At 43.8% G+C, this 72,089-nt stretch overlaps 3 protein-coding genes and 1 non-coding gene across 4 annotated transcripts; 2 read left to right on the plus strand and 2 right to left on the minus strand.

The window, feature by feature from the left end:
• Positions 1–5,682: 5,682 nt before the first annotated feature.
• On the minus strand, positions 5,683–8,328 carry LOC127308679 (transcription factor TDR). The gene is made up of 6 exons (XM_051339574.2): positions 8,013–8,328; positions 7,810–7,914; positions 7,517–7,670; positions 6,776–7,288; positions 6,211–6,678; positions 5,683–6,123 (listed from the first exon to the last, which is right to left on the minus strand). The coding sequence occupies exons 1-6, from the start codon at positions 8,171–8,173 to the stop codon at positions 5,860–5,862; spliced, it is 1,665 nt and encodes a 554-aa protein (XP_051195534.1). The 5' UTR covers positions 8,174–8,328; the 3' UTR covers positions 5,683–5,859.
• A 3,917-nt stretch (positions 8,329–12,245) lies between these two features.
• On the plus strand, positions 12,246–13,430 carry LOC127308680 (ubiquitin-conjugating enzyme E2 28). Its single transcript, XM_051339575.2, has 2 exons — positions 12,246–12,487; positions 12,601–13,430. Exons 1-2 carry the CDS (start codon positions 12,418–12,420, stop codon positions 12,978–12,980), a joined length of 450 nt encoding a protein of 149 aa, XP_051195535.1. The 5' UTR covers positions 12,246–12,417; the 3' UTR covers positions 12,981–13,430.
• Positions 13,258–13,339, plus strand: TRNAS-GCU (transfer RNA serine (anticodon GCU)). Its single transcript has one exon. It is a non-coding gene; the product is annotated as a tRNA-Ser (tRNA).
• A 28,215-nt stretch (positions 13,431–41,645) lies between the features above and the next one.
• On the minus strand, positions 41,646–44,934 carry LOC127308681 (rac-like GTP-binding protein 6). Its single transcript, XM_051339576.2, has 7 exons — positions 44,668–44,934; positions 43,547–43,634; positions 43,342–43,451; positions 42,819–42,882; positions 42,419–42,483; positions 42,221–42,286; positions 41,646–42,132 (listed from the first exon to the last, which is right to left on the minus strand). Exons 1-7 carry the CDS (start codon positions 44,764–44,766, stop codon positions 42,031–42,033), a joined length of 594 nt encoding a protein of 197 aa, XP_051195536.1. The 5' UTR covers positions 44,767–44,934; the 3' UTR covers positions 41,646–42,030.
• Between the last annotated feature and the right edge of the window lie 27,155 nt (positions 44,935–72,089).

Consider the following 72,089-nt stretch of genomic DNA (forward strand, 5'->3'; position numbering starts at 1 on the left):
TGTTTATATTATATAGGTGCAATGTACATGCTATTTATATTATATCTACATATTGTTGTATATAATTTGTATAATATATGTACATTGTTGTATATAACATGTATGTGTATAGTAGGCAGTATAAAATCTTGTATAATACGAGTAAATTCTGTGATCCACCTAACACTAATTATGTGACGCACCTAATTCTGTGGCGCACCAAGACGTAAGTGTGCCACAGAATGTCTTAATTCTATGGCGCATAGGTAGGTGCGCCACAGAATCCTTATTTTAATGGCGAAGGTTCTGTGGCACACCGCTCATGCGCCACAGAATATGCAATTAGGTGCGCCACATATGAGTTTTTCCCTACTAATGCAATAGGCTTTTTCCTAGTAGTATTAATACTGATATAATGCTCCTTTTCAAATTACTGTTGTATCTATCTTCCGATTTACTGCTAATTGTCAATGCCTTTCCGTTGCTCTGTTTGCCCTTTTTAAATGAGCTTGAAAATCTTTTATTACTAATGTATGCTTTTAATGGTCTAGGCTTGCTGCATTCATTTTGGTAAGATAGGACTTTCGTCAAAACTTGGAATCTATTGTTTTGGATGGTCTTTATTCACGAAAATTCAACAGTACATATAGGTGGGCGTCCCCGTCTTATCTAGGACGGTCCACCAGTCCATTATGCTCTGAGATTGGTGCCAACATTTTTGGCAAAAACAGCCTCCAACCTATTCCATGCACATTGTAAATATCACCTGTAAGTTACTGCTTTCCCATTCTGAGATCCTCCACCTCTCTCGCTCTCGCCAATAAGAAAGTTTGGCTTAAGTGAACAAACTAATTAAGAAATATTATGTTACGGTTTTGTTCTTCTTGCCGCTTTAGCCTATCGGAGAAAAGGAAAAGAACCAGATGGATATGAGCAATTACAATAAAATTTGTACTAAACATATTCTGATTTTTACCGAATCTAACCATTCATACAACAAAAATCCGATCAGACCAAGAACACGATAGAAAGAAAACTTATGTAGTCAATAGAACCAACCGTAAGTATATTTATAATTTTAGGTCTAGGGAATGGAGAGATCCAAACAAAAATACATGAACCATATATGGAAGCTCATTCCGTTCTTAAGGCATGTAAAATATGAAGAAGGAAAAATGAAACCAAATCAGATTGGAAACAAATCCATCTTGGAAGTATCAAAATCAAACAAAACCAAATCAGATCTTGGAAAATATGAATGTAATCACCTGGCGTTTGGGGTTGGGGAAAATTGAAGCAAATTACTTTTTTTTAGATCAACAGGGAGGGACCCCTCCCCAGTTCCTTTGATAAATCAACGAAAGCAAAAGACCCAAGGTTCAGAACAATCTTATTACAAACTAGGGGGGTAGCCATGAGATAAACTAGAACAACAAACGTTGCAGAGAAAACTAGAGTGGAAAACACCGCAAGTTTTAAGAACAAGTAGAAACAACAGTCCTTTCAGGGCAATATCAGCAGTTCCGCAACATCTCCAAGAGAGGTACAAAAACGATCAGGGCTTCAGCCTTCAGTACATGCCGGGGAGATGCACGAGGCCGCTTCCAAGGTCGAGGTGGGAGTACACCAGGTGCTAGGAAATGCCTTCTTCTTGGACGATGGAGGAGAATTCAAGGTCCTTGGAGGGGGTGAGACTCAGTTAGCCACCTGTGATGCTGAAGTTCATCGATATCTCCTTCAGCACAAACTCGCAAAAGCGGTCGACGAGGGGAAGCATGGGGTCCTTCAAAATTATCTTCCATCTTCTGACCAAAAGCAGAATCATACGAAGAATATGATGCAAATTAAGCCATAGTTGCCCATTAAAGATCATGTCATTACGAAATTTCCAGATACACCAAAGAGTGGCAGCACAAATAGAATTCAAAAGTGGGTGCTTTTTGTTTGCCACCCAGAATTTAGCAACAGAGATGTAATCATGGCCAATTTCAATATTGAAAAAACTGGCTATGATTTTCCAGATTTGTTTTGCCACAATGCATTGGAAGAAAAGGTGATCAATGCTTTCATCCTCAGAGAAGAAAATACCGCACACAGGTTTATTCATTTTCCTTTTTAGCAGATTATCTCTAGTCATGAGTTTATTATGAGATAGGAGCAAGAGAAAAATATGAACCCTGGGTGGCACTATCAGGTTCCAAACAGCAGGGATGTATATGGGCATGACTCCCAAAATTAATGATTGCATATAAAGAACTAGATGAGTAAATTCTAGACGACTCATATTTACAGATTAAAGAATCACAATCATCTAAAAAAGTAATGCTAGAAGCAATTTTGTAAAGCTCCTGCCATTGTTGCATATGAGGGAAATTTTTTCTAAAATAGAGCATGAGGGTAGATCCATCCCAAACTTGGGCAATTATTTTATTTTGTTCATTACAAACTACAAAAAGGTCAAAAAATTGGACAGCTAGAGGAGAGGTACCAAACCAGGTATCTTCCCAAAACCCAATCTTGGTCCCATCCCCAAATTTCCACCTACACCCCCACTTAGACACTTTCTGCAGCCCACATCACCCCTTTCCAGAATTGGGAGACTCCAGATGTAGAACTACATAAAATGTTGGGGTTGTGTGTGTCATATTTTGCATCCACAAGAGTTTTCCAGAGCTTCCCATCATCCAAAGAATATCTTTTGATCCAGGAACTCAGAAGGCAGAGGTTTACATTGGCTAAGTCAGGAATCCCTAACCCACCAAATTCCTTCTTTTTGCAAACTAATTTCGAATTATCTATGTGGAGCTTCCTATGTCCTTCAAAATCATTCCACAAACAGTTGGCCATCTGGGTATTAATAAGATCCAGGGCCCACTTGGGGAATTTGAAAAAAAAAGATAAATAGGTATGCTGGCTATACATGCTTTAATAAGGATTAGTCTGGCAGCATAAGAGAGCAACTTCCCCCTCCAACCAGCAATCCTTTTTAGGATTTTATCTATGAGGGGCTGAATGTCCTCCCTTCTATGCTTATTGTAATGTAGGGGAATACCTAAATACTTAATGGGGAATTTGCCAAGAGCACACCCCATGATGTTAATATAGGAGGTTACCTCCTCCTCACTAACACAAAGAGGTATAAGCTCACTTTTCTCATAGTTTATTCTCATCTGTGACACTTGTTCGAAACAAGTGAGCACCACCTTAAGGTTTGATGCTAGGATAGGGTCTTTTTCAGAGAAGAGAATAGTGTCATCTGCATACTGGAGACAAATAATACCCCCAGGGCAGAGGTTTGAGCACATACCTTTGATAAGGTTTGCATTAGAAGCTTTAATAAGCATTCTAGTTAAAACATCAACCACTAAATTGAACAGAAGGGGGGAGAGGGGGTCCCCATGTCTTAGCACTTTTCCTGTATTAAAGAAATTTGCAATAGTATTGTTTAATTTGACTCCAACAGAGCCTTGAGTAGTAATTGCTTTAATCCAGACTAAGACTTTAGGATAGAAGCCTCTCTTGTGAAGAACATCCAAGAGGAAGGAAATGTCAACTTTATCAAAAGCTTTCTCATAATCTAGTTTAAGGACAAGACCTTCTTTTTTTCATGCACAATTGAATGAAGGACTTCATGGGCAGTCACCACACTTTCCAGGATAAATCTGCCCTTAATAAAGGCGGACTGGTTAATGGAGGTAATGATGCTCATGGTAAGAGCAAGTCTATTAGTCAGAACTTTAGTAAAGATTTTAAAACAACAATTCAAAAGGCTAATAGGCCTAAACTTCTTCATGCTACTAGCATCTGGCTCTTTTGGGATCAGAGTTAAAATAGCAAAATTGAGTCTAAAGAGATCAAGTTTACCCTCATGGAAGTCTTTGAACATAGCCATGAGGTCATCCTTCGCCATGTCCCAGAAATGTTGGTAAAAAATAAAAGGCAAACCATCTGGACCAGGGGCCCCATCAGAGTAAGAGTAAAAAATAGCTTTCTTGACTTCTTCCTCTGTAAATGGGGCCTCCAGGCCTCTGTTTTGGTCTGCAGTGACACGTTCCTCAGGGGAGAAAAAGTCACCAGCTATCCTAAAACCAGAGGGTACCTCTTTTTTAAAGAGGTCCTTGTAGAAAGAGGTAGCAAGGTCAAGCATGCCTGCCTCCTGTGTGATAGGCCCACCAGGCCCATCAAGGGAGTGAACTAGCATCTTTCTTCTCCTCTGGTTAGCAATAGAATGGAAATAAGATGTGTTCCTATCACCTTATTTAATATCTCTATGTCTAGACCTTTGCTTAGCCTTAACTTCTTCTTTCAACCATAGGTTGTGCATTTCAGCATAAATACCTTTTAACCTAAGAAGAAAACAGAAAAGAGGGGGAAAATCAATGGATTTAGAACGCGTCCAGGACCCAGGCCATCTCCATCTCCAAACAAATCACAATGGGTGGGAGCTCCAAACCTCGCAGACGGAGGCGTGCGCGGCGAGCGGCGGGATTCCGGTGGACTGCTTCCGGAGGGGAGAAGCGTGGCATGTTTTCGGTGTACTGTTGCCGAGGAGGCTGATGAGGAGAGATGCGGCGACGGCTGTGTAGTTGAGGAGGTGGATAAAGGAGAGAGAGGTCAGCAGATGAGAGAGGAAGTGTACATGTGCAGTTTGGTCTCCGTAAGGGTGATAGGATGGACAATGTACATGATGAAATGCAAATTTGCAAACATGAATCTTGAAGCAATTGCCACCTTAGATAAGCCAGGGACACCCACGTATGGGTAGAAAAACTGCGTTGATTTATTCAATTGTTCATACATACATTGTCATGTCCTGGTTGCAGTTAAGTTGGATAGTCTACTTGGCTTTTCAGGTGTTGGGTCATGATTTATTCATGTTGTTTGGTTCTTACTTGTGAGGCAACTTAGGTTTAATACCTAAGGTGCATTCTTTTGTTAAGCTCAAACATTAAAATGCCACACCTTTGGTGTTGGCGACACTCTAACATTAACCCATGTTTTTTCCTAGTGGTGTATGTATGAAATGGAGCATCTCCAATAGAAGATGTAGAATAGGTTTAGTCTAGGTTTTAGTTCCTTGTTTTCAAATTTGTAAAAATTCACACTCGTAACTTCATTTTATTCCATTCCTTGTGAAGGCATTGTACTGTTTCAAATATCAATAAAGTGTATGTTTGTTTCAACAATAGTTCTCCATTTCTAAGTTTAGTGATATGATGATTTGAATTCAAATTTAAATGTTAGACTCAAATTCCAATTTTTGAATTCAAATGCTCATTGATGTCAACTTTCCATGGTTCCCCTTTCTGATGAAATAGGAAATTTTTTTATCTTGAAACCAACATCTATCGAGATGCTAACCCTAATTCATTCCAACCATGTACTGATCCTGATCATTTGTTGCTTTAAACAAGAGCGATTTGTTTCCTTACTTTTTAAGATGAATGCATAAATCCTAGTTCTACCCTTACGTGCCTAGAAACCTGGGATGTTGAAAACTGTTCATCAGACACACCCAAAATCGGCAAAGCAACCAGAATTTGTTCACATGCACATGGATTGCAATTTGCAATTGAATAGTTTATTTTAAATTGATTTTCCCCCTATGACACTAAATACTATATTTGAGTTGCACTATGGTTTCATGTGATTTTTCTCTGGGTTGAACCGAAAATAAGTTAATTCTCGTTCGTCCATAGCTCAGATCAAAATACTACAGTATTTACAAAACTTGAACAATTTAATTAAAGTTCGCAGTCCTCAAATAAATGTAATTTTGTAACCGTTCAAGTATGAACGAAGGAGGGAAGAGAGATTCGAGAATGTATCCATAAGTTCAATTTGACACTCGACCACACAATTAGTTGGACTACTCATCCATCAATCCATGGCGAGGTACTGCAGATGCTGGTGATGATATCCTCCCAGCACCTGGTGCTGCAGCTGGTAGTGATCCCCCGGCCCTGCTGGCATTGCCTGCCCGTCCATGCCGTCGAGCTTCGGGTCCATCGGCGTCATCGTCGGTGGCGGCGGCGGCAGCGGGGACGACCATGGGCCGCTGCCGCCGCCGTACATCTCCCGCGTCACCTCCAGCAGCGAGTCCCTCACCCTGTCCGCCGGCACCGCCACCTCGTTGTCCCTCATCTGCACGCCATAAGTTAAACCATCAGCGGCCGAGCTGCTGCAGGTGCAACAATGGCAAACGCCAGACTGAGAGCAAGCGGGACGTACGACGGCGCGGAAGACGTTGAGGACGAGCTTGTTGTAGGAGGTGACGTTGACGTTGGTGACCTGGAGGCCGAGGGCGGCGATCTCGTCCATGATGCGCACGAAGCGGCCGGACTTGTGGGAGCACAGCACCTGCAGGAAGAACTCGTTCCCCTCCACCTGCCGCACCTCCACCTGCGGCTCCATGTCGTGGTCCTCCGCCTCCTCCTCCTCCTTTTCCTCCTCCTCCTTCCCTCGGGGACGCTTGTTGCCGGAGGAGAATGGCGGCTGCTGCTGCGGCGAGTCCTCGCCGTTGTCAAGGCCCGGAGGCGGATGGTCGTCCAGGAGAACGTCGGGGGCCTTGCTGTCGCTGTGGCCGGGCGGTGGCGCCGGCGGGTTCGGATCTTCCAGCTCGTCCTGCAGCTCTTTCACTTGCTTCTGCAGCCCCACGATGTAGTCGATCGCGTCCCCGAGGATCGACGCCCGGTCCATCTGCCGGCGCGCGCCATGGAAAATTTCAATTTTGAGCTCTGGAACAGCCAAGAATGGTCCATGGCGGCGGCGGCCATGGACGACGATGGTGGGTTACCTTGGTTATGTTGGGGACGAGGGACCGGAGCTTGTAGAGGCGGTCGTTGAGCTTCTTCCGCCGCTTCCGCTCCGCCACCAGGTTCTTGCACTGCTGCTTCTTCCCGCCTCTCTGCGGCTCGCCGTCGACGCCGTCATCGTCTTGGTCCCCAAGCTGCATCTCGCTCCCTTCCGACCCTGAGTCCGCCGCCCTCCCCACGCCGCCGTGCAGCTGCTGCTGATGGTGCTCCTGCGCCGCCATCGACGGCGGCTCGCTGCTCTCTGCCGCCGCATACTGCCACCCCACACCCGCCGCTCCGTCGTCCTGCACGGCTCCCAGGAACGGCTCGCCACTCCCGCCGGCGCCGCCCCCATCAAACAGGTTGAGCGACGCCGCGGAGTACATCCGCCCCGGGTCTGCTGTCGCTGCGGTCGCGTCCCACGCGTACCCCGGCGCCTCCGCCGCCTCCTGCCACCCCTGCCCGCCGCCGCACTGCGCCATGACCAGCTCCGCCATCTGCTGCTCCTCCGCCATCTGCATAAATTACACCGATGATCATCCGGCCGCCGCAAGTCAGGCGCCCCATATATATATATACGCATCATCCAAACGCGCGCAAAGGCTGTTGCGTGCGGTGCACCGCGAAGCCGGTGCCACCGCCGCCGGAGCGACGGCTCACGCGAACGGCGTGCGCGCGGCTTAACTACTTCTTATCAAAACTAACTGGTAATATTATCCATCACCGACCACACACGCACGTACGTATCTCGAGGCGAAGAGCTCGACGAGCCCGCCGGCGACTGGGACGAGGAGGCGCGTCCTCTCGCCGCCACCCGTAGCATCGTAACCCGGCCCCGACGCCGCGCCGCTGCTCTGCCAGATGGGCTGGTTCGACAGCAAGGCCTGTGCGTGCATCCTGATCATCATCCGAACAGTTTCAATAGTCAGAGCTCCGACCAGAATCTTTCGCAAAAAAAAAAAAAAGAGAACTCCGACCAGAATCAACGGCGGCGACAGATCGACATGGCCGGGGCCGAGGAAGAAGAAGCAATTACCCAATGGAGGAGGAGTCGAGCGGGATGGAAGAAGGAAGGTCGCCGAGCACCGCGACATGGGCCTCGAACTCCACGCTGCAGCAGAACCCCGTCATCTCCAAGAACCTGCCATGGATCCATCCCCACCACCATCACCATGATCATTCATCATCAAGCTCTGGCAGCAAGAATCATACGAACAACTAACACATACAAGTACATACCGCTGGTCAGGGGAGAGTCGCCAGTAGATGCAGTAGTCCCAGCCGTGGGCGCCGCCGACGAGCGGCCTCAGTGCGGCTTCCACCGTGGCGCCTCCATGACCATGAACAGCTGCAGCAATGCCGATGCTCTGATGGTGATGATCTCCTCCTCCTCCTCCCATGGCAGCTCAGCACAAGCGACGATCACCTTGTCCTAAGATCGGGTGAGTGAACTGGTGAGTGACAGAATCAAATGCAGGGTGCAGCTGCAGTTCTGCTGTCAGGAATCAGGGATAGGATTTGTCGATGTCACCACTGTAAGAAACTTCAGGTCACGTACGATTGCACACGCCCACTTTATAGTACTACTAGTGCATGCATCACGGTGATGATGATGATCATCATCATCAAGCAGAGGATTAAGACCAAGTGTGAACTAGCTAACAGAATTACAGTAACCTATACTGCCGGATGTCATGGCTGTTTTCGGATGGGAACAGAAGGAAAGCTACCTTTTAGCAGGCCTGCCGGCGATGGACCGATCGATCGATCGGAACCGCCGCCACGAAAGCAATTGCTAACTGAAGAATCATCTCAACTGCAGGCTGCAAGGGGGCTGTTGCATCGTCAGTATATGCACTATCTTCAGAAACGCAATTTCTGAATGGTGAAAAACTCACAATTAACATGAACGGCCCCTTTCTTTTATCGATCGCCCCGCACCGGTATCATCGCCGCCACGGAGGCTGTTACGAGTAGGTGGGATGCAGCAAAGGTGTGAGGGGTTTCAAAATTCACCTCCTGGTAATTAATTCAATTAAACTGTGATGACAACAAACTTACACAGTGCAGATGATGTTGTTAAATTAACCGGTACTTTATTAAACAATTTGCATTTCTGATGAGCTAATCAAGGCCAGTTTTGTTATGAAAGGTATGTCATGGGAATGCAATGTGCACACTGCCACTTTCTCATGAACCAGTCAGGGAAATGACACTAATGGCATGTGTTTTAGTGAAGAGGCAGCTAAGAGCCCTATGATCTGGTAGGGGCAAGCATGTAATTTCATTCAGAGATAAGAGCTGGACAGGGGTGACATAGGAGGTTGTTTGCATCGGCAACGGGCTTAGCTGGTGAAGATATCTGCTGACGAAATGTGTTACTGTACCGTCCTTCTCTCTCTCTCACAGTTCATCATGATCATGATGTAAAAGGACAGACAAAACAGAATAGCTAAAAGGAAAGGGGAATGGATGGATGGAATTCTCGGAGCAGAATTATTAGCATCATCAGGCATAGAATGTACTGACAGCAGTGTGATTAGAACTATGATCCTTGTTTGCCTGGTTTTTTTTGGCAATGCGAAAACGCCCCGATTTCTATTATCGGAAATCGACAGGTTCTTACAAGTTGTGACAGAAAGCTTGCTTGCTACATGTATGAAATAGCTGTGTGGCAGTTTAGATGCTGGGCTCTTCGGAGACCGTATTTTTCAAAACAGGAAATCATTTGAATTTTCAATTTTTTTTAAATAAATGCCAGTCAAGATGTGTTCCGCATCCCAGAAAAGTTGGTTAACAAACATTTTCATTTGGAATTCTAGGCACGAAGTATACAGACAACAACATGGTTTTGTGAATCATACAAAATCAGTGTGATTAGGACAAAGAACTTTGCTTGTTGTTTATTTAGAAATGCAAAAACACCCTGGTTTCCGTCACCGGAAATGATAGGCTCTTACAAGTAGTGACAGAAAGCTTAATTGCTAATCATATGAAGTGATATCCTTCCTTTTGATGAAAGAGTATTGCTTCGGTACACCCTCCCCTAGCCAGTAACTTGGTCATCGAAAGGGAGCTTTCGAGCTTGAATTTGGTTATCATGTTTGTTTCGTCTAATGTCCAATGGAGTGCCCCAAATCTTCCATAGACACCCCAATACCTATCATTTCAGAGTTTGTTCAATGATTGTATCAGTTGGGAGTTTTTTTTAGGAATAACGTGGATCGACAAAGTCCAACTGCGATTTTCTTTTATCCGAACGGTACCGGATCAAAACTCTTGATCAAGTGTAACACATTTTATGATATGATGATCCAGAGGCTGGGAAGATGATTTTTCTGTTATGAAAACATGAAAAAGGTAACAGATTCCATAGCACCTTCCGACACAGGAACACTGGACTGAGTTGAGAGCTCTGCAAAAACTGCACTCTGATGCATGGCTGGATTCGGGTGCTTTCCTCCATTGCAGTCAGTGCTACTGACTGTCCAACAATTTTGCTTCTTCTCTCGATTGCGTTCAGTGCTATATATGTTAGTGCCAGACTGTTCAACAGTTTTCTGCTTATCTGCTGATAACTGAAGAAGATTCCAAAAGAGCATCATAAGATTTCAATTCACTAAATTTTGTGCTGTTTTAGAAATCGGAGTAGCCAACATCTCATTTGCGCATGAAATTTACTATTATCCATGGCAGACAGTCGTATAAGATACAGGGAGTTTTATATTGATGGATAATACTTAGCTGCTAGAAAAAGTATTGCAACAGTAGGTCAGTGTCTGAACTCAAACACTGATGTCTTTGGTACAGAAAATCTGAAGGTCTGAACCGACCAAGGGATTCAAACTTATTTTCATTTTTGTTTTGTTTTGTAGGATCAATTGGCATCCTTCTTTCTTTGCATCACACTCCGTGAAGCTTAGGCCAGCGTCAACTGCGGCAGCTATGTAGCTTTAGCGATATCATGGTGACCATCTTCTAATTTAAATGACACGTTTTGACGAAAACCATTCAGTGACAGTAAGGTCGTGTCCTTGCAGCAGAACACACGTAAGAACAAGCAAGTGCTAATATGTGATTTGGACTTCAAAAGGCTGAATGTCTCTTCTTTCTGCAGCAATGTACTCACACATATTTCTTCAATTTAAAGTCTTATATGGATTTTCACTCTTTTTTTTGCACATTTTGGCGTTAACTTTCTTAGTAATTTTATGGTTGTGTGCACAGTTAGTGCATAGACCAATCTGAACTGAATCTCCCATCTATCTGTCTACTATATGTACAAAAAAAAAGTTACGGAGAAGAAAAGATGTATGCTTTCGGAAAATATCAGGGGCCACAGGGCAAGTTGGTGCGGAGTTCGGGTGGAACACCGGCATGTCGATCCCTGAAGTACTGCAGTTGGCGCTTGAAGCAGAACTCTGTGCGTTAGAGGGAATAGCTCTTGCCTTGCAGTGGAGCCAAGACCCAATCATCATGGAGACTGATAATGAAGTCTTGGTGCCTATGGTGATGAGCTCGGGGAAGGATAAATCAAGTGCGGGCCGTCTTGTTTCTGAAGTCAACACAACGCTTCGGACAGACCATCAGATCAACGTAGTTAAAACACCTCGTTCACAAAATGTAGCTAGTGATGAAAATGTAGCTATTGATGCCTTAGAAACTCTGATAGAACTGATGTTTGGATTGGTTCTGGGCCGGCTCATCCTTAGGTACTATAATTTTTAATTATTGTAATTCTTTTTCTCCTGCAAAAAGGTAAGTATTATCACGGAAAATTAAAGCAGTTACCAGTCTATGCAGCAAAGCACACGCAAGAACCAGCAAGGCAGCAGGTACTAGTATATGATTTGGCCTTGAACGGCACGTGATTCTTATAGGAGACAAGTCCAAATTTTTCTTCTTCCAAGAGTAACATACTTTTTTAGATAAAAGGTTCAAAAGAGCCTGACTTTAAATGAATAAAACATGGATACGCGTATTTTTTTCAGTCCAAAGTCCTATGTGGATTATCCCTTTTCTTTTCTTGATTTCCACGTTAAATTCTTACTGATATTGTGGTCGTGTTCATATTCCGTCAGTGCAAATGATGACGAGAAATCTCGGCCGCCGGCCTTCCTCCACGCCGTTGGTTGCCGATGTGAGAATCGTTCTCTCTTGAAGCATCCGAAATGGACCTGAAGGGATCAAGTTCAATGAAGAGGAGCCATCAGAAACGAAAAGGTTTGGCACTTCGCCCACTAGCCCTTTCGGTCAGAATCACGCCCCTTTCCCTGGACATTCTACTCGGCAGCCACTCGATTGAACTTTGAGGGGTCCGGAATATTTGGTGTGATATGTTCCTGCACACAAAAAATATGAACACATACTGCATGAGAATTACGCTACATTTTCCTTTTCTGTGTCGTCCAAGAATCCAATGCCTTTTGCCTCCTGCCTGTTGTGTGGTTGTATTTCTCTATATATATCCCCGGCCATCATTGGTACCCGAGCCATCGAAACAGGCAAGTTCCATTCTGCAGCTTCACCTTCAGATTTAGCCACAGTTTCATTCACCTTAAGATCAGGATACAAATTCCATCCATCTAGCTCAACTGAAGAACAGGTAGATAAAGAAGCTAGACGCAAGAGAAGAGGCCGGGACATGGCGCTGAGGAGGATCGTGAAGGAGCTGAGGGACCTGCAGAGGGACCCGCCAACCTCCTGCAGCGCAGGTGATCCCCTCATCATCTCAAATCATTTTTGACTAGCTACTCAGCAGGATGAAATAAGCTCGTTCAGAAGATAGATCAAAACACTGAATTGCTGCACGGGTGTATGTACGCAGGTCCCGTGTCACCGGGCGACATGTTCCACTGGCAGGCGACGATCATCGGGCCGGGGGACAGCCCCTACTCCGGCGGGGTGTTCGTGGTGAGCATCCACTTCCCGCCGGACTACCCGTTCAAGCCGCCCAAGGTGGCGTTCAAGACCAAGGTGTTCCACCCCAACATCAACAGCAACGGCAACATCTGCCTGGACATCCTCAAGGACCAGTGGAGCCCGGCGCTCACCATCGCCAAGGTGCTGCTCTCCATCTGCTCGCTGCTCACCGACCCCAACCCCGACGACCCGCTCGTGCCGGAGATCGCGCACATGTGCAAGGCCGACAAGGTCAGGTACGAGTCCACCGCCAGGGGGTGGACGCACAAGTACGCCATGGGATAGATCCATGCACAGCTCAAAGCTCGAAACAAGATGCTTCTTATTTATCGCGGAAAAAAATAGGTGCATGACGTACTACAGATGATGATAACCATCAACTAGTGGCCTGGTGGTATAATAATCGGTCTTACCTTCAAACATGTATCGAATTTTGAAATTTATCACGGACAGCATATCGCCGGCCGGTCCTCTCGTGCGGTTCTGAATGGAGCAGATGAAGTATCGATATCCTCGGTCTTGCTCTAGACTTATACGTTACAGTAAGGTGTGTGTCACAACCGACGCTTTGGCCGAGTGGTTAAGGCGTGTGCCTGCTAAGTACATGGGGTTTCCCCGCGAGAGTTCGAATCTCTCAGGCGTCGTTTCCTTTTTATTATTTTTGCTTTTTTCCCTATCTTCAAAGGAACAGCATTTAACAAGTGCTAATATATTTTGACTGTAAGATTTACAACCGATCCGCTATTTTTTTTAATCGCATTTTCAGATTGCTCACAATACGAGCCATGTGGTCACCTAGTTTTAAGTGTTCCTTAGAAAAAACCCTGGCCCAGGATTAGTCGACTAGGACTCGATTTGCGATTATTCGATTCTGTTGTATTGTTGTAATGTCAAAAATCTTATGTTGAATATTAGCCGCCCAATTATTGTTTTGCTTTTTCCCCTCTCTTCAAAGGAAGTGTTATAAGCGCACTTCTGCTTTTTTTCTTCCCCCCTCTTGACTCTTCAAAGGAAGCATTACAAGGGCAGTTTGTTTTTTCGCTATCTTCAAAGGAAGAGCATTATAAGCGCTAATATATTTTGAGAATACATTCAATTCACTATTTTTTTTTCTAAATCGCATTTTCAGATTGATCAGAACACGACTGCCATGTGGTCACCCACTTGACTATTTTTTCAACGAAAAATCCCTGGCATAGGATTAGTCGACTAGGATTCAGTTTGTGATTGTTAGACCTTTTACAGGAAAAATAGGATATATTAACCAGAAAGTGACATGGCGATCTAGGTCAAGAGCCTGTAAAACACAATCAGCCAATCAGGTCCTATCCTAGCCAAACAAAAGCGGGTTAAGCAACCACTAAAATGGGCAGGAGCATGTGCAGCATGCCACGCAGCCTTAGTTCAACTTTGATATGCACTGAAGAATCGCAAATTGATGGTTGGAGTAGCGCCCCACCTGTATTTACCACGGTTGTACTATATATATCTCATCACAGCTACAAGGTGGCATGCACCGATCCTACATAGTGCAGCGCCCATTAATTTATCTGAGAACTACAACCATGAGAGTCTAGATACGTCCATACTTTTTTTGCAAAGTTAGATATGTCCATACTAGCCACAAGTAATATGAAATCGGAGGGAGTAGCAAAGCATGTACATATAAATGAGAGGTATCAGGATATTTGGACTATGCGGTGTGCGGCTTGATGAAGTTGTACAATTATTCGAGTAATGACCACGGAGCAAAAAGAGTACCTTTCTCCATTGTAATAGATGTCGGTTCTCGCCAATGGGGAAATGCATCAGTAGTTCCTACTCCAGTTGTGGTTTAACGGTCAAGATAGTCCTCCCGCTGAGTACGAAATTCAACCCCGGGGCACGGGGGCAAACCCACACGGTATTCCGTGGCCCACCCGGTGTGCCCTGGAGCTCACTGTGCACGCAAGTGTTAATCTAAATTTCGACTTTAAATGTTCAAGATGGTATTTTGTAACCTTTACGCTCTAATAATTGTACACTAAATTGTTGTTAAAGCAGCTGTCTTGCTTAATTGAGCTCACTATGAGGTCACGGATTCGATAATTATTCTTAATATTTTTGCAATTAGCATGTAATTTTTTGATTGATCTACATTAGTAATCCCCAAAAATAAAAAATGATAGGCATGAAACTGGAACAAATTGACCCACAGAACTGCCAGGGTGTCATGTCTCCTCGTATGGAAAAACAATAGATGTAAGCTGTTCATATGGGTTCACGAGTTTAAGTTAAGAAATTTATAAATACAAATAGTTGTGCTCGTAAGCCTATATGCGGTGTGGCTCCGGAAATATGGTAAAACCCAAAACCTGAAAATTATTTGTTGATTGTATACCCAATTAAGTTGCATCTTTTGCAATTAATTACTGATTGGAAAATGGATTTTTATAGAAATGCATGTTCAAATTTTGGACCGGCGTAACTTTTGCTGAAATTCTGTGTCCGCGTTGGAGCACCATACTCTAAAGCAAACTCAAAAGCTGGCATCCATCATATATGGAGCAATAGTGAAGCTCAGGACTCTCTTGTAAGGGTATGTACAATTGGATGATGTTACCCTTAGCCTTCTCTTAGAGCTACTACCTAAGATTTTTGCTGAGTTAGAGGGGAAAGAATAGAGAATGTGAAGACTGCAGTTTCATCATTGTGTCACATGTCTTCTCTTAGCAACATGTTTTTCTACCAAAATTAATTAATTCTGCACCGAATATGGCATTTTGGCGTTTCATACAATTATACCTGAGAGCAGTGCTTTGGTGCTCATAAGCAGGGACGGTGCCAGCAGGGGGCTGGCTGGGACCATGGCCCCCCTCATGATGGAAATTTTTCTGAAAATACCCTTTTTAATATGATGATTTGACCTGCAATTTTACCTAAATTTAGCTATATAGCCCCCTCCAAGAATTTTTACATGTAGTTGGCCCCTCTTATATCAATTTTCTGGCTCCGTCCCTGCTCATAAGAGAACAGATGTTGGAGAATTTTTGAAACATAAAGATTCCCAAATACTCATTGTTTGACTGACAACTATACTCCTCCTAGAGGAAATACAAGGTCATTCTCCTCCGGTAATGGGAACGTCCTGGTTGCTGCAGCTATCTCATGGGAGCTGACTATACATGGTCACACTAGCTGGGCTAGGATGTTCAGAACGGAAGATCCTCAGTTGAGTAGAAACCAACGATATTGCCATGGATATTTCTGTGATATGTGTTTTAACTGGGAAAGTTGAACATGAGCGGACATTAGTTTAGAAGTGGTAGGGTAAAGTATATTTTTCTCCATATTTATTGGCAGAGTTGCATATTTCTGTTTTAGTAATGGACGATGTTTATTTATTCTATTTTTGAGTTTTAAAGGAGTCCATCTCCTGCCACCCAATTAGATAGAATGGAAGGTTTATTTACAGAGAGGACGTTTATTTAGTATTGTCGCACTTACAGACGGTCATAACTCATATGTTTGGAACACATACTCACTACATGAACAATGGCTGGTGAAGTATTGAGTTCTTACTGACTTGGCTTTGATATTGATCAAAGACAGGCACATGTGGTCCATAACCGGTCATATATTTGAGATGACTTCTATGCATCAAGGAGGACAACATGGGGGAGTGAGTGTCAAAAGGGAAAGTGAATGGATGTAGATAAAAAGACTGGCACGAGAATAGTTTGAGAGCATGAAAAGTATTTGTCTTAGATAGGCATTATGTGTTCTCCTAGGACTTTTTAGTTTATTTTCAAGGTGCATTACAAAGTACTATAGGGCATAGAAATGGGAGGCATCGTGCATGTGTGGAACGCACAATGTAGCAACCCCAACCAGAAGCCAATAGAAATGGGAAGCATCATGATGTTTAAGCCAAGGAGCTACTCAAGTGGTGTCAGGTGTCCAAGCACATGAAGCAGATCCACACGAGTGCCACCATTGTTGATTAGGGTTTCTTCTAATTCCATTTGCATAGGCGGTTCACTCATCTGTCAGCATTGCACAAACAGTAGGCACTGAACAACCGATGAGGTTTCACGATGTCGAGACTAGCTAAGGGATCGAGCAACCTGTTCCATTGTAGCATGCATTGTGAGACAACGTTGGTATACCCTTTATTTTTTGTTGGGAATGGGACCATGTTTGATAGCTATTGAACAATGAACCATGGTTTCAGATGTATACATTGGAAGCACCAGTGGCAAAAAGATCATCGGCAGATTCGTGTATATTTGACTTGCCCTCGCTTTTGAATACCAGGAACAGTTGAGGACCCAAAAAATAATAATTTGTTCATTGAAAAGGTTTGAGGACCTATTCTTCTTCCCCAATAATATGGTATAAAGCAGTACGTGGTTCGATAGCCTGTCTGGTGTGTCCTCGGCCACCATGCATTCAACGATCGTACATTATCACATACGAAGGTGGGTGGATAAAGTGACTATTTGAAATCTTTGTATTTAGTCTAGCTTGTTTAGGTCTTTGTGATTCGTTATACTTCCTCCATATCTGTTTATTAGGGTATTATGCATTTCAAGTTAAACTTTGACTAGTATTTAGCCAACAAAACGTTAGTTATACGTTACAAAAATATATCATGGAATTCATATTTTAAAGACATTTCCAATAATATAATTTTGGTGACATATAATTAATATTTCGTTGGCTAAATTACTACTAGGCAAAGTTTTACCCTAATAAACCGTATGGAGGTAGTAGTTTTTATTTAGTCGATCTGAATGTATGTTCTTTCGGTTATCAGCAAAGTACGATGTTAAAACAAGTTTGAGCACATCAACTCATGCATTGAAAAATACTTGTATTTATAATTGTTGTACTATTTAATATTGCCTATGACGTTTCTCTTGCGTCCGCTAAGTCCCCTGTGTGTCTCAAGTACAAAGGACATCTGGTTGACGAATGCTTATACGTCTTGAAGTCTTGTTAAGTACGAACTCGTACTTATTGTTGCTTTGGAACATAACGGGGTAGGTATGAAGATATGTTCGATGAAGACGACGTTAGCAAGGTTACCCTTTCGGTTTGGCCTGAGCAGGGTTATGGACGTCACTGGTTATCTTCAGGATTCTTAGTCCAATTTGTATCTTGTTCGTACTCGGACGCATTCGACATTTCTGTATGATTCAGATCTTGTATATTTGTATCTTGACTCGTTGAAGTTGTTGTTGTAATATATGTATCTTGTGGGCTCTATTGTAAACATGTTAGAATGTTACTACTCGTGGTAATTTCTCTAGCATCATGTGTGTGATTCGTCGTGCACGTCGTGTCGGGGGCGTCTCTGAATCGATATCGTGCGAATTTTGGCGGGTTCGCTGGAATCCTCATGGTACCGGTTTCGGGCCATCACATAATTGATATCTTTTAATATTAATATATTCCCTTTATCGAAAAATATATGGGCCGGAGTTGCATATTTTCTGTATTAACTAGTATGTGAGGACGTTTATATACAATTGTCACACTTTTTTTTTGTAAATAAACCCTGGCATTAAAAGAAACATCTAAGTACACATCCACGTTCATAGCTCATGTGATGGGAACACATACTCACTACATGAAGAATGGCTGGTGAAGTATTGAGTTCTTACGTGGCTTTGATATTGATCAAAGACACGCACATGTGGTTCAAAACCGGTTATAAATTTATGATGACTTCTATGCACCTCACACGCTCATGAGGAGAAGATAGAGGGAGCGAGTGTCAAAAGGGAAAGTGAATGGATGTAGATAAAAAGACTAGCACGGGGATAGTTTGAGCATTGAATATTGGTCCTGCACAGGCATTATGTGGTCTCCTAGGACTTCTTTAGTTTACTTTGAAGGTGTATTACAAAGTATCATAGGACATAGAAATGGGAGGCATCGTGATGTTTGGGTCAAGGAGCTACACATGAGGTGTCAGGTGTCCAAGCACACGAAGCAGGTCCAGGCGAGTGCCGCCATTGTTGATTAGGGTTTCTTCTAATTCAATTTGCATTGGTGATTCACCCATTTGTCATCAATGCACCAACAGCAGGAACTACACTGTGGGCAATGTTGTTGTGGGACCCGTTTTTGTAGGGAATGGGACCATGTTTGATAGCTATTGAACAATGAAGCATAGTTTCGCCAAATTTGTACATATATAACTTGCCCTTTCTTTTGAATACCAGGAACAATTGAGGACCTAAACATAATGATTTGTTCATTGAAAAAGTTTGAGGACCTATTCTTCTTCCCCAACAATATGTTGATAAAGAAGTGGTTTGATAGCATGTCAGGTGTGTCCTCGGCCACCATGCATTCAACGATCTTACATTATCACATACGGAGGTGGGTGGATAAAGTGACCATTTGAAACCTTTGTATTTAGTCTAGCTTGTTTAGGTGCATGTTATTAGGGTATTATACTTCCTCCATATCGGTTTATTAGGGTATTACACATTTCAAGTTAAACTTTAACTAGTATCAAGGTTTTAAATAGCGCGCTATTTCATTTAGCGAGGACCTTCTCCAAACGCTATGCACGTTATAGCGCGCTATAACGCGCTATATATAAAATAGCGTTTTGTAAAAAGATATGCAAATGTTAATGATTTCGGCAACTAAACGCTATATATAAATTGCATAATCAGATCGTTCAAAGTAGATTCCCAGGACCAAATTAAAGACAACATTTTTTAACACATACTAACATTATGATTTAGAGCCAAGGAAGCCACTGAAAGCACTCATTCAGAATCGAAAGAACTACATATCAATAGTTTAATACATCTACGCATCTACAAATCAGGATGAGGAGGAGGTTCTAGTCAGCTCTAACCTGGTGAGTGATTTTTCTAAGGCGTCTCCGACATCCGAGCCGAAGGAAGTAGCCGACAGACGTCACGCTGTCACGCTCTGTGGGAGGAAGCAACAGACGCCGACGTCACCAGTGGCGGAGCGTGAGCAAAACACAAGAGGGGGCTAATTTTATAGAAAATACAGAACACATATGAAAAAGAGGGGGTCATGATTTTTTTTTGAAACGAAGGCAAGACTCACCATTTTCATTAATATAGACAGTTTCATGATGACATATACATATCTTGATCACGCAAATACAACTGATATAAATGGTTTGATATACAGAGTTCGGGTATACCATGGCATATATTGGTCACTAGGATTTTCCTACATATTTTGTATGTCCATGTTCATCTAGCTTCTGATTTACATATTCCGCCAATGCAAGACCATCAGGAGCGGATATATGTTCAGCAGCTTCTTCATCTTGTCTTCGTTTGAAGAAAGACAGCTTTTCTGCTGTTTTCCAAACAGAAATTTGCACCAGTGTATTTAAATTTCTTAATTTCTTAACCTGGGCAGGGCATCAATTACACCCCAAACCTTAATAATGAACCAAATATAATACCTGACCTGGGCAGGGGAGTTGGGGTAGGGCGCTGCAGCCTGAACTGAAGGACTGGAGCACATAACCCGGTCATTGGCATGCAGCCACGCGCAGGCAGACATGAAGGGGCGAAGCTGCAACAGCGGCCGCGTCGGATCGCCGATCGCGGCGAGAATCAGTGTATTGAGGAGGTGGACCGTGGGGAGAGCGCGAGCATGGAGGCAGGAATCAATCGACGAAGGATCAGCGGATAAGGTCCCTATGCGTTGCGGCAGACTGGACGATGTGGTCTGTATGTTCGTCTTCATTGGATCGATCGTTCTGTTGTCTGCTTACTGCTTGGCCAGGAGCACTAAGTATAACTAACAGAAACAAAATTGCAGTTTGGAAGGGGGGGTCGTGGCCCAGTTTCGCCTCCACGAGGCTCCGCCCATAGACGTCACGCTGGAAGAGGCAGCCACCGCCGTCGCTTCCGTGCGGAACTGCTAAACTGGGATTTAGGCTAGATTTTGCCGTACGTATACGGGCTTTAGGTATTTAGCTTTGTTGGGGAAATTAGACTTTTGGGCGAATGGGTTGGCATGCAGTTTTGGACCTTTGTTTTTTGCAGCTAAACGTTTTAGCGCCGCTACGTGTTATGTGTTTTAGCGCAATTTAGCACGATTTAGCGTGTTATTTCGTGTTTAGCACTATAGCGACTATTTTCTGTCAAATATAGCGTGGAGGGTCCGAATCCGCTATTGCGCGCTAAAACCGGCGAAATTACACGCTATTTAAAACCTCTATTTAGCCAACAAAACGTTAGTTATACGTCACAAAAAAATGTACCATTGGATTCATATTTTAAAGACATTTTCAATAATATAATTTTGGTGACATATAATTAATATTGTGTTGGCTAAATTACTACTGGGCAAAGTTTTACCCTAATAAAGGGTTATGAGGTAGTAGTTCTTATTTAGCCGATCTGAATGTATATTCTTTCCATTATAAGCAAAGTACCAGCAAAGTACGATGTTAAAATAAGTTTGAGCGCATCAACTCATGCATTGAAAAATACTTGTCTGTACTATTAAAGTGAAAGCTGCGTATGCCTGGTGTCACACTTATCTAAATTACATATAAATTGCCACCGAACTAAATCCAGCTAACGTTTTACCCCTAAATGGATCCACCCAACCCCACGTTATTCTCATTGATAAACATAGAGTTTGTTGACGTCTCGCTGAGACATCGCGAGTTTTGACTGAATCCAGATGTATTTTCTGTTGGTTTGGGTTGTTTGTTCCGTCTCAACCGATCTGCACATGGACTCCGTTTCGGCCGCCCTCCTTCGGCTCATCTAGCGCCAGTCAACCAGATACGTCCCCGAAAACCTTCTGATCTCTTCAGTGCCTACGGGCACATGTAGGACATCAGGAGGAACTCGACGATGCCATGTTGGACGTTGAACCGGACCAGCCCCGTGCGGCAGTATGTTCACGCCGGCGACAAAACCCGCAGGCTCCAAGGTTGCGCGGTCGCACCTCACAAGCCTTCTGTCGAGGGTCCTCCAGGGCGTCGGCGGCTTCCCGAAGGTAGTCCATGCTGGGAACAATAACAAGCAAGGTTTAAAATAGCGCGCTATTTCTTCGTTAATATCACGCAATAGCATATTTGGAGGATCTATGTTAAATTTTAGTAATTTTGCTCGCTATGGCGCTATTTATGAAATAGCATGATATATCGTGCTAAAACTTCATAGCGTTAGCGCGCTGTTTTTCCAAACAAAGTTACTTTCACTTTTTCGTGGTGATGAAGTGCAATATGTTGGTTCCTCTTCTAGATTAAAACTTAATATCGCTAATGTTGATGATTCTTAATAAATAATTTATACTATGTTATTGTCTTGTGGAATACTGATGTTAGCCTTATGAAAAAGTCGAGATCTATTTGTTGTATGTGGCTATGTATGTATGATTCAGTCATTTTTTGAACTAAATATCCAACCATTTTAGCGAAATCCTTTATTTTTAGACTATATTTAATATTTTTTCAAAACGCTATTTGAAATATAGCATGCAATTAGCACGATATAGCGTCCATAGCGTTTGAAGGAGACCGATGCTATTTCATTTAGCACGCTATTTTAAATTAACAAGACTGTTCCGTTGATGGTGGTCTCACGCCGCCGTGCACGGGCATCACCGACGACATGCAGGCTCACTGCAGCCTTCCGAAATCCCGCGGGACTCGCGAGCCACTTCGACACGGTGCCATGCGCCCTCGCATGTGATGGCGTGAATCCAGGGTCGGTGGCGCGCCCTACTCGTCAAATTCTTCACCGTCCAGAGAGCCGCGCCAGTGTAGGAAAGGTAGGCCTGAACCGGAGCAGGAGGAAGATGAGAAAGGAGAGATCGACAAGGGACAAAGAGGGATCGGCCGATCGACAAGACTGCAGGTTAGCTCATCTATGTGCTAAATCGACCTCATCTTCAGCATCTCTTGGCGCCCATGGATCAGTTATTGCCAGCTTGCTTGTTGCTCTGCAAAAACGTATGGTTTCCAGTTTCGCTAGCCCTCGCTGCCAGACCGTCACGACCATATCGTACCATCCCATGCATCGCTCGGCCGACCCGATGTTGTTGAGCCTCATCAATCAGTTCCTCATTGATGTTGTGTTCTAAATTGTAAGCCTTTATCTGTACTTCGAAACAAACATGGGTTTTGATCATTTTTCAGTCTTAACTAGAAATTGCAGGATTGTTCTTGAGAAAATGATCATGTTACTTACTTATATATCTGGAAAATATATAGCTCAACTTGAGGCATTGTCAGTGATTCGAGGGCAAAATTGATCCCTACGATCACTACTCCGCAATTATCTCTGCATGTGTGAGGAAAAATGTCATATTTCTGCATTAATGTGCAAAGCAAAATCAACTAAAAAGTTCAGAGACGGAGCCCATTACAAAAAGAGTGAGGGCGGAACAAAGGTGTTGCCTGGTACCGAGTTATGTTCGCAAATATCTTAAAAATATAAGCCACTCTTGATTTTTTTCTTCAATACACAAATCTATTCATATTTTTACTAATGATATGTTATAATATACATTTAGTACTCCCCAAGACAAGTACTCCCTTTTATTAGGCCGGAGGGCCATTTTCTTGGTACCAAGAAAAACCTCGAGATTGTTCCAACTGCCTCTCTCCTAAGTTTTCTTTCATTATGTTTTCCTTTTCTCTCACACCGTTAAACAAATGAATAGAACATTGCCATATATACATGCCTGATGTTTATATCTTGGTGTGTAAAATTTGTTAGATTCCTTCATTGAAGATCATGCAAATTAAAAAATGTTCCTTGCATTTTGGGACAGATGAACTAGATCGGACGGTGAGGAAGAGAAAGTGTTGGGGCGACGCCACTGCCATAAAGGCATCAGAGGAGAGGAGGTGACGTGTTGGAGGTTTCCGTGGCTGCTGCTGATTCAACCACGGCGAGGAATACCAAGAAAATAATGAAATTCCTTTGCACCAACCAGTTCAGGATCCGCGAACATGACTATGGCTCCTCACACTCCGGCACCTCCGCCTTCTCCGAACAGGTCCTCGTGCCAGGGCGGCAGGGTATGTTTGAGCTCATCCTCCCTCCTCCTCTAACTCGATCGGTTCTCTCTATTTGAGCATTGAAAGATCGAGATGTCGCCTAGAGGGGGGTGAATAGGCAATTAAAAACTCTTACGAATTTGTCTTGTAAGAATGCGGAATTAAACTAACGTTTAGTTTACAAGCACAAACCCAAAATATGCTAAGCTCAACTAAGTGTAACAATAGCAACTAGAGCTAAGCAATATAGGCACAAGATATATGTAGTACAAGTGATAGCAAGATATATGTACTTCAAGCACGATGGCTATCACAAGGAAGGAGAGCTCGGGTGTAGAAATAACCGAGGCACGCGGAGACGAGGATGTATTCCCGTATTCCCTTCCTTTGCAAGAAGGTACGTCACGTTTGGAGGAGTGGAGGTCCCACGAAGGATTCCCCGCGCCACGAAGGCTCACCCTATTCTCTGAACCACACCCACGAAGGATAATGGCCCTTTCCTTATGGATAGCTTTTCCTCCGCTCCGGAGATGGCAAGCTCCACAACCACTTCACAAGCTCCACGAAGGAGAAGCCCGGGCCCCTTCAAAATCTTCCACGAAGAGATCACCGGGACACCAACCAAGCCAACTAGGAGGTTTCCCTCCAAGAGTAACAAGCTCACGGTCTCTCACTCGAACTAATTGTGGTGGAGAGCTCAACACTATGCAATGATGCAAAGCAAGAACACTAGAGGTGTTCAAGTCCTTCACACTCAAATCTCATCCAAACAACAAATGCTAGGATGAGATTGGAGAGGAAGAACAATGGGGAAAGTCAACAAAAGACTCCAAGATCTAGATCCCAAGAGTTCCCCTCACTTAGAGGAGAAATTGATTGGTGGAAGTGTAGATCTAGATCTCCTCTCTTAGATCCCTCAAGAATGAGCAAGAATCATGGGGGAGACAAGAGAGAGAGCAAGTTCTTCAAAGGCAACAATGGAGGAAAGAGAATGGGAAGAACTAACTTGCTCAAGGTGGAAGAAGGGCTATTTATAGCTAGGGAGCAAATAAAATCGTTGGGGGAAAAAGACAGGAAAACTCACAGTAAAAATGGGCAGAAAAACGCCCCAGGCCGGCGGCCCAGCCGGCTGACCGGATGCTGGGCTCAGGAGGCCGGCCAGCCATCCAGCCCAGCCGGGCCACCGACCGGGCGAGGCTGCGCACCGCGCTGTGCGGCAGAAAGGCTTGGGCGGCGCAGGCGCGTGGGCTGCGCAGGCCGCGTGGGCCGCGTGGAGGAGAGGCCGTGGAGGTGCCCGGTTGGGGCGGGGAGCGCCGGGTGGGCCAGCGGCTGCCGGGCCCTGGGCCGGACCAGGCCGGGGCAGCCTCAGTAAGGCGCCCGGCTGGCATTAGCGCCCGGGCCGACCTTGGCCGGGTGGGCCGGCGTGCGGGCCGGTCGGGCCGGTCGGTCGACCGGCAGCCCTCCCCTTTTTCCTTTTCTTTTTATTCTTTTATTTTGCTTTCACCTTTTCTTTAATAACTAATGCTCCCGAACTCCGATTGATATGAAACCAATTTTGTTAGAAAGATAACGACGAATAGAAAACCTCACCAATTTTGTTGGAAATATGGAGACTCCTCACAGAACATTTTAGATGATTTTAGAGAGGGAGTCTCCCACCGTCAAGAAACGGTGAAGACATCCAAACTCGAAAAATGCAATAGAAGATGCGTGCGGATTCCGTTTTCGATGAACTTGGGCTTGTTGTAAAGCTAGCAACAAGCTCAAGAACCTCACACAGAGAAACACCAAGAAGCAATAAGGATATGCAAAGTATGCAAAGGATTGAACTCCCTAAGACGATGTGATCAAGTTACTCAACCGAAAGCCCCTCTTAATAGTGCGGCTATCTATCCTATAATCCGGTCTCCCATCAACCACCTTGAGACCGGTAAAAGGAAAACCTAGCAAGGCCATTGATATGTCTCAAACGTATCTATAATTTCTGATGTTCCATGCTAGTTTTATAATAATACCTACATGTTTTGCTCACACTTTATAATGATTTTATGCATTTTCCGGAACTAACCTATTAACAAGATGCCGAAGTGCCAGTCCTGTTTTCTATTGTTTTTGGTTCCAGAAAGGCTGTTCGGGCAATATTCTCGGAATTGGATGAAACAAAAGCCCACGATCTTATTTCCCCCGGAATGTTCCAGGACACCGAAGGAGAGCCGGAGGGGGGCCAAGGGGGACCCACACCATAGGGGGCGCAGGTCCCACCCTGGCCGCTCCGCCATGTGGTGAGGGAGCCCTGGTGCCCCTCCGACTCCACCTCTTCGCCAATATTATCCCTCGTGACCTAAAAACCCGATACCAATTGACGAAACTCCAGAAAGACTCCAGGGACGCTGCCGCCATCGCGAAACTCCGTTTCGGGGGACAGAAGTCTCTGTTCCGGCACGCCGCCGGGACGGGGAATTGCCCCCGGAGTCATCTCCATCGACACCAATGTCATCTTCATCGCCGTTGTTGTCTCCCATGATGAGGAGGGAGTAGTTCTCCCCCGAGGCTGAGGGCTCTAACGGTAGCTATGTGGTTCATCTCTCTCTCATGGTGTGATCTTTATGTGATCATGAGCTTGGTATCACTATTAATCCATGTGCTACTCTAGTGATGTTATTAAAGTAGTCTATTCCTCCTCCATGATGTAATGTTGACAGTGTGTGCATCATGTAGTACTTGGCGTAGGTTATGATTGTAATCTCTTGTAGATTATGAAGTTAACTATTACTATGATAGTATTGATGCGATCTATTCCCCCTTTCATAGCTATTGTTGACATTGTGTATGCTATGTTATTACTCGGTCTAAATTGCAACGGTCTATTATGCACTCTAGAGGTTACTTTAATATGAACTTCGGATGTTGTGGAGCTTGTTTACTCCGGCTTGAGGTGTGCTTTTATAGCCCTACACAATGAATGGTGTTTGTTATCCAACAAGAGAGTGTGATAAAGTAGCACAAGTGAAGAGAAGTTATTTATTCATGTGATCATTGTTGAGGGTGTCCACTAGTGAAAGTATGATCCCTAGGCCTTGTTTCCAAATATCGAATCACCGTTTATTTACTGTTCTACTGCATGTTTACTTGCTGCCATATTTATTTTAGATTTTTATTACCACTCATATTCATCCATATCATTTGCATCTTACTATCTCTTCGCCGAATTAGTGCACCTATACATCTGACAAGTGTATTAGGTGTGTTGGGGACACAAGAGACTTCTTGTATCTTAATTGCAGGGTTGCTTGAGAGGGATATCTTTGACCTCTACCTCCCTGAGTTCGATAAACCTTGGGTGATTCACTTAAGGGAAACTTGCTGCTGTTCTACAAACCTCTGCTCTTGGAGGCCCAACACTGTCTACAGGAATAGAAGCGTGCGTAGACATCAAACTATTTTCTGGCGCCGTTGCCGGGGAGGTAAGGTAAAAGGTATTCACATCCTCTGACTACTAAGCTATTTCCTAGCACTGTTGCCGGTGTGTGAGTGCTCGAAGCTATTTCCTTTAGATCCTGCAATTGCATCTTTTTTTTCTTGTTTTTATTTCACTAGTTAGGCTTAATGGAAAACAACAACAAAAATTAGAGATCTTTATGAAATTTATATTGAATTAGGACATGATGTGTTTGAAGAGAAAATTAAAAAACCTATGGAACTTTATATGCATGCTAATGGCAATGTTATTAGTATGAATGCTTTGAACACCATTGTTGCTAATGCTATGGAAAATTCTAAGCTTGGGGAAGCTGGTTTTGATGAGCATGATATTTTTAGTCCCCCAAGCATGGAGGAGAAAATTTACTTTGATGATATTTTACCTCCCATTTATGATGATTATAATGATAGTGGTATTTTGGTGCCACCTACTATGGAGGATAAAGTTTATTATGATTATACTATGCCTCCTATATTTGATGATTATGGTGATGAGAATAATAATGATAGCTACTTTGTTGAATTTGCTCCCACTACAATTAATAAGAATGACTATGCTTATGTTGGGAGTAGTAATTATTTTATGCATGAGACTCATGATAATAATGCTTTATGTGATAGTTATATTGTTGAGTTTGTTCATGATCCTACTGAAAGTTATTATGAGAGAGGTAAACATGGTTATATGCATCTTAATAATATTAAGTTTCCCCTCTTTATTGTGAGAATCTTGAAGTCGCGCTTGTATTGCCTTCCTATGCTTGTTGCGTTATGCTTACATGATTTGTTTATTTACAAGATTCCTTTTCATAAGAAGTGGGTTAGACTTAAATTTGTTTCATACTTGCTTTTTGATGCTTTCTTTGCTTCAACTCTTATTTCTTGTGAGAGCATCATTAAAATTGCTGAGCCCATCTTAATGGCTATTAATACGCGTACAGCACGCGTCCGTTGGGAACCCCAAGAGGAAGGTGTGATGCGTACAGCGGCAAGTTTTCCCTCAGTATGAAACCAAGGTTTATCGAACCAGTAGGAGCCAAGAAGCACGTTGAAGGTTGATGGCGGCGAGATGTAGTGCGGCGCAACACCAGGGATTCCGGCGCCAACGTGGAACCTGCACAACACAAACCAAGTACTTTGCCCCAACGAAACAGCGAGGTTGTCAATCTCACCGGCTTGTTGTAACAAATGATTAGATGTATAGTGTGGATGATGATTGTTTGCAGAAAACAGTAGAACAGTATTGCAGTAGATTGTATTTCAGTAAAGAGAATTGGACCGGGGTCCACAGTTCACTAGAGGTGTCTCTCCCATAAGATAAACAACATGTTGGGTGAACAAATTACAGTTGGGCAATTGACAAATAAAGAGGGCATGACCATGCACATACATATTATGATGAGTATTGTGAGATTTAATTGGGCATTACGACAAAGTACATAGACCGCTATCCAGCATGCATCTATGCCTAAAAAGTCCACCTTCAGGTTATCATCCGAACCCCCTCCAGTATTAAGTTGCTAACAACAGACAATTGCATTAAGTATTGTGCGTAATGTAATCAGTAACTACATCCTCGAACATAACACCAATGTTTATCCCTAGTGGCAACAGCACATCCATAATCTTAGAGATTTCTGTCACTTCCCCAGATTCACGGAGACATGAACCCACTATCGAGCATAAATACTCCCTCTTGGAGTTACAAGCATCTACTTGGCCAGAGCATCTACTAGTAACGGAGAGCATGCAAGATCATAAACAACACATAGATATAACTTTGATAATCAACATAACAAGTATTCTCTATTCATCGGATCCCAACAAACGCAACATATAGAATTACAGATAGATGATCTTGATCATGTTCAGCAGCTCACAAGACCCGACAATTAAGCACAATGGGGAGAAGACAACCATCTAGCTACTGCTATGGACCCATAGTCCAGGGGTAGACTACTCACACATCACTCCGGAGGCGACCATGGTGGCGTAGGGTCCTCCGGGAGATGATTCCCCTCTCCGGCAGGGTGCCGGAGGCGATCTCCTGAATCCCCCGAGATGGGATTGGCGGCGGCGGCGTCTCAGTAAGGTTTTCCGTATCGTGGCTCTCGGTACTGGGGGTTTCGCGACGGAGGCTATTTGTAGGCGGAAGGGCAGGTCAGGGGGCCACACGAGGGGCCCACACTATAGGTCGGCGCGGCCAGGGCTTGGGCCGCGCCGCCCTGTGGTTTGGCCACCTCGTGGCCCCACTTCATCTCCTCTTCGGTCTTCTGGAAGCTTCGTGGCAAAATAGGACCCTGGGCGTTGATTTCGTCCAATTCCGAGAATATTTCTTTACTAGGATTTCTGAAACCAAAAACAGCAGAAACAAAGAATCGGCACTTCGGCATCTTGTTAATAGGTTAGTTCCAGAAAATGCACGAATATGACATAAAGTGTGCATAAAACATGTAGATAACATCAATAATGTGGCATGGAACATAAGAAATTATCGATACGTCGGAGACGTATCAGCATCCCCAAGCTTAGTTCCTGCTCGTCCCGAGCAGGTAAACGATAAACAAAGATAATTTCTGGAGTGACATGCCATCATAACCTTGATCATACTATTTGTAAAGCATATGTAGTGAATGCAGCGATCAAAACAATGTATATGACATGAGTAAACAAGTGAATCATATAGCAAAGACTTTTCATGAATAGTACTTCAAGACAAGCATCAATAAGTCTTGCATAAGAGTTAACTCATAAAGCAATAATTCATAGTAAAAGCATTGAAGCAACACAAAGGAAGATTAAGTTTCAGCGGTTGCTTTCAACTTGTAACATGTATATCTCATGGATATTGTCAACATAGAGTAATATAACAAGTGCAATATGCAAGTATGTAGGAATCAATGCACAGTTCACACAAGTGTTTACTTCTTGAGATGGAGAGAGATAGGTGAACTGACTCAACAATAAAAGTAAAAGAATGGTCCTTCAAAGAGGAAAAGCATCGATTGCTATATTTGTGCTAGAGCTTTGATTTTGAAAACATATAGAGAGCAATAAAAGTAAAATTTTGAGCGGTGTTTGTTGTTGTCAACGAATGGTAGTGGGCACTCTAACCCCCTTGCCAGACAAACCTTCAAAGAGCGGCTCCCATTTTATTTTATTTTTGTGTGGCACTCCTTCCAACCTTTCTTTCACAAACCATGGCTAACCGAATCCTTCGGGTGCCTGCCAACAATCTCATACCATGAAGGAGTGCCTTTTTATTTTTAGTTTTATTATGATGACACTCCTCCCCACCTTTGCTTTCACAAGCCATGGCTAACCGAATCCTTCGGGTGCCGTCCAACAATCACATACCATGGAGGAGTGTCTATTTTTGTTAATTAATTTGGGACTGGGAATCCCATTGCCAGCTCTTTTTGCAAAATTATTGGATAAGCGGATGAAGCCACTAGTCCATTGGTGAAAGTTGCCCAACAAGATTGAAAGATAAACACCACATACTTCCTCATGAGCTATAAAACATTGACACAAATCAGAGGTAATAAATTTTGAATTGTTTAAAGGTAGCACTCAAGCAATATACTTTGGAATGGCGTAGAAATACCATGTAGTAGGTAGGTATGGTGGACACAAATGGCATAGTGGTTGGCTCAAGGGTTTTGGATGCATGAGAAGTATTCCCTCTCGATACAAGGCTTAGGCTAGCAAGGTTGTTTGAAACAAACACAAGGATGAACCGGTGCAGCAAAACTCACATAAAAGACATATTGAAAGCATTATAAGACTCTACACCGTCTTCCTTGTTGTTCAAACTTAATACTAGAAATTATCTAGACCTTAGAGAAACCAAATATGCAAACCAAATTTTAGCATGCTCTATGTATTTCTTCATTAATGGGTGCAAAGTATATGATGCAAGAGCTTAAACATGAGCACAACAATTGCCAAGTATCACATTATCCAAGACATTTTAGCAAGTTACTACATGTATCATTTTCCAATTCCAACCATATAACAATTTAACGAAGAAGAAACTTCGCCATGAATACTATGAGTAGAGCCTAAGGACATACTTGTCCATATGCTACATCGGAGCGTGTCTCTCTCCCATACAGTGAATGCTAGGATCCATTTTATTCAAACAAAACAAAAACAAAAACAAACCGACGCTCCAAGCAAAGCACATAAGCTGTGATGGAATAAAAATATAGTTTCAGGGGAGGAACCTGATAATGTTGTCGATGAAGAAGGGGATGCCTTGGGCATCCCCAAGTTTAGACGCTTGAGTCTTCTTGATATATGCAGGGATGAACCACCGGGGCATCCCCAAGCTTAGAGCTTTCACTCTCCTTGATCATGTTGTATCATCTCCCTCTCTTGATCCTTGAAAACTTCCTCCACACCAAACTTAGAACAACTCATTAGAGGGTTAGCGCACAATTAAAATATACATGTTCAGAGGTGACATAATCATTCTTAACACTTCTGGATATTGCACAAAGCTACTGAAAGTCAATGGAATCCAAAAATCCATCGAACATAACAAAACAGGCAATGCGAAATAAAAGGCAGAATCTGTCAAAATAGAACAGTTCGTATTGACGAATTTTATCGAGGCACCAGACTTGCTCAAATGAAAATGCTCAAATTGAATGAAAGCTGCGTACATATCTGAGGATCACTCACGTAAATTGGAATAATTTTCTGAGTTACCTACAGAGAATTTTGCCCAGATTCGTGACAGCAAAGAAATCTGTTTCTGCGCAGTAATCCAAATCTAGTATGAACTTTACTATCAACGACTTTACTTGGCACAACAAAACACTAAACTAAGATAAGGAGAGGTTGCTACAGTAGTAAACAACTTCCAAGACACAAAATAAAAACAAAGTACTGTAGTAAAAAAAACATGGGTTGTCTCCCATAAGCGCTTTTCTTTAACGCCTTTCAGCTAGGCGCAGAAAGTGTGTATCAAGTATTATCAAAGGGTGGTGCACCTACAGCGGGGTTTGGAGTTTTCTCAACTGTGCATTTTATCTTTTCTATGTGAGTTTCAGAGGCTCCCTTTTCATTAGTCTTAGGTTTGCTACTCTCATCAAACAAATCTTCAGGAACAATCCAGTCAAAATTCTTTTCTAGTGCCTCGCACATTCCCAAGAGCTTGCAAGGTATTGATGTTTTAATATCCCCCTCATAATTAACTTCATTAGTGTACTTTTGTCTATCTTTTTCCATCTTCTCAAGGGTACTGGCAAAGTTGGTATAAGAGCCTATAATATTATATTTAGTGAAGACTTTTCTAGCTTCTCTTGCTATTCCCCCAAATTCTTTAAGAAGGGTTTCTAATACAAAATCTTTCTTTTCTCCTTCTTCCATATCACTGAGTGTAAGAAACATATGTTGAATTACAGGATTAAGATTAACAAATCTAGCTTCTAACGCGTGTACTAAAGAAGCACCAGCAATTTCATAAGTAGGAGCAAGTTCTACCAAGTGTCTATCTTCAAAATCTTCAACCGTACTAATATGAGTGAAAAAATCTTCTATATTATCTTTCCCAAGGATAGACCCTCTGCCCACCGGTACATCTTTAAGAACAAACTTAGGAGGAAACATGATGATACAAGTAACTAATTTTTTTGTGTTTTTGATATAGAGTGCAAGACAGTAAATAAAGTAAACTAAAGTAAATGCAAGTAACTAATTTTTGTGTGTTTTTGATATAGCAAACAAGATAGCAAGTAAAGTAAAACTAGCAACTAATTTTTTTTGTATTTTGATTTAGTGCAGCAAACAAAGTAGTAAATAAAACTAAGCAAGACAAAAACAAAGTAAAGAGATTGGGATGTGGAGACTCCCCTTGCAGCGTGTCTTGATCTCCCCGGCAACGGCGCCAGAAAGTCGCTTGATACGCGTACAACACGCGTCCGTTGGGAACCCCAAGAGGAAGGTGTGATGCGTACAGCGGCAAGTTTTCCCTCAGTATGAAACCAAGGTTTATCGAACCAGTAGGAGCCAAGAAGCACGTTGAAGGTTGATGGCGGTGAGATGTAGTGCGGCGCAACACCAGGGATTCCGGCGCCAACGTGGAACCTGCACAACACAAACCAAGTACTTTGCCCCAACGAAATGGAGGTTGTCAATCTCACCGGCTTGCTGTAACAAAGGATTAGATGTATAGTGTGGATGATGATTGTTTGCAGAAAACAAGAGAACAGTATTGGCAAGAGATTGTATTTCAGTAAAGAGAATTGGACCGGGGTCCACAGTTCACTAGAGGTGTCTCTCCCATAAGATAAACAGCATGTTGGGTGAACAAATTACAGTTGGGCAATTGACAAATAAAGAGGACATGACCATGAACATACATATTATGATGAGTATTGTGAGATTTAATTGGGCATTACGACAAAGTACATAGATCGCTATCCAGCATGCATCTATGCCTAAAAAGTCCACCTTCAGGTTATCATCCGAACCCCCTCCAGTATTAAGTTGCTAACAACAGACAATTGCATTAAGTATTGTGCGTAATGTAATCGGTAACTACATCCTCGAACATAGCACCAATGTTTTATCCCTAGTGGCAACAGACATCCATGATCTTAGAGATTTGTCACTTCCCGCATTCACGGAGACATGAACCTACTATCGAGCATAAATACTCCCTCTTGGAGTTACAAGCATCTACTTGGCCAGAGCATCTACTAGTAACGGAGAGCATGCAAGATCATAAACAACACATAGATATAACTTTGATAAGCAACATAACAAGTATTCTCTATTCATCGGATCCCAACAAACGCAACATATAGAATTACAGATAAATGATCTTGATCATGTTCAGCAGCTCACAAGACCCGACAATTAAGCACAATGGGGAGAAGACAACCATCTAGCTACTGCTATGGACCCATAGTCCAGGGGTAGACTACTCACACATCACTCCGGAGGCGACCATGGCGGCGTAGAGTCCTCCGGGAGATGATTCCCCTCTCCGGCAGGGTGCCGGAGGCGATCTCCTGAATCCCCCGAGATGGGATTGGCGGCGGCGGCGTCTCAGTAAGGTTTTCCGTATCGTGGCTCTCGGTACTGGAGGTTTCGCGACGAAGGCTATTTGTAGGCGGAAGGGCAGGTCAGGGGGCCACACGAGGGGCCCACACTATAGGTCGGCGCGGCCAGGGCTTGGGCCGCGCCGCCCTATGGTTTGGCCACCTCGTGGCCCCACTTCGTCTCCTCTTCGGTCTTCTGGAAGCTTCGTGGCAAAATAGGACCCTGGGCGTTGATTTCGTCCAATTCCGAGAATATTTCTTTACTAGGATTTCTGAAACCAAAAACAGTAAAACAAAGAATCGGCACTTCGGCATCTTGTTAATAGGTTAGTTCCAGAAAATGCACGAATATGACATAAAGTGTGCATAAAACATGTAGATAACATCAATAATGTGGCATGGAACATAAGAAATTATCGATACGTCGGAGACGTATCAGCTATAAAGAAAGCACTTCTTGGGAGATAACCCATATTTTTATTTTTGCTACTATTTTGTTGTGTCTTGGAAGTTGTTACTACTGTAGCAACCTCTCCTTATCTTTATTTTATTGCAATGTTGTGCCAAGTAAAGTCTCTAATAAAAGGTTGATGCTAGATTTGGATTTCTGCGCAGAAACAGATTTCTATCTGTCTCGAATTTGAGCAGGGCTCTCTGTAGGAAACTCAGAAAAATCTGCCAATTTTCATGCGTGTTCCACAGATATGTACGCAACTTTCATTAGTTTTGAGTTTTCTGATTTGAGCAACGGAAGTACCTCTAAAAAATTCGTCTTTACTGGCTGTTCTGTTTTGACAGATTCTGTCTCTGTTTTGCATTGTCTCTTGTGGACTTTAAGCAAGGCTTTCTAGAGTTGGAGGGCTGTAGCTAATGTTTTATTGAGTTCTTGCAATGTGTCACTACAGGACCAAAGTGGATTAAAGTTTTTTGAGTACTAACCCCTCTAATGAAGTTTATGAGAAGTTCGGTGTGGAGGAAGTTTTCAAGGGTCAAGAGAGGAGGATGATACAATATGATCAAGAAGAGTGAAAAGTCTAAGCTTGGGGATGCCCCCGTGGTTCATCCCTGCATATTTCAAGAAGACTCAAGCATCTAAGCTTGGGGATGCCCAAGGCATCCCCTTCTTCATCGACAACTTATCAGGTCACCTCTAGTGAAACTATATTTTTATTCTGTCACATCTTATGCGCTTTACTTGGAGCGTCTGTATGTTTTTATTTTTGTTTTTGTTTGAATAAAATCGGATCCTAGCATTCTTTGTTTGGGAGAAAGACACGCTCTGCTCGTTCATATGAACACTGGTGTTCTTAGCTTTACTTTTAATGTTCATGGCGAAGGTTGAAAACTGCTTCGTTCATTGTTATTTGGTTGGAAACACAAAATGCTTCATGTGGTAATTGGTATATGGTCTTGAATAATTTGATACTTGGCAATTGTTTTGCTTAAATAGATCATGTTTAAGCTCTTGCATCATGTACTTTGCACCTATTAATGAAGAACTACCATAGAGCTTGTTGAAATTTTGTCTGCATGATTGGTCTCTCTAAAGTCTAGATATTTTCTGGTGAAGTGTTTGAACAACAAGGAAGACAGTGTAGAGTCTTATAATGCTTGCAATATGTTCTTATGTAAGTTTTGTTGTACCGGTTCATACTTGTGTTTGCTTCAAACAACCTTGCTAGCCCAATCCTTGTACTGAGAGGGAATTCTTCTCGTGCATCCAAAACCTTGAACCAAAACCCATGCCATTTGTGTCCACCATACCTACCTACTATGTGGTATTTCTCTGCCATTCCAAAGTAAATTGCTTGCGTGCTACCTTTAAAATTCCATTCTTTGTCTTTGCAATATATAGCTCATGGGAAAATAGCTTAAAAACTATTGTGGTAAAGAATATGTAGCTTATGTATCTTATTTCTTATAAGTTGCTTGTTGAGCGGTAACCATGTTTCTGGGGACGCCATCAACTATTACACCTTTGTTGAATATCATGTGAGTTGCTATGCATGTTCGTCTTGTCTGAAGTAAGGGTGATTTATCATGATTATATGGTTTGAGTATGCATATTGTTAGAGAAGAACATTGGGCCGCTAACCAAAGCCATGTATCATGGTGGAAGTTTCAGTTTGGACATTAATCCTCAATCTCTTATGAGAATATTATATGTTGTTGAATGCTTATGCATTAAAGAGGAGTCCATTATCTGTTTTCTATGTTTTCCTGGTATGGATGTCCTCAAGTTGAGATTTATCAAAAACGAGAAATCAAATGCGATTTATCTTCTTGGACCTTTGTACAGGTGGCATAGAGGTACCCCTTTGTGACACTTGGTTGAAACATATGTAATGCAATGATAATCCATGGAAATCCAAGCTAATTAGGACAAGGTGCGAGCACTATTGGTATTCGATGCATGAGGCTTGCAACTTATAGGATGTCTTATGCATAACACATATGAATTATTACTACCGTTGACAAAATTGTTTCTATGTTTTCAAAATAAATGCTCTAGCACAAAAATAGTAATCCCTGCTTCCCTCTGCGAAGGGCCCTTTCTTTTACCTTATGTTGAGTCAGTTTACCTACTTCTTTCTATCTTAGAAGCAAACACTTGTGTCAACTGTGTGCATTGATTCCTACATACTTGCTTATTTGCATTCATCATATTACTTTGTGTTGACAATTATCCATGAGATATACATGTTGAAGTTGAAAGCAACTGCTGAAACTTATATTTTCCTTTGTGTTGCTTCAAAACTTTCTACTAAGAATTTATTGCTTTATGAGTTAACTCCTATGCAAGACTTATTGATGCTTGTCTTGAAAGTACTATTCATGAAAAGTCTTTGCTATATGATTCAGTAGTTTAATCATTGTCTTTACCATTGCTTCGAATCACTTCATTCATCTCATATGCTTTACAATAGTATTGATCAAGATTATGATAGCATGTCACTTCAGAAATTATCCTTGTTATCGTTTACCTACTCGAGCGCGAGTAGGAACTAAGCTTGGGGATGCTTGATACGTCTCAAACGTATCTATAATTTCTGATGTTCCATGCTAGTTTTATAACAATACTTACATGTTTTGCTCACACTTTATAATGATTTTATGCATTTTCGGGAACTAACCTATTAACAAGATGCTGAAGTGCCAGTTCCTGTTTTCTATTGTTTTTGGTTCCAGAAAGGCTGTTCAGGCAATATTCTCGGAATTGGACGAAACAAAAGCCCACGATCTTATTTTCCCCAGAATGTTCTAGAACACCGAAGGAGAGCCGGAGGGGGGCCAAGGGGGACCCACACCATAGGGGTGCGGGTCCCACCCTGGCCGCGCCGCCATGTGGTGAGGGAGCCCTGGTGCCCCTCCGACTCCGCCTCTTCGCCTATATTATCCCCCGTGACCTAAAAACCCGATACCAATTGACGAAACTCCAGAAAGACTCCAAGAACGCCGCCGCCATCGTGAAACTCCGTTTCGGGGGACAGAAGTCTCTGTTCCGGCACGCCGCCGGGATGGGGAATTGCCCCCGGAGTCATCTCCATCGACACCACCGCCATCTTCATCGCCGTTGTTGTCTCCCATGATGAGGAGGGAGTAGTTCTCCCCCGAGGCTGAGGGCTCTACCGGTAGCTATATGGTTCATCTCTCTCCCATGGTGTAATCTTTATGTGATCATGAGCTTTGTATCACTATTAATCTATGTGCTACTCTAGTGATGTTATTAAAGTAGTCTATTCCTCTTCCATGATGTAATGTTGACAGTGTGTGCATCATGTAGTACTTCGCGTAGGTTATGATTGTAATTTCTTGTAGATTATGAAGTTAACTATTAGTATGATAGTATTGATGCGATCTATTCCCCTTTTCATAGCTATTGTTGACAGTGTGTATGCTATGTTAGTACTCGGTCTAAATTGCAACGGTCTATTATGCACTCTAGAGGTTACTTTAATATGAACTCCGGATGTTGTGGAGCTTGTTTACTCCGGCTTGAGGTGTGCTTTTATAGCCCTAGACAATGAATGGTGTTTGTTATCCAACAAGAGAGTGTGAGAAAGTATCACAAGTGAAGAGAAGTTATTTATTTATGTGATCATTGTGGAGAGTGTCCACTAGTGAAAGTATGACCCCTAGGCCTTGTTTCCAAATATCGAATCACCGTTTATTTACTGTTCTACTGCATGTTTACTTGCTGCCATATTTATTTTAGATTGTTATTACCACTCATATTCATCCATATCATTTGTGTCTTACTATCTCTTCGCCGAACTAGTGCACCTATACATCTGACAAGTGTATTAGGTGTGTTGGAGACACAAGAGACTTCTTGTATCTTAATTGTAGGGTTGCTTGAGAGGGATATCTTTGACCTCTACCTCCCTGAGTTCGATAAACCTTGGGTGATTCACTTAAGGGAAACTTGCTGCTGTTATACAAACCTCTGCTCTTGGAGGCCCAACACTGTCTACAGGAATAGAAGCGTGCGTAGACATCAGCCATACCTTTGCCTTGCGCATCCGGCTTGATCTTGATGATAACTCTTCAAGCTTCACTCAAGCCGGAATGCCTCACTTGATCAATGTTGCTTCGTGAGGACTCACAAATCCTCCCCCATACACTATGATGGGAAAGCCCAATTGATGCACATCTTCACATGTCCATTATCACAAAATGGACGAAAAGCTTCAAGCATGTGATCCACTTGAGATGCTCATCTTGAACTTGCCCAAACCAACCTTGTATCTTCTCATACTCACTTAAGATAGAGCATGGCTAATATTGAGTTCCACATAAGAACTCCATCTTCATTTCTTCTTCTTGATCATATCACATATATATCTTCAAATCGATGATCTTGATACCAATACACAAGGTGTATCTTTATCTTCATGGTATCCATACTTGAATTCAACACATGGAATACAAGAAGTACCTATGGAATATTCCTTCATATAAACTCAATGAAAACATTAGTCCATAGGGGTTGTCATTAATTACCAAAACCACACATAGGGGCAATGTACCCTTACAAGCACACTCGCTCGGTATGTTGCTGGTATTATGCATGCTACAAGTAGTAATTTGGGATTAAGAATTGAACAAGATGCCTAGACAGTAAAATGTGGTAGTACATGATGTAAAATTTGAGTAATCCTAGGGACCAACTTGTGCTATCATCAGAACTAAAATCCTGACAAAACGAGTTAAAACGATGTAGGCTGTAATGAAGGTTTGGCAGGGGAGAATCCATCAGTGATTCAGATTGTTTATGGTACCCCAACAAAAATATCCACTTCTATCAATTCTTTTGTCTCTCCTATGATGCTATACATGTTTCTATATCTTAGTCCGTGCTTAGTCTTAAACCTGAGAACAAGAATAAGACTTGGCAATATGCTCGGTGTATTACCTACTTAAACTCTTCCTTCCATATGTACATACATGAACTATGACTGATGCATATATATACTATTCCTCTTTGAGGAATACCAACCCACAAGGAAGGATTCCATTGTTGTGGAGCAACTCTAATCACTTCTCCATTGTCACGAGGATGGCGTGATCTAAATAGGGAGGAAGGATTCCAAAGAAGCCTTGACTCTATTGTGCATGTTATTTTCAATTGGCCATGTCACATACACTTGAGGTTTCCAGCGCTAATGGAGGCTGCTATGTGAATGCTCCAGGTACAAGCAAGCCACAGCCCGGACACCATTAACTAGATTTTTGGTATGCTTACTTTAATATGATGAATTTCTGGTTGACAACACTTTCCTCTGGTCAAATAAACATATAGTTTGATCCTTGGACTACCAAAGTTTATTTCACAGTTTCCCACGTTCTTAATAAATATGGTAGGAGTACTTCCTCTGTTTCGTTTTAACATGTGTGCACGTTCTTTTCGCCTGGATGAGCTAGATCTTCCCGTGGTAAACGTGGAAGAGAAAGTAGAACAAGAGAGGAAAAGGCTTCAGCGCAGGAAAATGAACAATATATGCAGCTGTGATCCCCTTTTGCTATCTTCGATGACAATGTCGATGAGGTCAACAAATCTATAACTGATTGTAAATGTGCCCATAGAAGAAGAAACTATTAAGAAACCTGAACATGAAGAGGAAGGCACTGCACAAGAATTGCTCTACACATTGAAATGGGAGGAGGTGAGCGATGCCAAGAAAGTGACTCGGTGAGAGAAGTGTACTTTACCATTTTCTGATGTAGACGCTACACTGAAAAAAAATACTTCATGCATGTATATGTAATGATATTGGTGTATCTCGCATTAATATTTTTTTAGAGACATGTTATGGTTAGAATCTTTTATCTATCTCTAAAAATATGAGTAGCTGTAGTATGATTGACTGAGACATGAGGCTAAGGATTACATGATTAAGTTGCTCGATAGAAACACACATGTATATTTTTTTATACCATTGAATTATCTGGTGAATCACGTACATGTCTGATAAAGAAAGAAATTGAGATGCCGTGGCGAAGCACGGGCATTCAACTAGTATTTATAATTGCTGTACTATTTAACCGTGGTGGCTGATGCGTGCTAGCCCGCCTATGCAGGAATTTCCCCTATAAAATAAGTCTGGGACTCTTCCCCATAGTCTCTTTACAAACAATTGTTGTACTATTTGACAAAATATAGTCTAATATATATTTCATCGGCTACAAGTGTGTGCACATTTTCTAACAACTACAAGCATGATAATCAAATAGACTATGCAAAATCAAGAAGAACAAAAAAGATTCTCAATAACACCAAAAGTTACATCAAGAATTTGAAGTCTCTGATTTCGTCATTTGCATCTCAATATTTAGGTGGGACAAATGGAGAGATTTGATAATTTGCCCCAGTTTACTTCGTACCAGAACTGGGCAAATTATCAAAGTGCAAAGTAATTTGAGGAGTATTATCAAAATTACTAGTAGTTAAATGAGGCAAATAAAAGTTTGAGGGAAAATGTGAGACAGCTACATAGTTCGGAGGGAGCTACGGCAGCAAACCAGAATCGATAGCCTGGCAATCTTCTGAACCGATTCCAACAAACACATCACATCCAGAGAAAAACAAGGGCATGTTATTCCTTACTATTTTAAATGTAACTAAATATAATGGTATGTGTAACTGGCAATGATAAATATCTGTTGCAAATATTTTATCGCAGCAGATACCAAACCAATATGATATAATTCACAAACATACCCCGTTGCAAACATGCCCTCCACGATCTGCAATTATATGCAAGTCCTAGCTGTGATACTTGGTATCAGAATGGGCAGGTCAAAACACTGCACATGCTCAACAAAATGCTGGAAACATGACAGCACATCTCAAGGATGCTAGTATCTGGGTGCAAGCATTACCAGGCCACCATAAGAAGGGAAACATAATTTTCCATTGAAGTGAAATAACAACGAAAAAAATAAACTGAGTGCGATTACATCATGTCTCTACTTATGGAACCGAGATAACAACGAGATATTTTTTTACGGGGTCTCAAACAGGGAAAATACCATCTAAGCAAGTTACCTAATTGCCACGACTTGTCAGTCAACACGCGATAATCACAAGGCAGGAAGGAGAAAGTTGAAACAAATGGATCGCTCGATGCCTCGACAAAGAAAGACCTTGCTGCAGCTGCCGGTAGTAACCTAGGGTGGGGGGAGACGACCATGAGTGCTGTTCCGCTGAAGCAAGACGTAACAATAATATAGCATGGCGGCAACTTCGCCCTTGTTCTTTGTCTACCGATTGATTAGATCACAAGATGGAGCAAGCCCCCCTCTGCGCCTTTTTCTTCTTCTTCGCCTTTGGTGGGGCCAGTACCACCTTTATTGCCGCATCAAATACGCCCTTGACATTCTGCAAATCACGAGAACCACAAAGCTATGTCAGCATCCCACATCATAGCCTTGTACACTAACCAAACAAAGTGAGCAGGTAGCAATACTAGTTGAGTCTTCGAGCTGCATTCGATGTAGTATGGGGCGCCTATTAGCTTTTTTAGTTCCTCCCCCTACAAAAATTGGCATGTAAAGAAAGTTACACAAATAGTCCAGGGAAAGAGTGACAAAATAAAGACAAAAGGCAAGTCTTGATGTAATGCTTGGGTAACAAGGAACTACATCACCCCATAAAAAACCCATACCTGAGCAGTAGTGATAGGAACAGCACCAGGATGGTCCACAAAGAACTGCTTGTCATCTCGAAGATCTGCCCAGGGCAAGGTAGAAGGTGAAAAATGGAGGACAACTGGCAATCTAAATAAAGCATCAATGGCTCAACGGTAAGAGCACCAGCACTGAGAACAGCACAACAAAACTGAAAGTGGCAGGACAAAAGAAAAACAAGGATAACAAAACCGCAAACAATTCATTTATGTATACAACAATATTCCCAAGCAGTGGAAATTATTGAGGTTCAAAATGCTTTGGTTAAAAAATATATATAGCATTTATTTTCAATGTACCTAGAACCCCACATCACTTCTATTGTTACACAACAGATGGTCAGATTTTAAATAAAATGCAGAAATGCCACATTCTTACCAAGCTTTGTTCCCACCAGGATAATAGGCACACCTGGTGCATAATGCTTCAGCTCAGGAATCCACTGAAATATAAAAAGAATTCAGACTCAGTAAACAAATAGGTTACATCTGCATATAGCAACTGGCAACTGAAACTGATTTGAGCATATATGCATAACCATAAAAATTATAAGACCAACATAAGTGAAGCCAATGACCAGGGAACATAAATGAGGGATCATCTCCAATGAATAGGAAACTACTGGAAGACCCACATTCAACGGTGCATTTGAACCTGTTCAATAAAAGGTTTTAAAAGCATATCTCCTAGCATGGAATAATTTCTAGCAGAGAAAGACAATGATCCATCCAACATGGTCGACATGCCAGAAGCATGATAATCTTATCAGATAGGCTGCTCATTAAGGCGATTGTAAAGACAGTCCCAAATCAAACTTGCCCACAAAACATCTGGAACTAGCATGATTCAGAGCAAACTTAATTGGTTTGCAGATAAGAAAGATAACAAGGATGAGTCTTGCCTTCTTTGAAACATTCTCATAGCTGGCCTTGCTGATAAGTGAGAAGGCCAGAAGGAAGACATCAGCTCCACGATAACTCAGCGGTCTCAGTCTGTTGTAATCCTCCTGACCTGTTGCAGCCCCAAAGAAAGAACTTTTACAACTGGATACCAGAAACAAGCCAAGCAGACAGAGCAAACATGAGCAAAGTAAGAGAGGCAGTTACCTGCAGTATCCCATAGCCCGAGGTTGACAGTGTTGCCATCAACCACGACATTAGCACTGAAGTTGTCAAACACCGTCGGAACATAGTCCTGCCAAGAGAGAGCAATAAGCAGTAAGACAACAAATCCGTGCAGCCTAATAATTCTTTCTTACAACTTCAAATAAACAGCCACATGGACAACAATGTGTGCAGGCAAATTATTTCTTCCAAGCTCAAACAAAAAAAAAACAGCCACATGGCTGTCGGACGACATCTTAGTAAATTAAATTAGATTGTAAATGTGAGAGCCACTCCTCCTGCAGGCATGCCTGAAGACAAGCACACCAGGATGGCACAGCAGCAGACCCCATGTATGTATTATAGCTGGTGGTCCAATGGATATTCTACTGCTACATGGTGACCATGACTCAGGGCTCCAAGCTGCTAATCTATCTATCCCCAATCAGAAACTCGTGAGTGGAATCTTGCTCTTCTTTTCAAGATTTCTTCTTTCCTCGAGAGAAAGAAAAAAAATCAAGTAGTAGTACATTTGAAAACGAAGCATGCGTGAAAAGGTAGGTGCTGCAATTGGGTGTGGATTTGCGTGAAAGGAACAACGAATGGAACCCACCAACCAACCAACCAACCAACAATACGGGCGTTCGGCGTGAGTGGCGGAGTCTGGAGGGTAGTGCTAAAAAGAAAGGCTGGAAAGCGATCCCCGCCTGTTTGAAACGGATCCGCCGCCCCCACATTTGGGGTGGATGGAGCCAATTTGGCACGAATCTGCAATTTCCCCCCGCAATTCCGCCGGTCCTAGCTGTTAACAGCCAATCACCAGCGAAGAAGTCGCTAAAAATCGCTATTTTTTTTGTTCGCAAATTTGGCCTCCCAGAAAAGATCCCCCATTTCGGTAGTAGCGAAAATTAGGAACCCTAGACAAGAGGGGGGGTCGAAATTGGCGACCGCATTGTCTGAACCGGGGGGCAAATCGAGCGCCCCAAATTCCAGATCAAGAACCAGGCCACCCCAAGTACACATAAAGAAGGAATGAATGAATCCGATTAAACAAAGAAGAAGAGCCTACATTACACAAGAAGATGTAAGAAACAGGAGAGGAGGAGAAGGGGAGGGGTACGCACAGTGGGGAAGGTGTTGGAGGTGTAGGAGATGAGCATGCAGGTCTTGCCGACGGCGCCGTCCCCCACGGTGACGCACTTTATGAACCTGGAGGCGCTCATCCTCCCTGTCTGACTCTGACTGACTGTGTGTGTGTGCCGACGGAAGCAGGGAAGCCTGTCCCCTCCCTTGCTTGTTTTGTTTCCAAGAAGAAGAGGAAGAAGAAGAAGAGGGAGGTGGTTAAGATAGATTTGGGGCCAGAGGAGCGAGGCCGGGCCGGGGTGTGGAGGTTAAGATCGGGAGCGCGGGGGGAGGGGACAAATGGAGGGGAGCGCGGGGGAGGAGGAGGAGAGGGTTGCGGGGGTGCAGCGGGGGAACCGGTCTCCGCAAGCCTCCTCCGCTCGCTTAGCCTGGTCTGGTGGTGGCTGGCGAGGCTTGCTCGAGAGAGGAGGACGGGGGAGAAGAAGAAGAGAGAGAGAGAATGGTGGGTGAGGTGGGGTGGGGTGGGTAAGGTGGAGGTGGGCAGGGTGTGCGCGCGCATCATTTCCTTCTTGAGTCCTGCTATACACACGACAAATGTCGTCCGATACTCGTACGATCCTAGATGGCTACGAATCTTCTCGCGCGAGAGCAACGGGAGGCAAAAGCGGGTTGGGTTTGGGCTAGGCTGAGACTTTCGTAGGCCCTGCTTGCCATTTTTTTACATCATCTTATCCACTTTCGTTGTTTTTCTTTTTTTCGGAAAAACCACTATGATGTTTTTTTCTGTGAAAATTCCACCGTTCTATTAATAATCATCAAAAATAGTACAAAGATAACTAAAAGTAATAAAATTATAAATAGGTCATTGGACCACCTAGCGACGACTACAGACACTAGCACGAGCCAAAGACGCGCCGCCGTCCTCGCCCCTCAATCCTCGGAGTCAGGTAAAGCTTGTTGTAGTAGAGCTTGTTGTAGTAGATATACGGAAAGTCGTCGTGCTAAGGCCCCAAAGGACCAGCGCACCAGAGCAGCAACCATCACCAATGATGACAACCGTAGATCGGAAGAGACTGAACTGAAACAACACGAGCGAACACGAAAGACGACCGGACCACGGGAGATCCGCCGGACACACAACTCCACACGCCCTCCGACGACGCTAGATGCACTAAAGGAACGAGATTATTGAAAGGCACACAACAAAGATTGAAATTACAGCAAAGTCCCTCTGCAACTCGATGTCGTCGGCGAGGAGCGGAATGTGCCGATGGCGCACCGCCGCTGCATCTTCCCTTGAGCCTTGGATCGGAAGATGTCCCCTAGCGGACGAGACACCATGCTGCGCCATCAACACCATGTTGCGCCAGTACGGCTTCCGCCAGTGCGTCCGCGGCGATCGGCCTCGCGACCCACTGTACTTCCCGCAAGCGGCGTGCATGGCGCCGGCGGCGCCGACTCTGCAGAGGGCACCGGAAAGGACCGCGGCGTCCGGAAGCTCGCGCACCAGATCATCATCAGCTGTCGCCGGCACACGCTCGGCCGCGCCCGCGCCTCCTTCCGGAGGCGTCGCCATCCGCGACGGGGTGATGCACGCTCTGCTCCGGCCCGTCGGACGACGGGGTCGGGCCATCGCCACCGCCTCAAGGAAGAGGACTCCACGGCCTCGCCACCACTTCCGCCGGCGAAGAGGAAGGAATGGTGGGAGATGGAGGCGGAGGCGCAGGCGGCCCTCCGTGGCGGCGAAGACTCGGAGGAGTTCACCGGCCAGAACTTCATCGTCGGCCGCTCCGTCGACGAGGACTACCGGCAGATCGTGATGGACCCGCGGCAGGCGGCGGTGTGGTCCGCTAGGGACCACGGCACCAACCTTCGTCGACCTCGCCGGACCTTCCGAGCTACCGGCGCCAAAGGAGGAGAAGGCCGCCGCCGACGACGACCGGTCCTTCGGGCCATCAAGCGACGACGGCAACAAGCTGGAGTTCAGCGCCTTCGACTCACGGCGTCGCTAGATGTTTTTTTAGTTTTTAGTTTAAATTTGAGTTACTTTTGTATAAATTTCGTTCGAATTTCATATGAATATCGTTTTAAAATTTTCATTTTCATTTTAAATTTCAAATTCTATCGGAGCTGGCGTATGGGGGCGCCGGTCTGGGAGCAGCATCCCCAAACAGAGGATGCTCTACCGGCACCCCTCATACAACACTGTCGGCGCCTATTTGGAGACCGCCGGTGGAGATGCTCTTATTGTTGCTGATTTAGAGATCGGCAAAGAAGGGATTGGGGAAGAACACGGGGCATCATCATGCTTTGGAGGAGGTTGAGGAGACATGAAAAGTTAGAGGAAGATGTGGAGTCCTGGAAGGGTTTGGGTTTGGGCTCGGGTGGGGCTGGGACTTTGGGCAAGGGGCGCAGGAATTAATTAGCCTTGTGCATTCGTTGTGGAGGAGGTGTCGTACCAAGATCGGATGGAATTTATCGTGTGTGAAGCAATTTCGTTCCTTCTTTATTACCGCCCCTCCTCCCCCGGCCACTTTCATCACGCCCGTTATTAACTTCCTGTAATTTCTCCCTCACTACCAGTTCCTCTTTTCTCCGAACAAACCTAGTACTCACGTTACCCATGATCGTCTCGGCCTGAAAACAATATTTCACATGCTTTCACACCGCTATATTAATATAGCAACCACACCGATACAACACTTCGAAATAAAGGAAAATGTTGGGGCAGCAACAACAACAACACGCCTAAAAACAAAAAGAAATGAAGGCAATGGCGAAGCGACGAAACGATGATGACCCGCAACCGCTGCATCCTCCGATGAGGCACCACGCTGTTGCTTCCCGGACCAGATCGGTCCTAGGGTTCCCCCGGCACGAAGAGTATAATGGACAAGGGATTCCCACGACGCCCTTCGGGGAGGAATGGGGCCGCTGGAAGGCGCCACCGCGTCAGGGTCAGGCTAGCTGACACAGACTTTTCCCGCCCCCTTTGGTTTTCTTAGCACTTTTCTTAGAGAGGCGCATATTGTTAATTGATTGTGTGCATCCACGGAAGTTTGTGTCGACGTGTTATAAGGTCATGTACAAGGTGTTTATAAAAATAAATCAGCGAAATTATTTTGATATGCATCTTTCTATCCATTTCTCATTATACAGCTCTAAGCTTGTAATCTACGACGAACCGCACGATACCACTGTATCCTCCCTCGGTAGGACGGCGTACGGCTATAAATGTAGGAACATGCGATCCTTGAAGTAATGCATATTGATTTGACAAGGATCTTCTTACATTTTATCACAGAAAATATGACACGTGCGTGAATTGGTCCAACCCTTTTACATTTTTGTGTTATTGTTTATCTGCTTTCTACTATTTAATTGTTATAAATGGCTTTTCGCTACGTTTCACTTCATGAGTTGTTTGTCAAGATGGGGCAAAGATAGCTCTCGAAATTGCAGACCAAATCTTCTACTCCAATAGGATGATAGCTCATCTCCTAAGATGACTCGATCAAGATATATATGCGTCCCAATGAACTTCGTGAATTCTTTCCACACATAAAGCTATCTCCATTTAGAACGTAAAATTATATAAAATACTTAAATTAACTGTGGAGTCCCAAAATAGGTTTTGGACCTAGCTAGGGGGTTTTAAGCTTGCAATCCAAGTTGAGCCACAAGAAATTGACATATCCTTAAGAGGGATATCTTCATAAATGGAGGGACGGTGTCGTGCTCGGAGTAAACTACTTATTCCAATATAGATCTTCCCTAAATATTATTATCTCGCATTTCATCAGAAAAATAATTATAGTTAGCATAACAGTAACACTTCTACATCTTTGTATCAGTATTTCTATTCCATTTTTTTGTATTGCCGTTTCTCCTATTATAGTCTTTTTCTAAGAAAACCAAGTACAACATAGACGCACATACGCATTGTCGCCACCACATGCAATGCTCCTTAAATGTTCCCGCTCTTCAAATTTTTGATGCCTTTTGGACTGCAGCCAAGAGTGTGAGTTGTTTATCCTCTAAAATGTTTTCTATAAATCTAGCTTTTATGGTATATCTAGAAGTAACTTCCAAGAGGATAGAATTAATCAAGATATGCATCGTTAAAACTTTATGATTTTTTTTTCCACAACAGATCCTTCGCCAGAGTTTACTAGAGTTTTGTAGGATAAACTGGAAGTACTTAAACATCACACCGCCCATTTTAATATAGATATCACTATTTCACACTCCATAAGCCTTATAGAATTTCACCACACAACTTTGAAAATAAACTCACATGACACAAACTAAAACGGGTAGGATCTTATTTTCTCACAAGCTTATTGCCAGCTTGATTTCTCTCTGCGACAACTAAACTAAGTCGTTTATACACAAACCTCAGCCAAAAGGAACTAGGCCTTAAGCTTATAACTCAAGGAAGAAACCACCATATCATCAATAAATGTAGGGGTTGTGCAGCTGAAAGTAAGCCTTGATTCAGTAAGGATCTCACACTTCATAAAAAAACATTAATTAGTAAATCACCATAACACCTCTATATGGTTAGTCTTATCAATTATCTGGCGTGTTCTTCTTAATCTTTTATGTTTCAGCTCTTAATTGCCGTTTAGACTCTTGTTAACGTCGTGAGTTTATGTGGGTTGGGGGGGGGGGGGGGGAGGGTAAAAAGGAGTGCTAGGTATTGCAAAGTTTCTCTTGTAAGATAAACCATGCAATTATTCAAAATATAACTAGATGTATCTTCCAAGAGGATTGGATCAAGATATGTGTCCAAGATAATCTTAGTGACTTGTTTCCACTGAACGAAAAAAAAATCTGATGTAAGACGTTTTCTTCCAAAACTCACGACATTAACAAGAGTAAAATTGCAATACTACCTCATTTTCTGATATGAAGATTGGATCAAGATATGTGTAAAATTCGTAAGGTTGTAATCGGGGGTACGCAATTATGTAATCACTACCTCATTTTCTTTATATAAGACGTTTTTTGTTTTCTGCCAAAATTTCTTATATTTGGGAATTGAGGGGCTAGTTGATTATATAAAGATGTCCACATGTAAAAATTTAATAATCCCTCCATCCCCCTGTTGGACAAGGTGACACCTAGGCACCGCTTAAGCACGCTTAGGTCCTAGGCGATGGACAAACGCCTCACCTAGGGCATAAGCGAAAGTCTAGGCAGTGTAACCAAGAAATTATCTTTCACAATAAAAAATCATTTCATACTTCATGATCAAGCTAGTGTTGCCTGCCAAAACCCACCGGTGAGCTTGGCGACGATCAACACCGTAGAGCCGGGAGGCTCCCAGAACTGCGGTTGGCTCTGGTCCCTCGGGCGACGGCCCGCAATGCCTTCTGGTACACGTCCCAGCTAAATGCAAGGGCGTGCCACCTGATCTATACCTGGTCAGGGAGGTGTTGGATTGCTTCGATTAATTTCCTGCATGGCAAAACACCGTAAACATTAAATACGAGCCCCGATCGGCTCTTAAGTTGTTCTGTGGATCGGCTCAAAGAGCCGATTGTCCCATGGTTCGTGTTAGATTTGCAATAACATGGGAATCCTGCTTAATCGGTATCAAGATGAATTAATCTACGACAGTTTAGGGTTTGCACTGCATAACCGGAACGTCCTACACGTAATTGGGCCTAGCAGATACGTAAGATAATAGGAAAAACTATCCCTAAAGAGGCCTAAAAACCAACATAAAGTCGATCCCCGGAACAATCCCTCTAGAAACAGCAAACTACACCTTACGCGCTACCGGATCATCCAACCCGTTTGCAAGGCCTAACCATGCAGATATTAAACCAATCCTTGAAGAACAAGGAGCAACTATAACGGATCAAATCTACCAAGTAAAGACTAAGCAAGATGCTGCCATTACACCTAAGATAGATGTAAAGGCAGCTAGACGTTGAAGGGTGGCATAGCTAAGCAAGTATACAAGAAAAGCATCCATGTCAGCCCTAAAACATCTACGATAACGGTGTTGCTCGCCATCAAAGACGCTTCAGCACGAGCAACAACAGGTAACGAATAAACAGATACCGCCTAGATCGCAAGATGCGATCTAGGCAGCATGACGCTTACCCGGGAGAAACCCTCGAAACAAGGGGTGGCGATGCGCCTAGATTGGTTTGTTGTGAACGTGTTCGTCCTCCTTCTCAATAACCCTAGATACATATTTATAGTCCGTAGACTGTCTAATCCGGGAATAATCCCAACCGTGTACGAGCTAAACTCTATCTTTTAATCCTAACCGACACGTATCCTGCTATAGTTACAGATACACGGGCCACTTGGCCCAAAATCTCGTACAAGGCCGATTCATCATCTCCTTCACGTGCATAATTTCCAAGCCCATCCAAATCACGGCCTGCCTCTTGATTCGGTTAAATTCTGGTGATAACACATGCCCCCCTGGTTTTGGCAATGGTAATTCCAAAACCACTCTATTTTTTCCTTTGTTGGGTCATGTCGTGGCAGGGCAGAACCGTCGCAGTATCCTTCATCATGATGCCTCGCCTTCTCAACTTCTCTACACGATTTGACAGTTCTTTGGCACCACCTCCTCGGAAACTGCTGTGGCATTAAACCTCGCCTATATCCCCTTTATTTAACCGCGCCGAATAGTTCACCTCTTCATCCCCTTGCTCTGCACTAGCCATAGGCCAAAAGCCCCCTTTCCTCTGCAACCATGTCTTCCTCTTCCTCCTCCTCCGCCTCGTCGGGACTCTCCTTCCAGTCCTCTTCTTCCTCTTCCCGCGCGCCTACGCCGGAGTGGGATCAGATGGCGGCGTACAACATCCAAGCCCCAGAGGAATGGGACCAAGAGTCCCACGACTCCTCCGTCTGGTCGGAGGATAACAAATCCTTGACCGACGGAGAGGACGACCTCCAATTCCTCGTCGATGGGGAGTCGGAGGCGGAGAGCGAGGACGATCGCTTCTCCTGGGACGATTTCACCTCCTCCGACGAGGAGGAAGAAGAGGAGGAGGACGACGACGACTCCCTTGAGGACTACCCGCCGGCAAAGCGCTTCCGCGCCGGGTCATTCGACGACGACGATGACGACGAGGAGGAGTACGGAGCCCCCGCCAAGGGCTACAGCAGCGACGAGGAACCCGCCGGCAGCAGCGCCGACGAGAGTTTCACCGACGACGACGAGGACGACGACGGCCCGTAGATTAGCCCCTACTAGTATAGGGCTAGTAGTAGTAGTAGACTGGTCAATAGACCTTACTTTTGTTCTTCCTCCCTCGAGCAATCGGCTCTTTCTTTGTAAGAAATTCCTCCTATTAATGAAGAAAATGTTCCTATTGATTTTGCTTTCGCATCAATTTCGCCGATTGTCGAGGTAAGTTAATGCGCAAAGAGCCGATGGCAGCGCATCGGCTTTTCTAATAAAACGCAATCCAGTCCAAATTGCCGATTCAGTTGCATATTCACACGATAATTGCAACCTCCGTCTGAGAAAATAAACTCAGATCCCTCAAATTATCGTTCGAACAGGTCCAACTCGCGACCATGCAAACCTCAAACCTCAAACGCACAGATCCCTTCCTCGAACTTTAACGGGAGAATCATCCCAATGTAACGGTCTCTGGCCTGAAGATAATCTGTTGCGCTTGTTCCTCTAGAGTCGATGGCTGCGCATCGGCTTTGTAGTCTGAAGTCGATGTTTGTGCATCGGCTATTACTTGTGTAAAAAAAACTTTACTGGCTGATTTTATGATCGGCCTCCATATCTCATTGTCCGTCATCCCACATGCTTGGGAAATACTTCTTGAGATGTTGCCCATTGACAGCTACTGGGAACTTAACCCCGTCCAACTGCTCGAGCATGTATGCATTACCCTTCAAGACTTGGTCGACTCTGTACGGACCGTGCCAATTAGGAGACCATTTACCATATGCTTTGTCCTTAGTTCCTAACGGCAACACAGCTTCCCATACTAGTTCACCAACTTGAAACTCCTTTGGTCTCACCTTCTTGTTGTATGCGCGAGCCACCTTGGCTTTATTCTCTTTAATCTTCTCCAATGACCAAAGTCTAAGTTCCGTTAGATCTTCAATACTATCACTCATCAAAGCTGCATACTCTTCAGATGTTAGATCATTCTGAAATGTAACACGTCTCGATCCAGCCGTAATTTCCCAAGGCAATACGGCTTCTTGCCCATAAACCAGCTGGTATGGCGAAGTTTTTATAGCTCCATGACATGACATACGATAAGCCCACAAAGCTTCTGACAATACTTCATGCCAACGTCTAGGGTGTTCGTCAACTTTTCTCTTAATCAGCTTGATGAGGCTCTGGTTGGACGCTTCAGCCTGCCCATTTGCTTGAGCATAGTATGGAGACGATCGGATCAACTTAATTCCCATGTCATCACAGAACTTTCTGAACTCTTTAGAAATAAAAACCGAACCTCCATCGGTCGTAATAGTCTGGGGAATCCCGAATCTATGAATGACATGCTCCTTCACAAAATTGATAACATCTTCCGATTTTACCTTCTTCATAGGGACGGCCTCCACCCATTTGGTGAAGTAATCTGTGATAGCCAGAATCCATTCGTGGCCTTTGCTCGATGCAGGATGGATTTTGCCGATCATATCCATGCCCCAACCCCGAAACGGCCAAGGTTTGATGATGGGATTCATTGCTGATGCGGGTACCATTTGAATTTTCCCAAACATCTGACATGCTTGACACCCTTTATAGTAACTAAAGCAATCCTCAAGCATGGTGGGCCAGTAGAACCCCGATCGCCTGATCAACCATTTCATTTTATGAGCCGATTGGTGTGTTCCACAAGCGCCTTCATGTACCTCGTGTAAGAGCCGATTCGACTCGGCTGTTCCCAAACATTTAAGAAGTAATCCTTCCAAAGTTCTGTAAAACATATCATCTCCTATAAGGACATACTTCATGGCTCTGTACCTTATCCGTTTAGGTGCCCCCCGAGCCGGATCTTTCAAGTAATTGAAGATATCGGCTCTCCAGTAATCCGGTTCCAGGGAATATACCTGAACATCGGCTTCTTCTGCAACGTCCTTGTAGCCTGATGCCGTCTGGGCGAGATCGTTGCCCTCGGTATTTTGCGACCTTGGTATCCAACTGAAGTTGATGTACCTGAATTGCACCATTAGCTCACGGCATTGCATCCACAACGGGAAGAGGGACTCGCTCTCGCACTTGTATTCCTCCGTTAGCTGGGAAATTATCAATTTGGAGTCGCCAAAAACTTCCACTGCTTCTGCCCCGGCTTCCATAAGCAACTCCATACCCTTGTATATTGCTTCATACTCAGCGACATTATTGGTGCAAGGGGTAGGTAACCTGATGGAGAAGGAATATGTTGCCCCCCGAGGCGACACGAGCAGAATTCCGATGCCGCAACCATCTTCACAAACCGATCCATCGAAAAACATGGCCCATGCACGCACTGACAGTGCCGCTACATCCGTGTTGATTCGTTCAGCAATAAGATCGGCCAATGCTTGTCCCTTGACTGCCTTCGCGGGTTGATACCGGAGATCAAATTCTGATAACGCAAACATTCACTTACCAAGTCGGCCTTTCAACACAGGAGCCGACAGCATGTGTTTGACCACATCTGATTTGCAGATGATGACGATTTCCGCGGTGAGCAGGATGTGCCGAAGCTTGGTGCAGGTAAAGAAAAGGCAGAGGCACAATTTCTCGATCTCAGGGTACCTAGTCTCTGCGTCCAACATCCTTCTGCTAAGGTAAAACGCAACTCTTTCCAGGCCATCATAGACTTGAACCACCACAGAGGCGATGGAAGTGTCAGCAACTGATAGATAAATATAAAATGGCATGTCCTGCTGGGGCGGAACTAACACAGGCGGCTTTGATAGATACTCTTTAATATCGTCGAAAGCTTGTTGTTGCTCTGCCCCCCAGCGAAATTCTTCATCGGCTTTAATCTTCACCAACCCCATGAATGGCTCGATTCATCCTGACAAATTGGAGATGAACCTTCTGACAAAGTTGATTTTGCCGATGAGACATTGCAGTTCCTTCTTCGTGGCAGGCGGCTTCATGGTGCGCACTGCCTCCTGACTCTTTAGGCCGATCTCAATTCCACGTTCATGAACTAAGAATCCCTGGAATTGACCGGCCGTTACACCAAAAGCACACTTCTTTGGATTCATTCTCAGTCCGAATTTCCTAGTTCGGTCCAAAATGCGTCGCAAATCCTCCAAGTGTCCTTCCACCGAGACGGACTTGACTACCACATCGTCGATGTAGATCTCCACCAACTTGCCAATCAGATCATGGAAGATATAATTCATGGCTCTTTGATATGTTGCGCCGGCGTTTTTCAACCCAAAAGTCATGACCACATATTCGAACAAGCCTACTGCACCTGGCACTCTGAATGCAGTCTTGTTTATGTCTTCTGGGGCCATGAAAATCTGGTTGTAACCGGCGTTGCCATCCATGAAACTCAACACTTTATGACCCGCAGCTGCGTTGATCAACGTTTCCGCGACTGGCATTGGGTACTCATCTTTTGGAGTGGCTCTGTTGAGATCTCGAAAATCTATGGCGACGCGCATTCGGCCGTCCTTTTTCTCCACAGGCACGACGCTGGAGATCCACTCAGCATACCTGCATGGCCTGATGAACCCGGCAGCCAACATTTTCTCGATCTCTTTCTTGACTGCTTCTAAGACTTCGGTCTTCATCTGCCGTGCTCGTTGCTGGAACGGCCGAAATCCTTTCTTAAGAGGGAGTCGATGCTCGACGATACTCCTGTCTAGCCCGGGCATCTCTGTGTAATCCCAAGCAAAACAATCTGGGTACTCTTTCAACAGAGCTATCATCAAACTCCTCAGATGTGGATCCAATTTCTTGCTGATAAATGTTGGTCGTGGCTTATCCCCAGGACCAATGTCGATCTCTTCTAGCTCATCAGCCGATGTAAACCCATACCCTAGCTTTCCATCACCTGCTAGGTCAATGTTGAACACAGGCGAAATTTATAATGAGGGTAATATGGGCCGATTGCCTGAATCGGCCTCCTTTTTCATTGCATTATCCAACGAAGGTTTACAACGCAGTTTCATTTTTTGGGGCCGATCGCAGGGATCGGCCTTGTTACAACCTAGTAACTTTGGTGTGGTTACTCTGCCAGGCCAGTGGATAAGACCAGCCTCACCCCATTTTTTGTAACCTCAATGCGCTCACAGTCGTTCAGATTGACTCCAGAGAGTGGCTCTTGACCGTCTGCGTCCCAGATGTTCATGCCAGCTGTTGATACCTCAATCGAATCATCGGCGTGGACGACTTCTACTTCATCTCCATCCCATTGTATCAAGCATTGGTGCATAGTGGATGGAATGCAGCAGTTGGCGTGGATCCAGTCTCTCCCTAGCAAGACAGCATAGGTGCTTTTGCTGTCGACGATGAAGAACGATGTAGGGACTGTTTTCCGGCCCACAGTTAGGTCTACATTCAGAACACCTTGAGTTTCTGACGCTTGGCCGTTGAAGTCGCTTAGCGTGACGTTGGTCTTGATCAGATCCGAGTTGGAGTGTCCCAAACGCCGCAACATGGAGTATGGCATGATGTTAACTGCCGCTCCCGTGTCAACCAGCATCCTGCCGACGGGCTGCCCATTGATATATCCTTTCAGGTACAAGGCCTTCAGATGTTTGTAGCTTTTCTCCCGTGGCTTTTCAAAAATGACTGGTCGTGGGCCGAAGTCGAACTGCGCTATCGGCACTTCTTCGTTTCTTGGAGCACAGAATTCCGAGGGAAGCATGAACACCATATTCGTGCCAGCCGATGCCTTCGCATCGGCTTTTGTCTGTTTGGGGCGCCATTCTTTCTTTGGTGGTCGATCTTCTGCGTCCAAGGTTTGCTGAATCTTTTCGGCCAGATCGGGCCGTGCCTTCCTCAACGTGGGCAGGTATTGTGCCTCAGTTTCTTCCAAGCTACGCAGTCGCTGGACCCTACGCTTCTGGGAGTGACTGAGTCCATCTGGGCACCACCTTGGCCGATGGTATCGGTCTTCTTCTTCGTCTTCTGATTCCTCGAGATCTTCCTCCTGAGGCGGCTCAGCTCGCCGGCTCTGAGATGGGAGCGGCCCTAGACGTTTGAACACCGACACGTCGCTAGTGTCTCTCCTTTTCCGTCTACACTCTGGGCAATTGTCGATTGTGGGCAATCGGCTCATCCCTGAATCCCAGCAATGTTTAAAGAAAGGGCAGTCCCAGTGTCTGTCCATGTCCCTCTGCTCTCGTGACGTCTCCCTTGCGCGGCGCTCATATCTTTCGTCGTCTCGACCGTGTCGACGAGTTCTTCTGTTGTCGACGTCAGACTGATAATACTTCTGGTCATTACTGTCGTACCGCCGACGTTGGTCGTATTGACGCTCGTACTTGTTAAGGAGATGGTCTGAGAGTGGCCGCTGATACCGCACGCTCCTGACTTGTTCTTCAGTGATGTATCTTTTATCATCACGTTGAAGCCGAATTCTTGCCACTGGAGTGGCTGCTCTCTTCTTTGTCTTTGCCATGGCGGTACACAGACCCTGCCATGTTGACATCGAACGAAAAGTCTAGCCGACGCCTTGCGGAGCGGCTGAGTTCTACCATGTTGACGCCAGGGAACGGCTGTGTGTCTATCTTCATGGCGTACTGACCGAAGATCAGACGGCCTTGTTCTATTGCCATTTGAATCTGCTGACGCAACACCTTGCATTCGCTGGTGACATGGGTGAACGAGTGGTGCCACTTGCAGTATGGTTTCCCGTTTAGCTCTTGCGCCGTAGGGATCTTGTGGCCCTCGGGTAATTTCAGCTGTTTTCTCTTAAGCAGTAGGTCAAAGATTTGCTCAGCCTTGCTTACATCGAAGTCGAATCCCTTTGCTGGCCCTTGAGGTTTCACCCATGTACAGGTGATGGCGTGTATTTCACACGTTCGTTGGGCAACCCCAAGAGGAAGGTATGATGCGCACAACAGCAAGTTTTCCCTCAGAAAGAAACCAAGGTTTATCGAACCAGGAGGAGCCAAGAAGCACGTTGAAGGTTGATGGCGGCGAGATGTAGTGCGGCGCAACACCAGGGATTCCGGCGCCAACGTGGAACCTGCACAACACAACCAAAGTACTTTGCCCCAACGAAACAGTGAGGTTGTCAATCTCACCGGCTTGCTGTAACAAAGGATTAACCGTATTGTGTGGAAGATGATTGTTTGCGTAAAACAGAGAACAAGATTGCAGTAGATTGTATTTCAGTAAAGAGAATTGGACCGGGGTCCACAGTTCACTAGAGGTGTCTCTCCCATAAGACGAACAGCATGTTGGGTGAACAAATTACAGTTGGGCAATTGACAAATAAAGAGAGCATGACCATGCACATACATATCATGATGAGTATAGTGAGATTTAATTGGGCATTACGACAAAGTACATAGACCGCCATCCAACTGCATCTATGCCTAAAAAGTCCACCTTCAGGTTATCATCCGAACCCCCTCCAGTATTAAGTTGCAAAGCAACAGACAATTGCATTAAGTATGGTGCGTAATGTAATCAACAACTACATCCTTAGACATAGCATCAATGTTTTATCCCTAGTGGCAACAAAGACAACACAACCTTAGAACTTTCTCGTCATCGTCCTGTGTCAATGCAGGCATGAACCCACTATCGAGCATAAGTACTCCCTCTTGGAGTTACAAGCATCTACTTGGCCAGAGCATCTACTAGTAACGGAAAGCATGCAAGATCATAAACAACACATAAGCATAACTTTGATAATTAACATAACAAGTATTCTCTATTCATCGGATCCCAACAAACGCAACATATAGAATTACAGATAGATGATCTTGATCATGTTAGGCAGCTCACAAGATCTGACAATGATAGCACAATGGGGAGAAGACAACCATCTAGCTACTGCTATGGACCCATAGTCCAGGGGTAGACTACTCACACATCACTCCGGAGGCGACCATGGCGGCGTAGAGTCCTCCGGGAGATGATTCCCCTCTCCGGCAGGGTGCCGGAGGCGATCTCCTGGATCCCCCGAGATGGGATCGGCGGCGGCGGCGTCTCTGGAAGGTTTTCCGTATCGTGGCTCTCGGTACTGGAAGTTTCGCAACGAAGGCTTTAAGTAGGCGGAAGGGTAGGTCAAGAGGGCGCCCGAGGGGCCCACACTACAGGCCGGCGCGGCCAGGGCTTGGGCCGCGCCGCCCTGTAGTCTGGCCGCCTCGTGGCCCCACTTCGTCTCCTCTTCGGTCTTCTGGAAGCTTCGTGGAAAAATAGGGACCTGGGCGTTGATTTCGTCCAATTCCGAGAATATTTCCTTACTAGGATTTCTGAAACCAAAAACAGCAGAAAACAGCAACTGGCACTTCGGCATCTTGTTAATAGGTTAGTTCCAGAAAATGCACGAATATGACATAAAGTGTGCATAAAACATGTAGATAACATCAATAATGTGGCATGGAACATAAGAAATTATCGATACGTCGGAGACGTATCAGCATCCCCAAGCTTAGTTCTGCTCGTCCCGAGCAGGTAAAACGATAACACAGATAATTTCTGGAGTGACATGCCATCATAATCTTGATCATACTATTTGTAAAGCATATGTAGTGAATGCAGCGATCAAAACAATGTATATGACATGAGTAAACAAGTGAATCATAAAGCAAAGACTTTTCATGAATAGCACTTCAAGACAAGCATCAATAAGTCTTGCATAAGAGTTAACTCATAAAGCAATAATTCATAGTAAAAGCATTGAAGCAACACAAAAGAAGATTAAGTTTCAGCGGTTGCTTTCAACTTGTAACATGTATATCTCATGGATATTGTCAACATAGAGTAATATAATAAGTGCAATAAGCAAGTATGTAGGAATCAATGCATAGTTCACACAAGTGTTTGCTTCTTGAGGTGGAGAGAAATAGGTGAACTGACTCAACATTGAAAGTAAAAGAATGGTCCTCCATAGAGGAAAAGCATCGATTGCTATATTTGTGCTAGAGCTTTGATTTTGAAAACATGAAACAATTTTGTCAACGGTAGTAATAAAGCATCTGCATCATGTAAATTATATCTTATAAGTTGCAAGCCTCATGCATAGTGTACTAATAGTGCCCGCACCTTGTCCTAATTAGCTTGGACTACCGGATCATCACAATGCACTGTTTTTACCAAGTGTCACAAAGGGGTACCTCTATGCTGCCTGTACAAAGGTCTAAGGAGAAAGCTCGCATTGGATTTCTCGCTATTGATTATTCTTCAACTTAGACATCCATACCGGGACAACATAGACAACAGATAATGGACTCCTCTTTTATGCATAAGCATGTAACAACAATTAATAATTTTCTCATTTGAGATTGAGGATATATGTCCAAAACTGAAACTTCCACCATGGATCATGGCTTTAGTTAGCGGCCCAGTGTTCTTCTCTAACATATGCATGCTTAACCATAAGGTGGTAGATCTCTCTTACTTCAGACAAGACGGACATGCATAGCAACTCACATGAAATTCAACAATGAATAGTTGATGGCGTCCCCAGTGAACATGGTTATCGCACAACAAGCAACTTAATAAGAGATAAAGTGCATAATTACATATTCAATACCACAATAGTTTTTTAAGCTATTTGTCCCATGAGCTATATATTGCAAAGGTGAAGAATGGAATTTTAAAGGTAGCACTCAAGCAATTTACTTTGGAATGGCGGAAAATACCATGTAGTAGGTAGGTATGGTGGACACAAATGGCATAGTGGTTGGCTCAAGTATTTTGGATGCATGAGAAGTATTCCCTCTCGATACAAGGTTTAGGCTAGCAAGGTTTATTTGAAACAAACACAAGGATGAACCGGTGCAGCAAAACTCACATAAAAGACATATTTTAAACATTATAAGAATCTACATCGTCTTCCTTGTTGTTCAAACTCAATACTAGAAATTATCTAGACCTTAGAGAAACCAAATATGCAAACCAAATTTTAGCATGCTCTATGTATTTCTTCATTAATGGGTGCAAAGCATATGATGCAAGAGCTTAATCATGAGCACGACAATTGCCAAGTATCACATTACCCAAGACATTTATAGCAATTACTACATGTATCATTTTCCAATTCCAACCATATAACAATTTAACGAAGGAGAAACTTCGCCATGAATACTATGAGTAGAAACCAAGGACATACTTGTCCACATGCTACAGCGGAGCGTGTCTCTCTCCCATAAAGTGAATGCTAGGATCCATTTTATTCAAACAAAACAAAAAAAACAAAAACAAACCGACGCTCCAAGAAAAAGCACATAAGATGTGATGGAATAAAAATATAGTTTCAGGGGAGGAACCTGATAATGTTGTCGATGAAGAAGGGGATGCCTTGGGCATCCCCAAGCTTAGACGCTTGAGTCTTCTTGATATATGCAGGGGTGAACCACCGGGGCATCCCCAAGCTTAGAGCTTTCACTCTCCTTGATCATGTTGCATCATACTCCTCTCTTGATCCTTGAAAACTTCCTCCACACCAAACTCGAAACAACTCATTAGAGGTTAGTGCACAATATAAATTGACATATTCAGAGGTGACACAATCATTCTTAACACTTCTGGACATTGCATAATGCTACTGGACATTAGTGGATCAAAGAAATTCATCCAACATAGCGAAAGAGGCAATGCGAAATAAAAGGCAGAATCTGTCAAAACAGAACAGTTCGTATTGACGAATTTTAAAATGGCACCAGACTTGCTCAAATGAAAACGCTCAAATTGAATGAAAGTTGCGTACATATCTGAGGATCACTCACGTAAATTGGCATAATTTTCTGAGTTACCTACAGGGAGGTGGACCCAGATTCGTGACAGCAAAGAAATCTGGAACTGCGCAGTAATTCAAATCTAGTACTTACTTTTCTATCAACGGCTTAACTTGGCACAACAAAACACAAAACTAAGATAAGGAGAGGTTGCTACAGTAGTAAACAACTTCCAAGACACAAAATAAAAACAAAGTACTGTAGGTAAAAACATGGGTTGTCTCCCATAAGCGCTTTTCTTTAACGCCTTTCAGCTAGGCGCAGAAAGTGTGTATCAAGTATTATCAAGAGACGGTGTGTCAACCTTACCTTGGGCTTTACCCTTACCTTTCTTATTGTTTTTCTTTCCCTTTGGTTTCAGAAATATATGATTTCCCCCCGGTATAGAGGTGAATTTCAGAGTGCCTTCTCCAACATCAATGACTGCTCCCAATAGTTTCAGCAGGGATCTTCCGAGTGTGAGTTTTCCTGTTTCAATAACAAGATAATCAATGGATATTGTTCTTCCAAGAATGGTTGTATGCACACCTGCGGCTATTCCTTTAGGAATTATAGTGGAGTTATCAATGAGAGTTATTTCTTCTCCTCCTTCCTCAACTTCCCAAAGTTTCAAAGATTTATAAATACTTTCAGGCATAAGGCAAAATTCATACATAATATCACAGTAGGCATGGAGAGTTCGATCACCGATAACAGTTTTAACAGCGGGATCCCACAATGAGAGTTTAGAGTTCACTAAAACTTGTTCAAGACGATTACGAACGTGGCAATAGTTATCATCCAAGCGAGATGTACTTATCTCGAGATTGTTTAATCTACTATATATGCTAGTGAGAGCTGAATCAAAGTTATTAGCTGAATCATGTGATGCAACCAACTTCTTTATGGCATTAAAAGCTTGATCCCCATTGCAATGAAGGAAATCTCCTCCCACTAAAGTATCCACAGCATATCTATAACGAACCATAAGACCAAAATAAAAATTACTAAGGAGCAAACTTAGAGTCATTTCAGTTTTACGATAAGAAGTAAAGATTCTAGACCAAGCATCCTTAAAACTCTCCTCATCCCCTTGTTTAAAAGTAAAGACTAATTCTTCAGGCGAAGAAGTAACAGGTTCAGAGCTAGACATGGTAACAAAAGTAACTAATTTTTGTATTTTTAATATAGAGTGCAAGACAATAAATAAAGTAAACTAGATAAAGTAAATGCAAGTAAACTAATTTTTTTGTGTTTTTGATATAGAGTGCAAGACAGTAAATAAAGTAAAACTAGCAACTAATTTTTTTGTATTTTGATATAATGCAGCAAACAAAGTAGTAAATAAAATAAAGCAAGACAAAAACAAAGTAAAGAGATTGAGAAGTGGAGACTCCCCTTGCAGCGTGTCTTGATCTCCCCGGCAACGGCGCCAGAAAATATGCTTGATGGCGTGTATTTCACACGTTCGTTGGGCAACCCCAAGAGGAAGGTATGATGCGCACAGCAGCAAGTTTTCCCTCAGAAAGAAACCAAGGTTTATCGAACCAGGAGGAGCCAAGAAGCACGTTGAAGGTTGATGGCGGCGAGATGTAGTGCGGCGCAACACCAGGGATTCCGGCGCCAACGTGGAACCTGCACAACACAACCAAAGTACTTTGCCCCAACGAAACAGTGAGGTTGTCAATCTCACCGGCTTGCTGTAACAAAGGATTAACCGTATTGTGTGGAAGATGATTGTTTGCGTAAAACAAGAGAACAAAGATTGCAAGAGATTGTATTTCAAGAAAGAGAATTGGACCGGGGTCCACAGTTCACTAGAGGTGTCTCTCCCATAAGACGAACAAAGCATGTTGGGTGAACAAATTACAGCTTGGGCAATTGACAAATAAAGAGAGCATGACCATGCACATACATATCATGATGAGTATAGTGAGATTTAATTGGGCATTACGACAAAGTACATAGACCGCCATCCAACCGCATCTATGCCTAAAGTCCACCTTCGGTTATCATCCGAACCCCTCCAGTATTAAGTTGCAAAGCAACAGAGACAATTGCATTAAGTATGGTTCTTAATGTAATCAACAACTAAATCCTTAGACATAGCTTCTATGTTTTATCCCTAGTGGCAACAAGACAACACAACCTTAGAACTTTCACATCCTTTGTCCCGGTGTCAATGCAGGCATGAACCCACTATCGAGCATAAGTACTCCCTCTTGGAGTTACAAGCATCTACTTGGCCAGAGCATCTACTAGTAACGGAAAGCATGCAAGATCATAAACAACACATAAGCATAACTTTGATAATCAACATAACAAGTATTCTCTATTCATCGGATCCCAACAAACGCAACATATAGAATTACAGATAGATGATCTTGATCATGTTAGGCAGCTCACAAGATCTGACAATGATAGCACAATGGGGAGAAGACAACCATCTAGCTACTGCTATGGACTCATAGTCCAGGGGTAGACTACTCACACATCACTCCGGAGGCGACCATGGCGGCGTAGAGTCCTCCGGGAGATGATTCCCCTCTCCGGCAGGGTGCCGGAGGCGATCTCCTGGATCCCCCGAGATGGGATCGGCGGCGGCGGCGTCTCTGGAAGGTTTTCCGTATCGTGGCTCTCGGTACTGGAAGTTTCGCAACGAAGGCTTTAAGTAGGCGGAAGGGTAGGTCAAGAGGGCGCCCGAGGGGCCCACACTACAGGCCGGCGCGGCCAGGGCTTGGGCCGCGCCACCCTGTAGTCTGGCCGCCTCGTGGCCCCACTTCGTCTCCTCTTCGGTCTTCTGGAAGCTTCGTGGAAAAATAGGGACCTGGGCGTTGATTTCGTCCAATTCCGAGAATATTTCCTTACTAGGATTTCTGAAACCAAAAACAGCAGACAAAGAATCGGCACTTCGGCATCTTGTTAATAGGTTAGTTCCAGAAAATGCACGAATATGACATAAAGTGTGCATAAAACATGTAGATAACATCAATAATGTGGCATGGAACATAAGAAATTATCGATACGTCGGAGACGTATCAACAGGTCACGGGGGCTGCCCCCCGAGCCCATTCAGCTACGGCTACCTCCTGGTCTTCTGCAGAGTCTCCCAATTCGTCCGCCTCGACCAAGGCTACTGGGCGTTTGAACTTGTCTTGGTACAACTCCGGGTGACGCTGCTCATATGCTGTCAACTTCTGAGCCATTTGCGCCAACGAGTTGTACTCTACTTGGAACACCAAATCCTTGAATGGTGCTACGAGGCCATGTACTGCCAGCTCGACTGCTTCTTTCTCAGTTATACGAGCCGAATAACATCGGTTCTTGACAGTCCTAAAGCGCTGGATATATTCAGACACCGTTTCTCCACGCCTCTGCCGTACCTGGGCCAGATCGGCAATGCCAGCTTCGGTAGTTTCTGTTTGATATTGTATGTAAAACTGCTCCTCTAGCTGTTTCCATGTCCGGATGGAATCCGGCGGCAATGAGGTGTACCAACCGAAAGCTGGTCCTGTGAGAGATTGCGCAAAGAATCTCACGCGCAGCTGGTCCGACGCTGAAATCATGCCTAACTGTGCTAAATATCGGCTGATGTGTTCGATTGAGCTGGATCCTTCTGATCCACTGAACTTTGAGAACTCAGGGAGCCGATATTTGGGTAGCAGTGGAATCAGATCATAGTCATCAGGATACGGCTTGGAATAGCCGATTGTTTTCCTCTTTGGTAGTAAGTCGAACTGTTCTCTCAAGATTATGTTGACATGTTCCACTGTGTTGGCTGCAGGAGCTGTGCTGTTATGACTTGTTGCGTTGGCGTATTTAGCTAGCCACGCCTGCTTTTCTGCATCCGCTCCAGGAACCACAGCTAGTGCTCCAGAAACCCCTCCCGCTGAAATCTGGTTTGTGCGCGCGAAGGTGTTAGAATCCGGCACGTACGTGCACACATATCCATGCGGGATCTCCTTGGGTGGCTCGTACAGGAACTGGTAGTCGCCAGGATCGCCTCCAATTTTGTAGACGACGTACGCCGGTGAAGCCGACGGTTCTGGGGCTGTCAGTGCAAAGGGTAGCGGCGGTCTGGTGTGTAACGGGATCTCTCCTTGGTGAGTACCTAGGGTAGGCCCCGATGGAGAATACTGATGCTTCATGATCTCCTGGACCACGCGAACCGCAACGCGCTCAAAGGCATTTACCAAACTCTCAGAATGGCGGTGTACAGAGTGAGCCACCATGTAGTTGACCTCCTGGCGCAGAGCTCTAGTGCGTTCCTCTGAAGGGGTAGACAGATCTACTTGGTCCAGAGCACCCTCAGCCGAGAAACCTTTCCACCTAATGCCATGTGAACGGGTCTTGCTGAAAGAGCTGATGAGATCGGCTTCGAAAAGAGCCTTGAGCTCATTATACTTTTTCTTATGCTCCTCGGGCAGTTCGTCGTACGTGACTGGTTCGTCTGCCATCTCAGGTGCAGATGTTGACGTGGTTGCTGAAGACTGTCCCACCGGGCGTGCCAGAATGTGTTGCCTGCCAAAACCCACCGGTGAGCTTGGCGACGATCAACACCGTAGAGCCGGGAGGCTCCCAGAACTGCGGTTGGCTCTGGTCCCTCGGGCGACGGCCCGCAATGCCTTCTGGCACACGTCCTAGCTAAATGCAAGGGCGTGCCACCTGACCTATACCTGGTCAGGGAGGTGTTGGATTGCTTCGATTAATTTCCTGCATGGCAAAACACGTAAACATTAAATACGAGCCCCGATCGGCTCTTAAGTTGTTCTGTGGATCGGCTCAAAGAGCCGATTGTCCCATGGTTCGTGTTAGATTTGCAATAACATGAGAATCCTGCTTAATCGGTATCAAGATGAATTAATCTACGACAGTTTAGGGTTTGCACTGCATAACCGGAACGTCCTACACGTAATTGGGCCTAGCAGATACGTAAGATAATAGGAAAAACTATCCCTAAAGAGGCCTAAAAACCAACATAAAGTCGATCCCCGGAACAATCCCTCTAGGAACAGCAAACTACACCTTACGCGCTACCGGATCATCCAACCCGTTTGCAAGGCCTAACCATGCAGATATTAAACCAATCCTTGAAGAACAAGGAGCAACTATAACGGATCAAATCTACCAAGTAAAGACTAAGCAAGATGCCGCCATTACACCTAAGATAGATGTAAAGGCAGCTAGACGTTGAAGGGTGGCATAGCTAAGCAAGTATACAAGAAAAGCATCCATGTCAGCCCTAAAACATCTACGATAACGGTGTTGCTCGCCATCAAAGACGCTTCAGCACGAGCAACAACAGGTAACGAATAAACAGATACCGCCTAGATCGCAAGATGCGATCTAGGAAGCATGACGCTTACCCGGGAAAAACCCTCGAAACAAGGGGTGGCGATGCGCCTAGATTGGTTTGTTGTGAACGTGTTCGTCCTCCTTCTCAATAACCCTAGGTACATATTTATAGTCCGTAGACTGTTTAATCCGGGAATAATCCCAACCGTGTACGAACTAAACTCTATCTTTTAATCCTAACCGACACGTATCCTACTATAGTTACAGATACACGGGCCACTTGGCCCAAAATCTCGTACAAGGCCGATTCATCATCTCCTTCACGTGCATAATTTCCAAGCCCATCCAAATCACGGCCTGCCTCTTGATTCGGTTAAATTCTGGTGATAACAGGTAGATGAGCATTACTATAAAGGTAGTTATTACAAATTTATACATTTACATGCTATAAATTAATGTTTATTTACATAACAACAAATATACACACTTGATGGTATAATGTCCGTCTAGGCTGCGCCTATGCCGCTTAAGCATCGCCTAGGCACTAGGCGAATGCCAACCACCTCGCTTACGCCTAGCATTTTTTCCAACCTTGCTCCATCCTACAAAGGTTGTCTGAGATTTTTCATAGCATCTGGGTACATTCAAATTTTGATAAATCTTAAACAACCATCATGAGACAGAAGAAGTACTAATTACTAGATCAGGAAAATACTTTCTTATTTGTTTACTTTCTTACCTTTGATTTTTCACACTTCTCGATTGTTAAACAACATCCGAACTAAATTGGACATATTCGGTTGTGTAACGGGGTGGGCCAAAAAGAGGACTATAAATTACGTATACTTTATTTTAGTAAGATACAGTGTTATCCTTCAAAGTATCTAAGTGCGTCTTCAAGAGGACTGGACCAAGGTATGCCTCCCAAGAAAACTTAGTGACTTGTTTTACCCATATAAGCCGATTCCCATTTTTTTAACAATTAATACAATATATTTATAAGAAATAGTACATACATGGTAAAGATACACGAGTTGATTTCAACTATTACAAAATAAAGTCTAAAAAAAAGAGTAAATCTTGAAGGTCTTCAAACTCTTTCTCCTTCGATGATATAATTTGTACTTTTCTAAAAGCAGCCGATGGTAAACATCAAACCATAGTGAAAGGACACGGATGTCGCCTAGAGGGGGGTGAATAGGCGATTTAAAACTTTTACGAGATGGGCTTAACAAATGCGGAATAAAACTAGCGTTTACTTTGTCAAGCCCAAAGCCTATATACTATTGTTCACCTATGTGCACCAACAACTTATTCTAAGCAATGGTTCACCTATGTGCACCAACAACTTATGCTAAGCAATACAAGCAAGTATATGATAGCAAGATATATATAACTTCAAGCACGATGGCTATCACAAGGTAAAGTGCATAAGTAAAGAGCTCGGGTATAGAGATAACCGAGGCACGCGGGAGACGATGATTTATCCCGGAGTTCACACTCTTGCGAGTGCTAATCTCCGGTGGAGAGGTGCGGTTGCTTAGTGCTCCCGAACGCCACAAGAGGCTCACCTTGAGGTGTGGTTGCTCGATGCACACCAACGCCACAAAGGCCTCACCCCAAGATGCGGTACTCACACCACACACCGAACGCCACGAAGACGCCTCACCTAAATCTCCGGTGACCCTCGCCACAAAGGCCTAGGTCACGGTTCCACTAAGGGATTTCCTTCGAGACGGAAACCGGGCCTTACACAAAGATTGGGGCACACATCCACAAATTAATTGGAGGCTCCCAACAAATCGCCACGAATGCCTAGAATCCGTCTAGGGTTCCAAGAACCCAAGAGTAACCTTCTTGCTTTCACCACCACGAATCACCGTGGAGAACTCAAACCGATGCACCAAATGCAATGGCAAGAACACCACAAAGATGCTCAAGTCCTTCTCTGTCAAATTCCAACAAAGCTACAAAAGCTATTGGGGGGATAAGAGAGGAAGAACAAAGGAATTCACAAAGAACACCAAGATCAAGATCTAGAGAGTTCCACTCACAAAGAGATGGATTTGATTGGTAGAAATGTAGATCTAGATCTCCTCTCTCTTTCCCTCAAATGGGGGCAAGAATCATGGAGGGATTGAGAGATAGAGCAAGCTTCTCTAGTTCAACAATGGAGGAGAGAGAGAGTGAGAGAAGCGATAGCCCAAGGAGGAAGAAGGGGGGTATTTATACCCCCAAGAAAATCGAGCCGTTGGGCAAAACCAGGGCCGGATAATCCCCCCCCCCCCGGATAATCCGGCCACAGGGACAAAACCTGGTAAAAATCCAGCCAAAAGTCCGGCCCCTGTACAGAGCTGCTTTGCCTCAGGTCCTTAGCCGATTTTGGGGGGGCCGGATATTTTGGAAATATCCGGCCCGGATTATCCGGCCCTGGGGCAAATCCGGGCAAATGTCCGGCCCATGTCCAGGGAGTACTGAGCCACAAATTCTCAAGTCCTTAGCCGAAAAATGGGGGCCGGATATTTGGGAAATATCCGGCCCGGATTATCCGGCCTGGTGATATAAACATGCTACCTTGTAAAATCCAAAACTTAAGATTGGTAGCTCCGAATAGAGTGAAACCAATTTTGTTGGAAAGAGGACGACAAGAGCTACCGAGGGGGGTGATTTTCTATGTTTTTAGAGGTGCAATACCTCAACATGAGAAACCGAGAAAATCACCAAACTCGAAAACGCAACAAGTGATCTATGCAAAATCCGTTTTCGATGAACTAGAGCTTGTCATGAGAATAAGCACAAGCTCTAAAACATCACATGGATAAGATCCAAATAACAACCAAGAAAGATGATGCAAGGATGCAAAGGTTTGAGCTCTCTCCGAACGATACGGTCGAGTTACTCACTCGAGAGCCCTCTTGATAGTACGGCAACTAAACTATAAAACCGGTCTCCAACTACACCATGAGACCGGTGAGAAAGAAACCCTATCAAGAGCAAACCTTAACCTTGCGCATTCCACTTGAGCTCGATGATGACGATCTTGACCGCAACAAGATGGAACGCCTTTCTTGCTTGTGCTTGCTTGACGAAGTTTTGTAGATTGCTCCCCCATAAACCACCATAGGGGGGATTCTTGTTCGGCGCAACTTCACATATCCATGATCACCATATGAATGACAAGAGTCAATCAAAGGATCTGTTCGAGATGGCTCATCTTGAACTAGCACTTCATTTCTCCATGGCAAGCTTCAAGCTTATGATCTCTTCGAGTTGGCTCATCTTGAACTTGCACTTCAATTCTTCATTCTTCATCATGTTGATGTCTTGAAGTAACTTGAGGGCACACTTCATCTTAATCTTCACGACATACTTGACACTTGATATCCTTCATCAAATTCTTCTTATTGCAACCTTGAAGCCAACATATGGTTCAAGAATTGCCTATGGACAACTCCTACAAATATAACTCAATACAAACATTAGTCCATAGGGATTGTCATTAATTACCAAAACCACACATGGGGGCTCCATGCACTTTCACATAGACCTATAAATACCAATAAAGGTTATCCCATAATTTTATTCCGAGCCGCAATGCCAAGGCTACGTGCACGCGCGCAATCATTAAAGTAGTCAAGCAACATCGGCAAGTGTACCAACACCAATATGCCAGAGAAAAATAACCGAATAGCTTGATCGACGTTGTTGGAGAGCCGAGAATATGAATCACCATTGTCGAGAACGTAGCCGGATAGTTTTCCTCGCAGCAACCTTGAGAAAATATCCAAAATTGATCCTGCGAAGCAAGATCTGAAGGCATATGCCTAAAGAATTGTAATCTTTCAATACCACCATTGATCTCGGAAAGAAAATCTCGTCGTCAAACGAAGAGCTGAAGATCACTTATTGTAAATGATGTCATCTTCATTGGGTGGAGACCAAGAAGAAGACGGCAATCAAACTCTAATCTAATCTATGAAAATACTACTTTAATCAAAAACTCCACGCATAGATCGGGTTCCCCCACCCCTCCTGATGCCGGCGAGCCTGGACGGAGGAGGGGGGACCAAACTAATGTGGAGGCGGAGGAGAAGGAGAGACTAGGGTTTCAATAGATGGCACTGAGCAGAACGAACGGAAGACCATTTTTTAATTAAGCCGATTCCCGTTAACATGTAAGTTTGTGTGAAATAATTCAACTACTCTAAAATTTCGAGGGATTAAGAGTTCTAAAAGGAGTAAGGAGACCTCACGAGATGCTTTAAGCTTCTAACCCAAGCCAAACTGTAATAAGCTACCGAATGCTTTTGGGATATCGCGATAAGTGTAGGAATGATGTTATGCTACAAATAACACTAATTCTATGGAAGATGTTACCCGAAGAATGTCTCACATTATCGAAAAGTGAAGTTATGATACTCCCTCCAGCCCAAATCAATTGGCATAACTCAGGAATACACTTGTACTGCAAAAATTTATAAGGGAGTAATTGAAAAATAGTGTAAGAGTTGTAAGACATCTTTGTGTCATTGTTTTTATTATATTTTTTAGACATTGTTTCTCTTGTTCTGTGCTATGTCTTTTACAAACCCTAGTACAACGGGAGTAAAAAAAACGAATGACTTCTTTCCACCGCATATATTTCACCAGAGTTTGCAGCAATTTCGTAGGGTACAATACAAGTACTTAATAAATCACAAACGGCTATCTTAAGCAACAATCCACTAGGTGGTTGCGCAACTGCTCTTGTCCTCTTTTCTAATCATTTTCCACTATTGAGTATTATTTTATCCATGTCTACCAACATCACACCACAAATTTTTGGTGTGTCGCTTTCTTTCTAGGGTGTCATTCAGGCACTAGGCATTCTAGCCAGAAAAAGGAAAAGAGTAAGATATGTTGGCTGAAAGACAAGCCATCAAGATCCTGAGCTGACATCTCATATGATATGATGCATGGTGAGCTATATTGAGTATTGAACCATATAGTTTCAGTTGTGCATAGAGATACATGTTTCTATTTAGAAAACTTATTCATTTCTGATTCAGTTTAAAGTGATAATTATAGGTTGCAAATATAAGGGATTCTTTCTTTTGCAGAAAAAACCACACAAAAAAGCACTTCAATTCCTGCAGAGGCCGTCATTTATTTGGTAGTTCCACTGATTAGCTATCAAGCATCCCTACGTTAAAATGCAAGCAAGGTCATGACTACATATGTGGTCTACAAACTGTACTGATTACTTGTCTGAACAGAAACGGTTCATGAGCTAACTTCCCATCCAGCTGTGAGTGGGAGCAGTTAGGAGCAC

This window comes from Lolium perenne, chromosome 6, assembly GCF_019359855.2.
Source record: "Lolium perenne isolate Kyuss_39 chromosome 6, Kyuss_2.0, whole genome shotgun sequence".
Lineage (NCBI taxonomy): Eukaryota > Viridiplantae > Streptophyta > Magnoliopsida > Poales > Poaceae > Lolium > Lolium perenne.

Coding starts and splice junctions, on each gene's coding strand:
- LOC127308679 (XM_051339574.2), bottom strand. CDS start 8,173: ATGGGAGGAGGAGGAGGAGATCATCACCATCAGAGCATCGGCATTGCT. Junction 6,679..6,775: donor TCGTCCCCAACATAACCAAG/GTAACCCACCAT, acceptor GCGCGCCGGCAG/ATGGACCGGGCGTCGATCCT. Junction 6,124..6,210: donor TCAACGTCTTCCGCGCCGTC/GTACGTCCCGCT, acceptor TATGGCGTGCAG/ATGAGGGACAACGAGGTGGC.
- LOC127308680 (XM_051339575.2), top strand. CDS start 12,418: ATGGCGCTGAGGAGGATCGTGAAGGAGCTGAGGGACCTGCAGAGGGAC. Junction 12,488..12,600: donor GCCAACCTCCTGCAGCGCAG/GTGATCCCCTCA, acceptor GTATGTACGCAG/GTCCCGTGTCACCGGGCGAC.
- LOC127308681 (XM_051339576.2), bottom strand. CDS start 44,766: ATGAGCGCCTCCAGGTTCATAAAGTGCGTCACCGTGGGGGACGGCGCC. Junction 43,635..44,667: donor CCTCCAACACCTTCCCCACT/GTGCGTACCCCT, acceptor CTCTCTTGGCAG/GACTATGTTCCGACGGTGTT. Junction 42,133..42,220: donor GCAGCTCGAAGACTCAACTA/GTATTGCTACCT, acceptor CGTGATTTGCAG/AATGTCAAGGGCGTATTTGA.